This window comes from Typopeltis vanoorti, chromosome 8 (genome assembly GCF_054136105.1).
Source record: "Typopeltis vanoorti isolate ZY-2024b chromosome 8, IOZ_Tvanoo_1.0, whole genome shotgun sequence".
Lineage (NCBI taxonomy): Eukaryota > Metazoa > Arthropoda > Arachnida > Uropygi > Thelyphonidae > Typopeltis > Typopeltis vanoorti.
Window position 1 is genome coordinate 86,945,189 of NC_143556.1, and position 72,089 is coordinate 87,017,277.

The 72,089-nt window shown below is 33.2% G+C and overlaps 1 non-coding gene across 1 annotated transcript; it reads left to right on the forward strand.

The window, feature by feature from the left end:
- Positions 1 to 24,607: 24,607 nt before the first annotated feature.
- TRNAL-AAG (transfer RNA leucine (anticodon AAG)) lies at positions 24,608 to 24,689 on the forward strand. Its single transcript has one exon. It is a non-coding gene; the product is annotated as a tRNA-Leu (tRNA).
- Positions 24,690 to 72,089: the final 47,400 nt, after the last annotated feature.

Below are 72,089 nucleotides of genomic sequence, written 5' to 3' on the forward strand. Positions count from 1 at the left end.
TTCGTGTTACACATACTTATAGTTGATAAATATTGCTAAATGCAGCGTTTATCCAGTAAAAGCTCACGTAAGTAGCTGTTGCGCGGCTGTTAACGTTCTTTGGCTGACTGACTTCCAAAGGAATTGCCACAAATTAGAACAATTTCCTACGAAGAGAAATAAAAATTGTACTTCTTTATTGTATATTTTAAGAATCACTACAAGGTAATGGAAACAGTAAATTACCTCATTCCTGAAATCTTAAGCAATATCTGACTGAGCAACAAATTATTTCGAGAATAATAAAATCCAAATAGAAGATAAAAGTTATCAAATATGTGCAAAACTATCCGATGATATTTATACATAGAAGCATTATAAATATTATGAAATGGTGTAACATAATTTCTACTTTTTTTAGCTTTATTTTCAAGAAAATTTGATAACAATCAAATTGTTACATTTTTTATATAAACAGTTCTTAATTATTTAAATATTATCATGGAAACTAACAATAATATATATATGAAATGTGATAAATGAAACAAATGCACTTATTTCATGCTTTATTTGAACTTTGAACTATCGCTGGAGTAATTTCTTTCATAGACAAATATTGTCTATTGTGATGGTCATCAAGAGAGAACAAAACAGGAAATGAAGATGCGAAGTTATCCATTAGAATGATGAATAGCTTTATCATATCCTGGTTTAATGGAAGTGTGAGTGTCATCAACCGTAAACATATTGAAACAGCGAAATCCAGGTGGAATAATGTTCACGCACCGCGCACACATTATAAGTAGATAATTATGCATAGAGGAATTAATGGCGCATCTCAGGAGAAAATGTTTCATTTATTCTAATATTTATTGTGGAAAAGAAAAAAAACAACTGTAAAATGTTGAAGTAGATGTCAGTGCTTATAACCATACCGCAATGCTCACACACGCTCACATTAGGACGTTGTAATTAACTAAACTGAAGTGAGATGACATTTTGTATCGGAAGAAAAACTATTGAAGTTATTTTTTAGGCCTATTAATAAAATGTTTTGTAAATATTAAAAACAATACAGTATGCCTGCATAATAACATGGATTTAAAAAAATAAGACATTTAACTTGACTGAACAGTTAATTAAATACACTATGGCAAAATAAGTATTGTAACACTCGAGTTAGACCACAGTTAGAAATGGGACCCAGTTGACTACCTTTGAGACGAATTGAAACTTTTAGTAAGGGTCAGACAGTTAGGAACAAAGGCCAGTGTTGTAAAAGGAAATTGATCCAACATATCTGATGTACTATCACACACTAGTGGAGAGCATATGCAGAAGGTTGGTGATCAGAACAACACCCTATTAAGATCTGGGCAGGTAGGTTTTCTCCTTGTTCATGTTATAACATATATCATTATCGTAGATTACATATATCATTATTGTTATCACTGTACAGAAATCGGTACAGTGATAACGACCTCATTTCTGTTCTCCGATCAGTAAGTTCTATCGTACAAATTTAATCTCAGTTATACGGGGGGGGGGTTGATTGGTCGGCAGCAGTTCTTTCTTGGATTGAATCTGTATAATTGTGGATACTCTGAACACTAGATTGTGACGCGCATCATGGGAAGAATGCACATCCAGTTATAGAACTCTGTTCTGTAATGTTCTTACAATCCCACCACAAAACAATTCTCCAGACCACGGTTTAGGTTTTCTTGAGGAATGTATGGCGGTGGGAGTCAGCTCTAAGCCATATATCATGTCCAGTATTATTCAAACTACAAAGTTCTTTAGGATTACTTTTGTTTTATATTGTTTTGTGCCTGATTTGGTACTATTCGAATAAAATGGAATAGTCCATTTTTAAGTTTGTAATATGACATACACCTTACTTTCTAAAACATTTTATATCTTTAATTATTGTGTATTTTTCTTTACCTAATCTGAATAATAACTTGTAAAATCTTTTCTGTTCACAAAAGCATACAATGACAAGTAATGAACGCAAATAGGTTAGAATAGCAACCATTGTTTAAAACCCGCTCACATCAATACTGACCTCCTCAAAAAAAATAAAGTCATTATTTTACTATTTTATTTACGTAAGTAATTACACCACTTCAGTAATGTAGTGCTCAACATGTTCAAGAAATGACCTTACAGAAAACGAAAATAGATGATTGTTTAATTATAAAGCGAAGACTGGATTGTTTAGAAACCTTAGTCGTAACACTAAATGAATTAAGTCGTGAAGTGGGTGGGCATTGAGTATCAACTACGTGTGCACTGCTTCAAACCTTCTTGTTTTATAAACTTACTATATGGCAACTTTAAAGATTCATATGTATTTCTGCAATAATATCTAAAGAAATTCGAATGAGTATTTCTAATAAGAGCCTCCGAACTCAGTCGACATCGATGAAGGTTGGAACTTCGTCTAGGATGGAAAGAATCTATATCAGAGCTTGTCAACTGAAGGTGAGTTAGCCGGTCTCATATGAGGTGGTTAGGATTTTTGTTCCGGAAATTCGGGTTTCTTCAGCCTAGAAGCAAGAAAACCGTCCTCGCGAACATACATACCTACTGACATAACATATGTACTTCTCGGAAAAGGAAGGCAATGGAAAATCACTTTGTTCTTTAATTTCCGCTAGTAAATTAGCACTACCACTCCACCAATCATAAGATTGAAGAGTGTAGTAACTTCTCTTCAACCTGGAGTGGCAAGAGGAAACGAAGATTACTAAATAAACAAAATAAAATGAAGAATGGTGCATCAGGACTCACACGCGGGATTTAAGACGTGATGAACCTGAAAGGGTGGATTAATTGGTTTGTTTGACAAATTGGGGACTGCAGATTATAAATTAATAATATATTCAAATTAAGCGGATATTGAATCCAACATTATTTCAAAGCCGAATATAGAAACTACAAGAGTTTCGCGTCGAATATAGAAACGATAAAAGTTTCTATATTCGGCAAGGAGATGTGCTTTACATAATGGGAAAATCCTAAGGAAATTGATCGGACTTACTCCATCTTTACCAGGAGTTGCCTCTGTCACGAAAGGTTTGCTTACGCTTTGATCCGCTGAAAGCTTTCGTGACAGAGGCAACTCGTGGTAAAGATGAAGTATGTTCCGATCACCTTCCTCAGTATTTCCTATAATGTAAAGCACATCTCGTTGCAGACATGTACGATGCTATACATTATGGGGGAAATCTCTTGTAGTTTCTATATTCGGCTTTGAAATAATATTCATTCAATATCCACTTAATTTGAATAATTTTTGCATCGCCAAAGTTTTTTTGGCTCTTTATTTCAGTAATGATATATTATTATCATATAAATACATTATTAATGACAACAATAATAATAATGTGAATTGAAATTGCCATAACTCATTCTTTATAGAACTTGCTCGAATCCTCCCTTCGACAGATAGAACCTTTATTGGGCTTTTTTAAATGAAGATAAATTAGCCCGTCTCATTCAGCGAAGAAAAATACATTCAATTAACTCTGAGAGAATAAGATCTAAGAATCCTGTTCTGTCGGATTTCATTTCAAAAGCCCTAATTATACGGAGTGGGCCAACAAATAAACCCAAAAGGATAATGATGATGATGATGATGAACATATATTGAATATTGAAATTACATTGTATTATAACCATGGCATATTATCATCCTAGAAGACTCCATCTCTCTTGGAATAGATGCATATGGAAGAGTGTAAATTGGTAGAGGTAATAATCGTGACATGTAGTAATAATTAAAGGCACTTTCTTCGGTTGATATTGCCGTGATCAAATTTTTAGCAGCTTGCAGATCACCTGCATTCATCGACTTCTGTTTATTGCTTGCCACGAGTCTATTCATCTGTATGGTTCATCAAACCTGTGAGTCACTGGTAAGGCGTGTCCTGCCAGAGTGTTCTTAATTCTACAGCAAAGGTTATTGACGAAATCCCTAAAAGAAAGTTTTCGTCAATACGATAAGATTTCTGCTCTTAAATCAATAAATCGCCTATGAATGGAATGTTTTAACCAGTTATAGAACTCCATACATTGGTAGGTCATCTAGCCGTAAGTGCCGGAATCCCAGATGACGAGGAACCTCTCTCGTAAAGAGAGAGGTTCCTCGTCATCTGGGTTCGTGACACTTTCAAGGAGTCCGAAGACTCATCGCGGGAGGACACCAACTATATAGCTGTCTACACCACCACACCGAACCTCTAATACCAATCATCTCCATCAACGCAATCTACCGCCAACCACACCACACCACCACAACTAGTATTTTTTTGGTCTGTAAATTGCGTGTGTTCTGGGCCGATTTGTCTGTATGCGGGATGAAAAACCCGAGTTTCCAGGAAAAAACCCTGCTACCTCCGTATAAGATCGGCTAACTCACCTTCGATTGAAAAAGTCCACATAAAGATTCCTCCCGTCACGACGAGAATCGAACTTATGCCTATTCCAATCGAAAGGCGCAACTTACCGTCGTTCTTCCAATTGCGCTATGGAGGCGTTTGAAATGTCAAAAGCTGTAATAACAGTGAAATAGTTAAATACGCTAAGAAATTACAATTATATGGGATCCTGGGGAGAGCTCATTTTTAGATAAAGCAATACCAAGGCAACTCATAAGGAATATTCATGTTTTCATATAAGCTGTTCGGTGTTTTGGACAGCGTTTAACTTTCAAAGGGAAGAATTTTACTATTTTTCCATAAAAAAATAACGAATATTTATTATCCTTTATTATTATCAAATTTTGGGGATATTTTATTTTATTAACCTGCTCGATGACAATAGACATTAAAATAACATTTTCATCACTTTATTAACATGGTAAAATATAAACTTAAAGGGTTAATATGGCTTATCTGTTACATGATTGAGAGGGGTTTGAAATAAACAGCATTTGTTATGTAAACGATGGTTCTGCGTTTGAAAGCATTAATATTAAACTCGTGTTTAATTTATATTTAAATTTAACTTTTCATAAAGTACTTTAAAAGAAACGTTAGTTGGATCAAAAATTATGCACTCTGATCATAGTTGAATAAGTTTTGTAATTAATTTTTATTCAAATTCGTATATTATTCCTTGCATTTGTTAAAAATGATGTAAGAATGATATTTCATTCAATTAATTATTCCATTTATTCATTTAAACATTTGTTTATTGTTACAAGGAAATAAAAATGAGAAATTTAACAGATGACTATACAAAAGGTATTGCGGTGTTTATCACATTGTAAAAATAAAAAGAGGTTGTTTTATTGCAAAAGCAATACATCTCATATAATCAAGTAAGAATCTTTACAAGCACGTATCATTTTTTTTTGTAATCTTTTCAAAGTAATTTCCATAATGAAATACAGTAATATTTTTCATATTAACTAGTCTCAAAAAAGGAAAAAACATAAAGTAGGTAAAGATATCAAACCTTAAATGCGGTTGGAAATGTTTTTGCTATCTTCTCGCGTACGAGTTCCATCATCTAAGCTGACTCGCCAAGCAAAATACCTTTCAGACTAATTGGATAACAAATGATTACCACAACATTCTTACAGAGTTGGAGTGCTAAATTCGCAGAGTCTTTAATCGAACTGAATAAAAAAACAGAGGGGAGAAAGAAGGTATTCCACTAAAGATAGGATTATTATATTATAAATAAAAACATAATTAAATTGTCCGCAACAGGCTTTGTTAATCACCTAATAAATGTTTTCGTCTCATGAAAGAACAACGGTATGTTTCATTGATCAGATAGCATCTGACCAAATGCATGCGGTTGCATTTATCTCTAAGGTATAAACACTAAGGAATTTGTCGTCTACGTAGATTTATTTCTGATGTTTAAGTTTGCCTAAACATGGCATCATTTCTCTGCCACTTTTAGTGTTATGAAATGAAGGTTAAGTTATGCCATCTACTTCGAAGAATATTTTTAAGCAATTATGAATAGTTTTTAAACACCTATTTCTCACTTTGTGTGTGTGTGTGTGTGTGTGTATGTGTGTGTGTGTGTGTGTGTGTGTGTGTGTGTGTGTGTGTGTGTGTGTGTGTGTGTGTGTGTGTGTGTGTGTGTGTGTGTGTGTGTGTGTGTGTGTGTGTGTGTGTGTGTGTTCTTTCAATTCGCACTGAGTCGGTGACTTTTTCTGTTATTTCTAAAAATACTGGAATATTATTTGGAATATTTTATGTTTATTTAAAGTAAACGACAAAACAGCATTGCTCACGTTTACCTTCGGATCCATTAGAGAGTGTATTTTCCTACGTAGATTTGAATTTTTGCTTTTCGGTGAAGGGTTCCAAACCTTTTTATCCTGTCATCACAAACACTGCGCTTTGCAACCTGTAGGAAAAGAAAATGATTCGATTTTTTAAAAAAAACAATAAAAAACAGCTTTTTTGTTGCAACCTTAGTGCTTCTTACAACAATATGGAAAGCTTAGTTCTGAGTTGATAAGTTGCGTGCCTCGTGCACATTAATCAAGAATTTCATCTAAGCTTTGTTTTGGAGATTTTTGAACATTATTCAACCTCTCCTACTTTAGTGTTTTTGTTGCCTGCTATTGTTTTTCACGAAATACTGCTTCCTCCTTAGAAAAGCCCTGAAACTACATACTGGAATATAAATGGTGATGATGTGGAAGACCCGGGTATCGTTTGGACAGTAATGCAAATGTTACATTGGGGAATAGAAGGTATGAAGAGTAAGAATGATTAGTGAGGCAGTATTTTATTTCTATCCAGTTTCGATACTATAAGGAAGTCATAATAACGTCATATGTGAAATATAAGCTTTAGTATCAAAGAATTTATTTCATAAACTAAAAGAACTAAATATACATTTGTAACATCGAGTATCAAAAACCCCATCCCAAGATTAATTTCTTTATTGAAGCATATTTAGCTCCGAAGAAGAACATGTATGTAACTCAGCATCTGCAAACGAGATTAATATTTTATTTTCTTCTGTTTTTCAATTATGATTAGAGCATACCGGTTTCCCCATAATGCATTACATAGTTATACAAGAATTGTAGTTCCGTGTTCAAAGCATATACACAGTTCAGTCAAAATATTATGACCACCTGCCTAAATAGGCTATACTCTCACCCCCCCCTCTCTTTTTGCTAGAACCGTCGCTGCCCGATACAGTATGGACTCCACGGGACATTTGCACGTTCAAAGAGACATATTGTATCCACATGGTCATGACCGGTTCACACACATCTGCGAATGTTTGGAATGGATGATTGAAATGCCTGAACTCTAGATCAACGTAATTCCTAAGATGCATGCGATTCAAATCCAGCTAATTCAGCGGCCACCGTAACACCTAGAAACTGCTATCGCGTTCCGTGAACTCATAAACGACACCAGCAACGTAACACAGTTCAGAGTCATTCTAGATCAGAATGACTGATCTGGAAAGTAGTCACTATGGAGGCCAGTACGTGATGATCGAGCACTTTATGGCATTAAAAGTGTTGTATACGGTATCAGTACTGTAAAGGAAACTAGATTTATCTGAAAAAAAAAACAACGTTCTTCCAGTCTTCTATGGTCCAGTGTCGTTTCTCAGATTCAAATTGCAAATGCAGTAATCGATAATTAAACGTCAGCTTGAGTGACTTTAGTGGATGCCTGTAGCAAAGGCTAATATGGAGACCGGTATGTTGGATTTTATTCTGGGAAGCATCGATATTCGTCCACCTGTTAAATACATGGTCATCGTTTCTACCGTTTTTCATCTATGAGCTTCCACAAGGAGGGAAATCTGCGTTCTCCATGGGCATCGATGAAACGTGGGCGCCTGTCTTTGATCCAGTCATTCTCGACAATCATGCAAGTTCCGATATCCGTTTGATCACGTCCCTTATGCAAGTAGATAAGAACCCTGAATAAACCTCATGCATATTGAATTTTATTCTGATATCGGTACTACTTGACAGGATAAAATAGCCGGTTTTGAATTAATCCGGTTGATCATAGTATTTTTGGGTGATAGTGGACGAATACCCATACGTATTACATACTCATACAGCAATAATTTGATGTTTAAGACTTGAGTAAATCCTATACATAGGAAAGTGTCTGCCATAATTTAAAGAGGGAGTTAACTGACAGACAAGCAAACATTATATTATTTGGTAGTACTATTAAATGGTGATCAGAAATCCTACTATTATAAGGACTACTTTTAATAGTTCTACCAATAATTCAGACCAATGAACTCTTGTAGAGACGAAAAAATAAGGATCAGGTTCTAATTGGGAGTCTATAACTTTCCCTTAAACGAGATTTTCATTTCTATAGTGATGGATTAACAAACGTTTATTTAAAGTAATAATTTAACATTACATGTGGACAGCATAACTAAATTTAGCTATGTATGGTGCATGCAAAGCTAAGTATTCCAAGTAATTTTTCTTCGGTAACTAACTTTTTATTGGGAATTAATTACAACAAAATATTGATAAACAGAATCACTTACTGACAATCTTAAATAGAATCTCGTTTTTTGGGGTTTTTTTTAAACATTTTTGGATGTTCTTCTTTGAGAAGTTTTAAATATTCTAAATTATGTAGGAGATATAAAAGTTTTGTTTATTTATCTATAAATTATTTTAGAAATAAATCTGCGACTTGCTTTAATTTCTCAAGTTTCGTTTTGGTTGATAAAACGTTTATAAATATATTTTTCGAAATATTTCCGCTTAAAAGGTTAAGAAAAAAATTACTTTTGAATTCACTCCTACTCTTTTGACATATATAAATGCATGCTTAGTTTCTTGTTTAGAAGTTTCTTCGTCTTCCTCTTAACTCATCTGACTCTTCTTTGATTAGTTTGGAAGAGCTAATTTCAAGAAGTAGCTGTTTCCTCTCAATAACAACTTATCATTCTTACTTTCCTCATGAATTTCAAGTCGCATTTCGAAATGTTCCTTAGAGGATCGTTGAATAAGTTTATTATATTCCTCCCTCACACATCATTTCACTAAGCATCTACCAGACTGGAGAAATTTCGCACAATTTGACTTTAAAATTCTTCGTCCTTTATTGTGCAGTGTTGACTTTCAATTTCACAACTTTGCATTTCTCTCAGATACGAAACTAGTCAATAAATCAATCTTGGGAGCTAAGTTTGGAAAACGTTTGGACTCATTTAGTTCCAGCTTTATCCGTGAGATTCATGAGTAGCGACAATTTATAAAACCATTGATTTTATTTTCTAATTGCAAATATGAAAAGCAGCTGCTAAATTTTCTGCGTTTATCAAAGTACGAGTATAGTACAAAATACTTGAGGGTTAGTTTAGTTGCGGCTAATTTCACATTGCTTTCGAACAATGTAATACTTTATAGAGAATTTAAAAAATAATAATTTCCTGTATCTTCCACTTAGGTTTGTTTGAAGTTAAATTATTAAAAATCTTTAACTTTTATCCGGGAGGATAAACGGGAGTTCAGGGAGGATACCCCCCCCCCCCATTTCTATACGAAATCAACTACTGTATCTTGAGTACAAACCTTTGTTAACGTTCTTCAGAGCATGGCAGGGATTCGAACCAAGACCTTCTGAAGAGAATTTGCAATTCGAGATATGCAATTCTCTTCGGAATTGCATATCTCGATATTCACTGAATGCAAAATACATTGGGTAACTTAATATTAATAGAAACTTAAGAAATTACTTCAAATCGGAATTTGTTATGACATAAACAATTATTTCCTCTATGGTGAGGAAGTAAATTATCATAAACAAAATTCATACATATCGCTTAAGCCTGAGACAATTTACGAATGTGCTTGGCATAATTCGTGTGCAGACCGTAAGATTTTCACACAAGGCTTAATCCTTCCATAAGACTGGAACTATTCAGCGTTATAAAAATGAGAGAATTAACTCATTCATACAGCAGATATTGGAGTTTTAATTTTAAATAAATACAGATGAAGTTTTTTCAGAGTGTCGAAATGAAATAAAATATTCTCCTATAAACGCGCTTACAAAGAATTATTAACATTTTAAAGAGATAATAGAAAGAAAAAAAATAGTTTGCTATATTTTCGATATTTCAAGTTCGATATTTCAATTATGCTTCTTTGAAGCATAATTATAAACAGAATTATAAACGTAATCGAGATTTATCTTCTTAATAAACAACACTGCCTGAAACATTTGAATGGCATTAATTCTTGTAGTATTGCTCATCACACTCATTCGTTGAACTCAGTGTTAAGTCCTGATAATTAGTTTTAGAACAAATTTTATGTTTCTATTTCTGATTATTCGATATATTCAAGGTTTAGCTCGTGGTATTCGATTTATTCTAGTTCAATTTCTTATTATTCGACATAAAGCTAACTTCTCTATCCAAACACTCCTGTTGATTGAGTTAGATTTGTTTTGACATTCTCCAAAATAGTGACTGCGGATTTGAATCTCGTAGTGAACATGGAAACCTGCCGATTCGCTTCAAAGCGTGAAAAATTGCAAAAGAATCCTAATGGAATGAAATGGTAAGGCTAGAAAAAAATGTCATCGGTACATTTAAAAGTTGGGTTTGATTTCTTAGTAAACTGTATGCGTCATCAGTCTTTTTTTTTGTTGTTGTTTTAATCTACGTGTTACACTCTGGAGAGTCATTACTTATTTATGCATTGATGATACCGGATTTTGTTCTCTAAAAATTTTAAATGTAAATTCTGCAGATAATGTTCATATGTTTATTTTTAATGAGCGAAGAAGTGCATCAAATAAGTAATCAGAAAAAAAGTATTAGTAAAAATGAGACATATGTAATAAATATTAGTTATTCTTCAAGAATAATCTTTTACACGATTAAAACGTTTAATATTATTAAAACATTTTTGTGAAGGGCTGATTTGATACTCTGTGACACAAACCAGGATGATGTAAATTCATCAAGATTTGTGTAATCGTACCATTTGGATTATAATAAAAATAATAGAACCTCTCGGGCTGATTTATTTTATCGATGGGGATTTAGGATTTTTTCGGACATGCGCAGATAAGTAATACTTGAGGACCTGAAACAGATTAACAAAAAATATTCTAGGTTTGGTCTGTAGAAAGGCATTTACGGAGTATCCGATTCTTTAGTTCCAAAGGTAGACCAGGTCTACAATATATCGAGTGTGCGTGATATATTGATTGGTAATTGAGCTCAAGCAGATCCGGTAATGGAGATATCGGAGAGGTTTTGAATATCTTCATTGGTGTTTTAGCTATTGTATTTCGAATACAATAGCAAGTAACTTAAGAATTTCTGGTATTGTTATGCTAATGCATAACAATAGCAAGTAGCTCACGCTGTATCTACGATTGTCTTTAGACAATCAACAACCAGCATACGTATTTTACCATTTCATCACCAGGCCATATATCATTTTACTTGCCAATTCAGTTTTCTTCTGGCAATTATTAGTGAGTGAACAATCTCGCATTACAAAAGATAATAATGAACGAGGAAATTACTTGTCTTACAAATGCATTCAACAACACAGTGAAAATAATCAAGTAGTTTTTAAATCAATTCGCTGTATTTTTGGCATATTATGTTGGAATTTTTCATATTTAATGAACCCATCCACTATTCTTCTAGGATAAAAATTACATGATTTCTGTCAGCAAGGGACAACACAGAGAGAGAGAGAGAGAGAGAGAGAGAGAGAGAGAGAGAGAGAGAGAGAGAGAGAGAGCTGCATTGCGACATTTCAGATGCTTTAAAAAAGTTTCTCAGAGCTATATTTTTTCCTCCCTACTGTAAACTCTTCGAATATCACATAAATCAAATAGATTAATCCATTAATCCCTAGAGCTCGTTTCAGCAAATAGAGGAAAAAGAATCTCAAGAGAAACTAAGTTATTTTCGAAGTGTCACGTTTACTAATGAAATCTTTCCAATACGATAATATTATCTGATTACTTTGAGAAGAGACATACTGTTTCGAATGTTTTGACTTAATTTCTTTTTTTTTTTTTTTCAGAAAAAGAAAAATTTCGTAGACGTATACAGATCCAAAAATGAATGAGAGAACTAAATAAACTGTTCAACATTTCAGAGAACTCTTATGAAAGGAAATATAACCAAAATTGAAGGGGACTTTAGAATTCTACTTCCCTTCTGTGATAAATAAACCAGTTAGGTTTACAGGTTAGGTAATCCAGAAATGATTTTATAGGCAGTCATGTACGATTTTCACTTCCGAACCCAAATTATCAAGTGTTAGTTGTCTGTGGTCGTATGCCACAGCATGATTCCAATCATCGGTTGTGGCTTGCGAGTCAAATAGATATTCACTTGGTCACCCTAGGCCACTAATCAAACTGTCACTGGTTGTTTTGATTTGAAGACATTTCTTCCTACGAACTATTCTGTACACAAGTGAAATATTAAACTGATAATTCATTAAGACATATTGAAATTCAGATTCTTTACGTATAATTTCAACATTTTACTATATAATCTTGAAAGTATTATGCAGAAAGAATACTTTACGTGTGTCAATATGATACATGTGAAATTAAGAAATTTAACAAAGAATCCTTCATCGTACTATTATGATTAATAGAGATATCCCCATAATAATGAAACTTTCGATATCAATCTTGAATCATTTGTACTTCACTTTTACGTGAAGCACAAATGATTCGGCATCTTACGGTTGTCTCACCATCACGTGGTTTGTCTGTTTAGCTACTTTACACGATTTAGCTGTGTTCAATGTTATTTTCTCGTTCTCAATATCCGAGACAGTAAAACTAGATTTAATGTCACTACACAATTTACCCAAATCTGAGTCCAATTATACCACAACTAGTAAACAGTAGGATATTGTGATTTCGAAAAACTTCTAAGTGAATAGTATATAAACAAGATAATGATTAGCGAACGTCAAATTTTATAAAGTTCAAAGCATCGCTGATGAATTAGTATGATTGAGTATGATCTTGTTGAAGGAGAGTCAACTGATGAAGAATTGATTTGGCAACCATATATACTTCTCTGCACATTTCCTCTAATAAGTTGATGTTATATTTTATTAATTTCAACTCTTAAAAATTAAATCTTTATAATCTTGAACTGCAAAAATATTCTGGGGTAGTATAATTATTGCCCTCTTGTCAAAATACAATTTAAAAAATGTTATGAAATGAATTATATTACGCGTTTGGTCCTTCGGAGAACTCAGTGTTTGCTAAGTTTAGTTCATTCATATACATAGCAAACATCAAGGGAAATATGCGCATGTATCACATGAATCCCCACATTGAATACGGTTCTTTAGATGGACAGGTGTTACAATGATTTGCTCGACCTAACCAGCAGTCCGTGTCATCTTTTTTTCCTGGTTTTAACAAATATTTTACCAGCCCAGAACGACCTTGTATGAGACCTGCTAATTCCCCATTTGATTGGGGTACAGAAACTCCAATTAAGCATAAGACAGATAAATGAACATCATTCTAAATATGAATGAAAAGTTAATTGTCTGAGACCAAAATGACGTTATTTGATACTATTATGACGTCACGCCCGTTGTTTAGAGGAATTGAACTATTATATTCGTTGCATGCCAAGATGTAGTAAATAAGCAACTAACTAAGTTACTAAGTAAACAAGTACACAATTAGTCAACAAATGAATTACGGCTTCGAAACTGTCAGAGCGATATTTGCATCTGTCATCTCCTTTACTGTCTAATATCCTTGACGACTTAATTACATTTCTCCTCCTTAATCATGACTAAGAGTCTACTTAAGTACAATTTGCTATATTGTTATTCTCCTGACTTTCATGAAATGAGGACAGAAGGTCTGTTTTAGTCTCTAATCAACGTACGTTTATTATGTCTTCTCTTTATATTTATTATTCATTTTGGTCGGAAACCGACTATCTTCCTAATAATGTTTCATATCCCATGATTCTAATAAATGATATTTCCACATCAGTGATTTATTTTGTCTACCATGCAAAATTTCATTAATTCGTTATACGTTTGATTCTTCTTCATAACTTATGTTATTGTGGTTACAGCCTTTCGGCTGTTCAGGGGAAGCTATATATATGCTACCATACTAGGGAAATGACTATGAGCAAGTGGTTTCCCATTGCCTTCCTTGCCGTACTATATCCTATGACTCTATCCGTGTGTGTGTTCACGGGGCAGGTTTGCCTGTTTGTGGGATGAAAAACCCCAGATAAACTGGTGGAAAAAAACCCTGCTGTCCACGCCTAAAACCGGCTAACTTGGCTATGGCTGAGGAACGTCGTCGACGGGAATCGAACCTAGGACACTCCTAGGTTCGATTCCCGTTTATATACAAATTATATACAAAAATATGAGTCCGCGCGGACTCATATTTTTGTATATAATTATTTTATACGGCAACTACTCGTCACTTAAATGTTATCCTAGAAAACCGACATATTATGTTACTTTAATAATATAAATTCAAGTTTTTGAATGTTACATTTAGTTTTACAAATTTCACTTGTTTATATGTAAAGAGTAAGGAACTAGAATGAAAGCTTATTTCTTTATAATATTTTCTTTAAAAATATATGCCTCGTGTTTAGGAATCTAACATGAATTTATAACATCTTTACTATAAAAAATAAATAAAAATAAAAATATTTCTTTATTTGAAATCAAGCAGATATGTTATCAGACAACTGTTCCTATACTTCGATTACCTCTGGTAGTTTTGCAAACATTACTGACTCTCTACTGCAATTTTGAGGTCAGTATTTTCTCTATAATGAAATAAAAGCTTAATAACATAGACGACACCAGACGGTTGAGTTTATTCTGCAAGCGTAGTCATTCTGTTCCCAGTCGTCAAGGCGTGGCAGAAAAAAAATGCTAATGTAGGTTCTGACAAATTATTTGCTGCAGTTTCAGTCATTAGAAATACAGTTGTGCACTTAGTCCACACGAAAATGCACTTGTTATTTATAACAGAAAACTTGCCTCTGTGAAAGCAAACCTAGATATAAACGTTATTTACTTAACAGAGCGTGAGTATGTGTGTGTTTATGCGTGATTAGTAAGCTTTTAAGTTGTCAGCAACATTGATTTAACCTGACCTTTTTAGTGCAAGTAGAAAGGACGTGTGCAGACACGTTTGCTATTCCTACTAGACTAACGCACAGCTGCTCAAGTGACGGCAATACACGACATTCATATTTTGTAATAAATGGCTTAACAAAATATGAATAATTAAGGAAAAAACTTGTCGAAAATATATAAAATATAGGCAGAATTTAAATATTGTTTTGGTAAGTCCCTAATGTATAAAAAATAACATTATGTTATATATTTATGTATGAAGCGATTAACCGAAGTAATGCATTACACTATTACCTGAGGAAAGATTATTAAAGTTTGTTTCAGTCAATGGCATCAAGAATATTAAAATAATAAGTAAGAGTCATTCATATTTACACTCTTTGACCTTTCAACCTGTTTTTCAAAGTGCTGCTCGTACTGCATCATCGTATTCTGTCGTAGAAAAGAGAGCCACCAGCTAGCACTCTATCTCGCCTTGTAGGAGATAAAAATGCTCGACTTCGAGAGCAAAAGTACATTACTTAAACGAGAAAGGGCTGCTCTAAAGTGAAATATATGCAAGACATCTCTTACGGCTTTGTGTACTCATGCTGGTTTTTAAGAAAATCATAAAAGATTCTCTCCACTGCTAGAGATATAACAAAAGAAGAAAGATAAGAGATCCCTTGCTGAAAGGAATGGACAAGAGGGAACAAACTGCGTTTTAGATTCTCAACTTTCTACAAAATAGATGAAAATACTACACTGTTCACCTTAATCGAGATAAAAGATTCTTTCATGCACGCCTAATTTTTCAGATGGCGAAGGATAAAAAAAATGGTATTTTGTTCAGACCAAATGCATCTTATTATTTTTTTTTTAATTTACAACTCAAGATGTTATGCATGTAACTGCAAATCCTGTTTGCGTTTACTAGTCACATGAACTTTACAGATGATGGGTGATCTCAAAAATTATCATATTCGTATTAGAAACCATGCTTTTTTGTAAGTCTATAGCATGGATTACTTAATTATAAGGACTGATGATAATAAAAGAAAATTCTGCTTATAAGATAAAGGATATAACAATTTTAAAAGCCAATATAGCTTTGATAAGGAAGCCATCTAATCGTCTTATACCAAGTGATAAAAATCATCTGCCGCTTAATCATATAGAACATGGTTCTACCTTAATTCCTGCATGGTGATTATCACAACTTTTCAGCACACCCTCGTATATGCTATAGTGGTATTCAAACTTCCCAAGTGGTGGGACAATATCTACACTCTCACTGAAGCCAGACTTTTAATTGAAAAAAAATATGAAAAGTTTGGTAACAAGATTACCAAATTAAAACAAATTTATTCTGTAAGCACAAAACAATCACATGTATATTATTTTCAAAAGTCACATTTTGAAAATAATTCTGAAATAATGTAGGAATATAAATCATAGTCGGGCGTCTCTTTCATTTGATAATCACATGCTGAATTTCTGACATGAGCTTCTTCTCGTTAACATTCCGCATTTTAGGGATCATTATAAAACTATAAAACTATTGTATTTTCATCATAAATAGTGTATTTTGTATTATCTCTAAAACATTTACCATTGCATTATGTACCATTGCTGACATGATGTACATAAGTACATCATGTCAGCAATGGTACATAATGCCTTGGCCTTATGTACCAGCAATGGTACATAAGGCCAAGTACATAAGTTTCTTCTTCAAATAACAGACTATACGTTAGCACTAAGTTAGTACGTCTGTATTAAGCTACCATATGTGCAGGCATTTTTTTTTAATTTGTTTAAATATTCATTTAAATATACCAACCAAATATAGAATTCCCCTTAATTACTGGTTTCTAATATACCCCAAAACAAACGATCCCCACTTTATATATATACGTTTCTATAGAAGTATTTGTCCTCGTCTATCGCAAGCGTGTCAAACTATGCAAGTATTTTGACAATGTATATTAACGACAAAATTATATTCCATGATTGTGTGTTCTGATTGATTGATTGTCTATATTCTAGAAAACAATGAATACTATCAACTTTATGTGTTGTGTCAAATAGTTAAAAACCCAAAGCACGAATTAAAATATTTCATGTGACTTTATGAAAGGAACTATTAAAAAGTTTATTTTTCCTTTCATGATTAAAAGCTCATCGTGATATTATTTTAAAGGTACTGAAGAGCGATATGCAGTTGCTTGTATTGTTGAGAAAAAATCATAGTGAATGATGGAAGTGTTAGCGACTTAACATCTTAAAAACAAGTACTAAATTAAAAAAGAATGAAAGAAAAAAAAAACTGATGTTACAGCACAGCATATATAAATTAAATTATCGATGTTAAGACTGATTTGAATTCTCGACCAAACTTTATTTCATATTATAACAAAGCACATAGGACAGCATAGATTGGGTTTTCCTATAGTATATACAATGTATATACATTTACTATAGTATAGTATAGCATAGTAAATATATATACATATGCAAATATATAATAACGAAGATAATCGCGCACTTAGCCTAACACCTTTATATTACAACGTATACAGAAAATTCAACTCAGGTTAAAGATTTCATGTGTGGCGGTCTAGCATCAGATTGTGCTTTGATCAACTGGGTTATCAATAAAGGAAAATTTTCCATTGGCGATAAAGAAAAAGAACACTGAAGTAACCTGTGAAGATCCAACTCGAAAGCAAACAAAGTATTTAAAACCTAGCACAAAAATGAAACCGAAAAAAAGAAGAGGAAAATATTTTAAAAAAATTGGCTTTTGATTGCCTAATTACCAATCGAGTTCTCTGAAATCGATTGGTAATTAGGCAATCAAAATTTTGAATCTCTGAGATCCAAATAGTTTGGAACAGCTGTTAATTCTGCGAAATCTTAATAAAATGCACGAATAAAAATTAAATGCGATAATGAGTAATGCATCGCATTTAAATACTTTAAGTAATGCATCCCCCGAGCCAAAAGTTGTACTCTGCTAATCTTTCCGTCACTTATAAAACTGATAAAGTGGATATATAATATTCTGTTTTAAGTAATTTTATATACATTTAGTAGTGAAATAGAACGTGCAATGTCACAAAGCATATTATATTCCTACTTGCGAGGGAATAAACCCAACGAGGGAATAAACCCAACGAGGCTGAATCTGCATTATCTGTTAATAAGATCCAAAAGTGCATTAATGTCTTTTAAGTGATATCATGAGTAGGTCATTCTAACATTCAGTTAACTACAGTATAAGAGTTTATACTATATACTACTTACTCTTTGCATTTAAAGTAAATCAGCTTTATATATTCATAGAAAGAGTGAAGATTTCAAATAGGAAATTTACATAGTTTGCTTATTTATTCTAACATGAGACTTTTGTTCTGTGCGCGTAAAATATTTTGCATGGCCTCCTGTATAATTTTGAATCTTTATTGTTCGTCTGGTATAAAAGTTTGCATTGTCTACCAGTTTGGAGGTTAGGGATCGGAGCTGCTTCATCGGCATCCAGTAAAGAAGGAATAGTCTGTTATATCTTTAAATTAAAACAAAAAGAACGAAAAAAATATTAACATAAGTCTTTCAAAAAATAAAGAAATAAATAAACTAAAAGAAAAGAAAACAGAAAAAAAGATAAATAAAATACAGCAGGCTTTCCAAACTTTTGATCGAGACTGTACACTGTCTAGCCTAAATTCGTTTTCATGAAGCATGCGCAAAATCCATTCCAATGAACGAGAAAAAAAGCTTATGAATAATTTCAGAGGCAGGTATCAGATCACAGTTCCACTCGCATCCCTTGAGATACCTAATATGTCATTCATAAAATTGTAAATTTCTCTATACCAAAATAGGAAAATCTGAATGGTGGCTAAGAACTAATTCTTTCTCATAAAAACGCAGTGGCATGGAACAGCTTCAAACGCCGACGCTCCATCAAGTGAAAAATATTTCCTTACGCTTCACTGATACTTAATATTTTCAGTACTTAACAGCAAAGATAAAATGCGAAATAGATGTCGAAAATCGTGCAACGATTTTTATATACGGAACGCCGTTTGAAGATTTATGTTCATTGAAAAATCTATAAAGTTGAATTTAAAACAAACAAATTTGAAATGGATGCAGTGGCACGAAAGGGTCTCTTCACACCAGCAGGAACCTAATGTTTCTGTAGGAAGTTGTGTTAGATTTAATACGAGATGCATTTTGATAGAATTCCATTCTTCTAAACATAAATCGTCAGAGGTGACGCTTCCGTGACGCAGCGGTTTCGTCACGCGCCACTTGATTGTAAAGACCTACGTTCAAATTCCTTCGTCGATGTGAACGATAAGGACTTTACAAATAAGGCTGAGTTAACCAATCTTGGACGAACACCGAGTTTTTTCGTCTTCGAATAACATTTTTTTCGAATAATAAACGTACATAAAAGTGGCCAAGGCATTCTTGAAATTAAGTTTGATCACGTGTATTCGTAAATTCAAGCGGATGCCTCTCTATATAGGCATGATATGATTACATAAATAAACTTGCTAATGTGAATATTACGAAAGCATGAAATGCCACATTTATGACGTAATTTTAATTTTAATACTATAATAATTTAATAGCCATCAGTTACTGGATAATCGAGCTTTTGTCTATTAAACTTTTCTAACACATTTAATTCGGAATTGCAGTAATAGATTCGAAACATACGTATAGTTTTATTAAAAGGATTTATTCTGCTAATTCTTTAATGAAAGCCAAGATTATTGCATTTTAATACAAAAATTAAAAAATAACGATAATGCACTATGAATTATAAGTTTCGCAATTTTTTCATGCATTATTAAAGTGATACTGAACGTGAAATGAGATTAAGTAAAAAAATGTATGAATGAAGTCAGGTAACTTAATCATTTTTAAAATTATTAAATAATCAGATTGAAACGCATAATTAAACGGGATAATATTTGGCATTATACAATCATCATTTGGTGGGTTTTAAGGGAAGCAATACAATTTGTCTTACCTAATTGGGATTAAATATAGACGGAACAGCTTACCGTCGAACTGGATTCATTGATATTAAATCACTAAGTATCAACATCACCGGTTTCTTCTTTCATTAATGAACGGAAGACCGAAAGTTAGGGTTAAGTGTATATTTTATTAAGTGTACGATATTAAGTGTACGAGCACTCGATAGTACGATATTAAAGTGTACGATATTAAGTGTACGAGCACTCGATAGTACGATATTAAAGTGTACGATATTAAGTGTACGAGCACTCCAGCAATTTTTTTTCATGAAAAAAATATGGCTCGAGTGCGCGTACTAATACTGTTTTTGAGAGATAAATCGATATAAAACAGCCCCTTGGAGAGCTTCTCTTGAACTTCTTTAATCAAATAGGATAATTTGGTCTTTGCATTTTCTGTATTTCAGCAAGTGATTTTTCAACTCAGTAATAATATATACTAAACTATACATTGTTGATGAAACCTGAATATAAAGTTTCATCAACTTCATACTGATGGAATACCAGAAAAGGGGACAAATAAAATATGTCATTTGCATCAATCATCAAAAATGAATAGCAAATCATTTTCGCTGTTCCTTCTATTCAGATTGGTAAAGAAAAATATTGTTATCTTTAAGGGAAATCTTTAAAAAATTAAATATTCTCCCTTAAAATTAGTAGGTTAGTAATGATATCCAAACTTCTTATTTTACTGGCCCAATCCAATCAAGGAACTCGTTTAATCCCTTTGAATCCGCTTTCATTGCTTTCTCAGTCCATCCCTTTTATTTTCCAATCCAAAACATCGAAATCCATAGTAAACAAGAAAACAGCAGAAATCCAAGCATACTGTTCAAGGCAAAGTCATTTTATTTATTATTTGTATACTATTATAAAGTGTCAGAAATGAATGGAGTACCATATGCTACTTTGTCTCATTTATTCCTATAGTTCTTAGAGAAAATGGGTCCTGTTTGGACTTCACTTACGTAAAGAAAGTATTTTAAAATAAATGTATTGCAAATGGAAAGCAGTGCATATTGAAAAGTAGACAAAATGGTTTCTAGAATAATAAAATGTGAAACCACTCGATTAGCTTTTTGTTCTGCTCAAATAATACAAATATACAAAAACGTTCATGTTGATGTCGATTTCTGGAAGATGAAATTACAGACACTGGAATGCATATAAATATTTTACTGACAAATTTCCAGCCCACATTTCGCTAGCTCGAGTTAGGATTATCAGAGGCATTTTAACAATACACACTCAGTGAACACACGATACAAAATGATCTGGATAAGAAGGACAGTGCACAGAGGGCAAAAGTAGTGCTTTTGTGGTGATTCCTGTTAATAATGATGAAGGAGTAGATAAGGTATAGGTGCGCCAAAACCTATTCAAGATCTTAACGTCGGTTTAATTACAGTTACCCTGATTCTTTAGAACTTATGACGCTTCCAGGAACAGTTCCTCCATTTAAGAGGTATTTTTAAAATAGCTGGCTTTCTTCTAGCTGATAAAGTGGTATGCTGTGAAAGTCCGCTTTTTGGTTGTGCTTTCGGGATATATAGTGTATGTTTTTTTCTGATTAAGGTAGTCTTTCCTGTATGTCCAAATTACTTGAGCTCACGCTGGCAGGGGATAATGTAAGCACCTTGGAAGAAGTGAGGATCCATGTGATGCTTGATTTATCTTAGGAAGATGGATACTTTTTTTTAACGTTTTGGCTACTGTTCTGAGAGCCGCCGTAGCTCAGTTAGTTTCCACTGAGCCTTCTGGTTTGAAAGACCTGGGTTCGATTCCCATAGATCCTCCACCCCAGTATCAGACCTTTTCATTCAAAAGTAATTTAGTTGGTCTGATACGAAGGTGGAGGGGTTTTGCACCAGGAAATTCTGGTTTCTGGTCCCTCAAATTAGACACAGTATCCCCTGAACACACCGTCAAACAAAGAACCACTTCACAAGGAAGACAAAGGGAAACCATCTTGTTCTATAACAATTTCTTTGTAATGTAGCATTGTTACTCCACCAACCATTGATTAGAGTATACGCACTCACTTGCATACTCTTCTGATTCTGTATTGTTTCAGGGGAGAGAGAAAGAGAGAGAGAGAGAGAGAGAGAGAGCACAGTTTATCCATTGCACTTTTGATGTAAGATAAAGATATAGTGAATGCGTAGTCTGTATTTTTTGTGCAGTTGTTTATTTTAAGGAGTTCGGCAGAAAACGTTTGTTGCATCCATTTTGTTGGAATGATGTGAGTAGAGCCAGTGGTTCCAGGTGTAGTGTAGGTTGTATGGATGATATTTGACCTACCCTGGAGATGAATTGAAAAATGGACCCATCGAACATGCAAAACGAGTTGGCTCCTCTAATCTGGTTTTTCACGCAATTTCACGCAATAAAATACTCACTGCAAACAGTGAGTATTTATTAGTTCCTAAGAGAGTCAAACATAATTTGGAAATGAAATTTGTCAGCTGAAATAATAAACATAAGTACGGAAAGGCCAACTATAAGTTTGCTAAATAATTTGCAAATTATAATTGCCCAAACTTTTCCCAATTATATCATTAATTAATTAATTGAATTGGCAAATTTCATTCATAATCCATGTGTCACCCTGTTATGAAATAATATTACACTAAAAACTAATCCTACTCTATTTAAATTAAATAATTTGAAATTAAGTTTAATGACCTTTTGCATTTATGTTATTGAGGCATAAATAACAGCAGATTGTAGTTATGGCTATAATGCTTTGAGTTTTTTTTCCTTCAAATTTTCACGAAATCACTTGACGATTTAGTGAAAAGTTGAAATGCAGGTATGGCGTTAAGTGTAAGAAAAGTCACATTTTAAGAAGTGTGACGAAGAAAAGACTGATGACTCGAGTGCTCCTACTAATACTATTTTTGAGAGATAAATCGATATAAAACAACCTCTTAAAGAGCTTCTCTTGAAATTCTAGCAGAAAATAGGATAATTTGGACTTTGCATTTTCTCTATTTGAGCAAGTGATTTATCAAACTCAGTAATAAATGTATACTTTAGGTTGATGAAACTTCAGTACGAAAAAGAAATACTAATGGAATAACAGAAGAGGGGACAATTGAAATATGTCCCTTGCATCAATCAGCTATCAAAAAGCAATTACTTTTTTTATAAAATCATATTTCGTTTCTTTTTTACAAGAAATAAACAGATAAATGTCATGTCATACAAGTAATCAAGATTTATTCTTATAGAATAGTATAGTGAACACTTTAAAGCAATTCGAAATACAATTCATGAGTTTTGTTTGTGCGTGTACAGAACCAATAAAGTGGAGTTTGTATGTGTGTGTGTGTATGTGATGCACACACGAGTGCATGTGTAGGCAATCATGATGGTGATCTTACAGCAACAGAAATGAAAATCATGTACCAGATTAATTTAATTTACTGCCGATATTTATTACAGAATGATTCATTATATTATTTTTTATTGATTTTGGATATTTGTTCTTTTGTAGTAAATGAGAAGATATATCCTGAAAGCAGCAATACATGATGATCTAATTTAGACTTTGCAAATATTATGATCATGTCCGCATTGTCTTATGCTTTATGTAAAAAAAAATGTTTTCTTTGTTTTGTTTTCACTTGTGAATATCTGAGGGAAAATATAACCTTCAGATGCAGAGGGAGTTTTTCCTAAATGGCATTTAGGCAAACATCAAACTATGACAGGTATTTATTATGCAAATCTGATATATAGCGTTAGAGGTATTTTACTCCAAAAATATCTTGGGAAATGGGAAGAGAAATTTGTCTTTCGTAATGGCAATGTGCTACCTGCACATCACTAGTTTTTATTTTTTTTTTCAGGGGAAAAGCAGAACGATGCATATATCGACCTAGTTCCTGAACCGATTATCTAGAGTTTGAGAGCACTGGCTCTCAAACATTTTAGTTGCGTATGACCATGAAAAAGTATATTCATAACTAATGATTCGAATGAATGGATTTGTATTTGGATCTATAGCAGGGATTATATATTATCGTTAAGTTTACTGAACGTTTATAAAATAATTGATATTTTGTTTATGGAAAAGCTTCATTTTATTTATTTATTTGTTTTTGAAAAATAATTGTGATTAATAGGATTTACTCCAACTAAATATTAAAGCAATTTTTTTAATAACCCGTCTAAAAAATTCTAAAATTCCCTACTTCTTTTAGAACATACGTTAATTTTCTAATGGTTAATTTTCGAGGGTTATTTCCTCGGTCCCAACACAATTCAGCACTCTGATCTGTATTCTCTAGCTGCTACACTGAACACACCTAAACAATTCAACTCCAGTCTGTGAGAACATTTTTCTACCTTTTTCATTTCCGCTAATAGTACTAATGTCTATAAAAACAGTACCTCCTTTCTCATGTTATTTCAAAAACAATATGAGTTTTATATAATATCGAGCAGAGGTAGTGTGGCCGAGCGGTCTAAGGCGCTGGTTTAAGGCACCAGTCTCTTCGGAGGCGTGGGTTCGAATCCCACCACTGCCAAATTATTTTTTTGGTCACCTCGGTTCCTTCTTGATGGGGAGGAGGTTGAGAGGATCCAGAGGCGAATGACTAAGATGATAGCAGGTCTATGGAATGAACCATATGAGAACAGGTTGAAGATTTGTGGGTTGCAGAAACTAGTTGATAGGCGGAAAAGGGGAGATATGATTGAGACATTCAAATTGCTAAAAGGATTCTATAGGATTAATTCAGAGGATATTTTTGAGATCAGGACTGGTGGTGGGAGAACTAGGGGACACCCATGGAAGCTGGCCAAGAGCGTGGTTAGCAGGGGTGTTAGAGCTGGGTTCTTTACTTTTAGAGTGGTAAATGAGTGGAATAAGCTGCCAGAGTCTGTTGTGGGTGCTATGACAGTGAGCGAGTTCAAGGCAAGGTATGATAGATACTGTGAGAAAGTTGAACAGCTGTGTGAACATGATGTTTAGGGCCTCCCTCGATGAGTCTAAGGACTCCTGGAGTAGCCCGTGGTAATAATAATAATAATAATAATAATAATAATAATAATAATAATTGACTCCAATGTTCAAAAGTCGCTTCTTTCCTTTGAACGTTTTTTCTGTTCAACTAGGAATATGCCATAGGATGAAAAATGTTTATGTTTCGATTATCAGAAGAGTGGTTCGATTTGAATGATTTCTTTCAGGATATAACTTTGAATTGCGATCTAGAACTTCTGAACTTTCAATTATGATCAAGAACTGAATATATTGAACTTTGAATAATTTGAATTTTGAATTGTAAACTAACCCTCCAATATAATGAATTTTGAACTGTGATTCTAGAAATCTGAACACGTTGAACATTGAATTGTGATCTAGGCATTTGAATCATAAGAATATCGTAATTTCCCCCCAAATGACATCCTCCTTGATTTAGTCGCACTGAGCTTTTCTACTCAAGAAATAATCCTTCAGATTAGAACTCTTCGTCGCCTCTTTCATTCAGTTTCACTGTTGTGCAGGACACCACACATTAAGCATTTTCTCTGGTCCGAAACGGGTCCTTCTCTTTTATCAGTTTCTGCCATTTATAAAGATTTATCCATAGGTTTCCTGATGGTTTGATATTTTATCTTAACAAAATGTTTGCTACTTTTTCACTAGAAGCTGAAATGGGTGTGCATTCAGAGATGTTTTGTCATGTTCACAAATATTTTCTGTTTAAAGTAGTTATTAATATGCTTAGTTTTCTTGTAATTCATCTCGTATTAAATTATTCATCCTTTGTTTAGAACCCAGTAGAATTATACGATGAATTATTCGTAACAAAAATGTCAAACCGTTTTCTTGAACAGGTTGAGGAATAACTAAGCATTCGCGAAAATATCTTGAGGGCACACTACATAATCATCCTTCACAAAAAAAAATTTTTTTCGTTAAAATATTTACCAATCGCTACCTTTGTAGTTAACATTACATGAAGAATTAAATGCGCTAACCACTGCCTTTGAACGTTTGGTTTTATTCAAAACCAAACATTCGAAAAGAATGTTTGCTTTTATAAAAAAATCATTTCGAATAATTAAATCAAAATAAAAAGAAAAAAAAAAGAAAAATAAACTACGCTCAGAATGCATTAACTCCCCTCACTCGCCACCTCAAAAGCCAGAATTTATTAAAATTGTGGGAAATTCTATATGTTAAGGTAGTAGTGAAAAGAGAAACAAATATTTTACCATAACATAACATCAGACTCAGAACTGGAACCGATGTTATTTCCACAGTTACATAGGATTAAATGAAAACGTGATGCATATATGTCTTATCGAAAGCATACAAGCATTATATATATATATATATTTCTTTTAATTTTTATTTATTTTTATTTATTTTTTCGGAAACAACTGGCATTCGAAAATCGTTATTGCTAGCCAATATCTATTAGCATACGTATGATACTAATAGATAATTAGTAGCATTTGATAATATTGTCCTTTATATAAAGGTTAAAATTACTATATCTTGCTGAAGATTCGAGATTTATACCGATACCTACCGTTTACCTACAGAAAATGTTAATAATCAATTATCAAGAGACATTTATTTAGGAGAAGGATAGCCCATGCCTTCCATAGCACTTGTAGCACCAAGCGGTTCTAATCTGAATTCACTGAAATGAAAGGTACCTCGAAAATTCGGCTTCCCAAATAAGATATATCAGGAAGTTTGAAGGTGTGTGTGTGTGTGTGTGTGTGTGTGCAGAAGCCAGATTGAATTTTCGAGCTAGCATACATTTGGCAACGTTATTCAAATTGTATCGGAATTTCATCAGACTTTATCTAAGCTGCTTGAAATTAGGCATATTGTAAATGAAGAAAAAATCTCATGCTGTTGTACAAAATAAGCAATTATCAATATCATAATTCATCATTAAACGTATCGTTTAATGATGAATTACGTTTAATGATGAATTGAAGTGGTGCTCCAATGGAGGCTTCTAAAAAAACCTATTGGTTTTACAAGTGTGCTTAATTTTGCTTCTTTTTTCTTGGGGAGAGGGGACTCACTTCGACGAGACTTTGGCTAAAACATTGCTTTTACGAGGCGTCAAACCAAAAATGGGTTGGGTTGGGTTATTTGGAGTTACTGTGAAAGCAACTAAACCTATGTGGGCGTCCTTATGTATGTTAGTTGCACATATTCCAGGTTTGAAGGATGGTGAAACTCTTCCACTTCCGTAAGAGACTATAAATTTCCATTAAATTGAAAAGTCTATACAAAGATATTTCACGTAGAAAACAGGATTCTTTCCTTTCTAACTCTCTCTCTCTCTCTCTCTCTCTCTCTCTCTCTCGAGAGAGAGAGAGAGAGAGAGAGAGAGAGAGAGAACAAATTAAAAAGCAAGTCAGAAAAGAATTAGAGTGAGAGAAGGCGAAAAAGAGGTACTGAGAATGAATGAGAGGCAGAGAGAGAGAGAGAGAGAGAGAGAGAGAGAGCCTCCGTAACTCAGTAGGTGAATCCCTTTGATCCGAAAGACCTGGGTTCGATTCCCGTCAGTTACGTGAGGAACTACTATTTGGTCTCTTTCAACAAAAGGGGAGAGTTAGCCGGTCTCATACGGTAGGTGGTAGAGGGCTTTTTCTCCAGGAAACTCGGGTTTTTCGTCCCTCAAAACAGACAGACCGGCCAGTAGAACGCACGCAATTTACAAACAAGAATATTAAAGGCATAAGGGTAACCGCCTTATTCTCATATTCCCGTTAGGAAATCTAACCATACTTAGAAGGCTATGGACTCGTAAGAGGTACAGAGAGAGAGCCGAATGACGCAAGACAAAAAACAGGAAGAAGATGAACGATATAAGGCAGAAATGAGGTAGAGAAAGATATCAAGCAAATAAGAAAATGGAAGAGAGAGAGAGAGAGAAGAAATAGGTCTGAAAAGTGGTAGAGAAAATGATTGAGAGAGAAAGAGAGTTATTGTTTATCAGGAGGTGAGGGGTGGAGAGAGGAGTAAAATGGGAGAGATATCTTTTTTCGATAATCAGATGCATTTTAATGATTACAATCTAACATGATATCTAACCATTCATGATATTCTGGAACGTACGGGTAACTGCCTTCAAAAACAATAAAATATTATTTTCTGTATATTTCTAATTGAATAAACCGATTCTCCTGGAAATAAGAGATATGGTTTACACACCTCATATCACCATCGCTTTCCTTCTAGCATTTTTAAGTATCGCTCGCTCTTACTGAACAGTATAATGTTTACCAACACAGCAGTAATTTATTAGGATTAAAGCCAATGTATATAAATAGCCCATTACATTATGGAGATCAATGAAGTAAGAAGCAATATTTGGATTCGATTTACAAGAATAGTGGAGCGAAAGAGTAAACGTGATTAAAAATTGCAATTAGAATTAATGCATTTAATTCTCATTGTAATTCCAATTTAAATTATTCTCATTATGTGAAGAGCTAATCATCGAAGTAAATTTTTAACAGTGAAAATTTTCATCACTTAAAGAAACGGAAGGGAAGCATTTAACTTCCGTTTCTTTAAGTAAAAGGAAAATACCAGAGACTGCATGAAAATGGAGCTATTAGGGAAATACATATGAATATATATATCCACTTAAGATCTTAAGACCATTCTGTGAAATTTCAAAGTAAATTGAAAATCTAATGAAAAAGAAATAAAAAAGGTACAAATCCAGACGCCTTCATTTTAAGAAACTGTCGTCAATAAAACGCATTTTACAGTAATGGCACGGCTGTAAAACAAACAATTTCGATTCTCTTGCCACCACGCATTTCATTCTCGTGAATATCAGTGGCCTGGCGTATCGTTGCCTCCATCCAGCAGTTCGTCAGGTGGTAATGGGTGATAAGCAGAGAAAATGAGTGCAATCTAATGGATCCAGATAACGCTTTTAAACTTCATTTACTGCAACATTAGAGAATTTATTGCCGTGTAAAAAGTCGATTCCACATGCCTTGAATCACAGATTTGTAGCAGTTAAATTCAACGAGGTTGTTGGCCAGAGAATCACGCCTTTTGTGTTCTCTGGATAAATTAGCTTCCATATTGTGCAGAATTAATAAGGTCATTTTATTCCTTCCATGAAGTTTTCTCGCAGAAATAAATGTTGGTTTATAATAGGATTAAATGGTGTTATACTCTATGATTTACTTATTGGAAGAAATAAAATCTATTTTTACACCGGCATTTCTCCTACTATACTTCTTTCGACGGGAAATCATAAGGAAAATCTTATTCCATTTATGGCAGAATATAATCTCCAATGAAATTATAAACGAATGAGGTGCAAGGGAGGTTCTCTTCCGTGTTCACTGATGTGATTCTGGCCATCAAATGATAATAATAAAGTGACACGGAAATGCATTGCATTTTGCTTTTAGCAGATTAAACTTCAACAGTCGACAACTTTTATATTGTATTATTAATTTAACTTATGTAGATTAAGAAAATATTTTATATATTTGTTTAATGTTTTATAATTTAATGATAATTAAGATTTTGTTCCAGTATGAGGTCAAGACCAGTCAGTATACTTAAAATATCAGTGTGAATCGGGGTAAGGTTTTTCATGTACTCGTAAAAATATTTATAATTAACACAAGATCATTCATGTGTAGTCAAATGGTTGGAAAGAAAGGAATAATCTATTGATATGCGTCTTAAAAAGTTAGGGATTGTTCACATTGTGAAAACACTGGGATAATGATTCCGAAGGACAAATTTGGATGGCGTGATGAGAAGTTCGTTCAGTATTGTTAAATTGTGAATGAAACTACGTTGTGTAATTTTTTTTTTCATTCACATTTAACGTTGCTTATTATGTATTAATCATGATTTGTATAAAAATTATTTATTATTCCTTAATTTAGGATTACTATTTAAATATTTATTCTAAACTTAACCTACTATTAATTTATTAAGCAATAATATGTGCAGATTTATAATAACTAAAATATATAAGATGTAACGAAAAGTATTATTATAATTAATTTTATACGTAATGAAAAAGCTGATTAAGTAGCTCAAATATTCTGTTTATTCTTATTTGTGAAAATTTAACGTTATGTAATCACTCATGTAGTAGTAGAGCATTGTATTACATTAGCGAAATGTTTGCGTTCATTTGTTGTCATGGAGACGCATGAAATAAACAAGCACGAGTCGAAGAGAGCGTGAACTTCGGACTGAAAGGAGAAGAAAAATAATAGAAGATTTTTAATTAGAGAGAAGAGAGGAAGTTTTTGCGGAGCGGAAAGGAAGGTAGGATACAAGCAAAGGAAGTGGAAGAAAATTATAAGTTCTCTAGGGCAGAAATTCATCAGAATAGTGTTCAGAAGTGAGCCAAAACATAGTGAATCATATACTTAGCTGCAAGTGAAGTCAGCTGCGTTGTAAAGGAAGATTAATGCCGTAACCGGATAAATAAAGAACTGGACATTCAATGCAAAATTCTGATTAGTTCCAGTTAGTCTAGGATTACATCTTAATTCTATGTTGCCCTGAGAAGAATTATATTGAAATTAACTAGTTTGAGAAAAGTAAACGAGGAGAATTATCAATGCCTTATTGATGTGCTTTTTTTTTTTGGGTAGTGAAGCGCGATTAACAGTAGTTCAGTTAAATCGTTGGAGAAATTTTATTAATGTGTTCCGCTAACGTAAATAAGTTAATTCATAAGTGTGCTCACAATTAATTGATGTATTGAAGATTGTATCTGGTAAGAGTAATCATACTTGTTTGTTTATTTTAACATTAACATATCTTCGAAGTTCAAAGTCCGAAATAAGATTGCTTGGAATATTGTCTACCTTGATTAGTGCTTCCTGTGAATTTAAACATTAAGTACAGCTGATAGATATGTGGAGACTGATTAAATAAGAAGTTTCGCTTTATTAACTTGAGTTAAGAAAGCTTGTGATTTTGAAGCTGTGAATTGTATGTGAAAGTTTAGAACATTGAATTGGCATGAGTGACTTAGGAAGATGTATTAAGTTAATTGTATTGTTTCATCTTAAAGCAGAATTCTTGTATTTGTTATATATATCATATATTAAATGTTTTATTTTGTTAATCTAAACTGAGGAGACTGCTAACTTAATTAAGAATTGATCCTACTATTTTATATAGACTAATCTAAAAATAGGGTGGTGCAGTATAATTATAAATTTTCCTACTTTTGGATCGGTGATCAATTTGCAATTAGTTGTTATATTGATAAGAGTGACTTGAACCAAGATGGCGGATTTAGAACATAACATGAAAATAGAACGTCACGACAAATGGCGCAGTCGACAGGATGTGATTTAATCGATAGGAATTAAATTTAACAACTATAAGTTAAGAAATTGAGTTTAGTTTTAATGATAACAATCATAGAAATGCTCCCTGAAATTTTAGAAGGTGAAATAAATAAATCACAGTGAACTGGTTATAATCTGGAGTCAGGCAAAAATAAAAGTTTATTTTAAAGTAGAAAAATAATTATATTAATTGAATTAGTAATTTATTAATCACTATGGCTGTTACATCAAGCTCTGAAATGAATGATAGTGAATTCTTTCGTACGGTAAACCCGCAACAGGTTTTTCCCCAATTTTCAGGTGAAGAATCGGATGATGTACTATTTTTCTTTACCTATGTTGAAAAACTTAGAGAAATAGCAAGTTGGACTGATTTTCAATTGCTAGTTTTGATTAGAAGTAAATTAATAGGTAAAGCAAAAACATTCTTATATTCTTCTCCAATACTTCGGGAAACTTTTGAGTATTCTAAATTTAAGGAAACTTTATTGTCTCAATTTTGTAAACTTAGAAGTGTAGGTCCTAATTTATGGAAGTTACAGAAAATTATTCAAAAGGATAAGGAGACCGTTACTGATTTCCACAATCGTTTATTAACATTGGCCAACAGTTTGAATGTTACTGGTGAAGATAAACCTCACTTAGATTGGGCTGTATTCCAACAATTTAGGCAAGGTCTTAGGCAAGAATTGCGAGAAACAGCCTATAAGAAAAAGATTTCCACCTTAGAAGAGTGTGTCAAAACTGTCAAGGAAAGAGAACAAATATTAGGAGACCTTTATCCCTCAACCAACGTAAGTCTTGTGAATGTTGTGAATAAGACTGACATTTCCTTCAATCAATCAGAAATAGATAAGAGAAGTAAAGTTGGAAAAGGAAAAGCAAAGAATAATGGAGAAAATTTAAGTAGTGTAAACTGCATGACTGAAAGTAAAGAGCAATTGGACAAGAAACTGATGACAGAAGTAAAAACTTTAATTCACCAGAAAGTGAATAAAATGAATCAGCCAATATTAAGTAGTCTTGATGAAGTTGTAAAACAGTTGTCGACTATTACCTTGAAATCTCAAGAAAATCAAAACCCCACTACAAATAAAATTAATGAGATGATCAAACATGAAGTTGAAAAACAAAACCAACCTATTTTAAATAGCTTAGATAAAGTAATCCGAGGATTAGATGATGTTAGACAACAAATGTCTGCTATTCCTCAATCCAAGACAGACATAAAACAAAGAAATCCTGTTAAATGTTATAATTGCAACAAAGTTGGACATTATGCTAGGAACTGTTTCCATAACAAAGAAAACTACTATAACAACAGATGGAACTCAAAATTTGGATATGTGACCCACAGGAGAAATAACAGAATTCAGAAATATCAAGCATCTAATGAGAGAATGATGAGAATTAGAGGTGATATCCTGGGCTCTAAATGCGACATCTTACTAGATACAGGATGCAATGCCTCTACAATCAGAATGGATTATTTCCTAACCTTAAAGAACAAACTGTGGAAGAGCACTGCCAAGCTGAGACAACCTGTAAGGATTACTTCTCTCTCAGATTCAAACTCTGTGGCATATGAAAAACTTCGAGCAAGGATATATCTACCAGAATTTGAACTGTACGTGTGACAAGACTTACTTGTGGTCCCCACTACTTCCAATCTAAGTTCTCACATTATCTTAGGAACACACTTCTTAGCAAGATATCAATTTTCTTGTGACTTTTCTAAGAAGGAAATATCCCTGATGAACAAGAGGAGATATACCAGAAGAAATGAAATTCATGATTGTGATAAGACTAAGTATCAGACAAAGCAGTTCAGATTGCCGTTTGAATTAGGACCATCTACCAAAGAAAAGTCGGCTGTAAATCAATCATCTAAAAGAGATAGTGATGATAACTCTCATGTGCACATTCAGTCTGACACACCACTTGTCACTGATGAACAACAAGTAGTGGTGACAAAGCCTAAATCAGAAGTTGCCACTAATAGTAAAATAACAGTTGAGGTCAATTTTGGTAAAATGACCAATCTATATAATGGAACAAATCACCAAGTTATGAGACAGCTAAAACTTAATTCTGGTAATAGAAAACATGAATTTAATTCAGAAGAGAAAATCCCATACTACAGACATAGAAGACACGCAGAAATTGATAATGATAGTGATAAGAGATTTAATGAGAATGTGAAAGAGAATAAATGCACTAGACATAATAAAGAAACAAGTTTCATTCAAACTAGATAGTACTTGAGGAATCGAAAGGGAAATATGTAATCCAATTCTTCCGTGAGGGAGTATAGTGTGAAAAGAAAAATTTTTCTTATAGCAAAAAGTTTTTCAAAGAAAGGGTGAGCCTATGTTAAATTGTGAATGAAACTACGTTGTGTAATTTATTTTTTTTAGGAGTTAAACAGTGTATTGTTGTTGTTGACCAGCGTCTGCTCTAATTCTTATATGATTAGAAGAACGTGGAGAAATAATGGTCGCCATTTCAGTTCAGATTAGTAATGTTTCATGAAAGTGCCTATAAAAAAGGCACGATGTGGAAGCAGAGGGCCTATGGGAAAGTGACAGAATGACACTGTGAGAGAGTGAAGTCATCTATTAAATGGGTCAACCCTCTTTTGTATGCACTCAAGAATACTTAAGGAGGTCACGGTACCCCAACCCAAATGTGAGAAAAATATTTCCAGGTTGAAAAAGATGTAGTTGGGTATATGAAGATTATGAAGATAAAAATCGCTCTTTTTACTCCTTTAAACCATGATAATGTATTTTCTAGGTTTTATAGAATGAATAAGAAAAACAGACAGAAAATACAAGGACAATTGGTAAGATTTTCATAATCTGGATGAAAATATATGTAGCCTTATTTACTTTATAATAAATAAGAACAAAGTATCAAAAAACTAGGTTTTAATAATAATGTTAGTTAGACGAGAAAAAACAGAATCATAAACTTGCATTGTTAAAATCACGGAAATTGTAAATTATGCATATCCCTAAAGATGAACACCATGCCTGATGTGTTATCGATTACTTATAAATACTTTTTTTGTACATTTATATGTCTGTAAATGGCTTACAAATTTTTTTTTAAAATTTTATTGCTGACAATCGTTGTTTATGCAACCAAGAGTATTGTGGTTGTTTGAGCAAATGTTTGGTGGAAGATGATTTTTAGCTGCTATTTTGAGACCACCACTGCAAACGTTGAAAATTTGAAAATCTACAGCGATTGGGGTCAACATTATAGTTCCCAAATTAGCTAGTTCCCAAAATAAGGTTAGGAATATTATTATTATTATTATTATTATTATTATTATTATTATTATTATTATTATTAATCGATGACTACTTTATTTTTATTATTATTTATTTTTATTTTTTATTTTTATTTTTATTTTTTGCATGATTCAGTGTAGCACAGTATGAAACTTGTTGGAAGACACATATAGCGTGTGTGTAGTATTTTATTGTTGAACTGACTTGGTATGTGGGTTTTTAAAGGATATTCAGGAAAGTGAGCGAAATTTTGTATGTAATGAAATTTTGTATGTAATGGAGAAAAATTAAGATCTCGATACTGGGAGAAGAATTTCCGGGCACTCGATCTCAGTATATGTCGCATCTGAAGAGTAGAAACTGCAGAATTTAGCCATGCAAGTGTTGCGTCCCGCAGGACGCAACACTTGGCCCTCTTGTACCACCAAGGGACACGAGTTTGTGAATAGGTGACGAGAGAGAGTTGTGTGGAGAGTAAATTTTTTGAAGAATATTGTCTACATTACCAAGTAGAGCGGTGAATTTGCGGTGTACATGGATGACAGGCTAAGAAAAAATCAAGTGTTATGGGTGAGAGAGTGAAAAGTGTAATTAGGTGTTTCGTTTTGTAGATGTATTTGGGCCCAGTGTGTAGATGTATTATAAGACATTGAGGAGATCAAAGTGAAGTATGAGAATTAAAAACAGCAAATATTGGATACCGAATGGGACAAGAATACCTTAATCTGGAATTCTGGTATTGAGTAATTTCGGTTCTTACAACTACACAAGAGAACGTGCTTTTGTATTTGTGAGAATACACAAGAGACATTTCACTATAAAGGTAGCGAAAGGAATCGTGAAGAAAGAAATTTACAGTAGACAGAAATTAATGTTGATACAATTTTAATATCTCCGAAAAATAGAAACGGCCTTAATGTTGACGATTATGCCGCTGTATTTGCAAATTCAGTGAGTTTTTTGTATGGAATGTGGTGTATTCTGTAAATGTTTGTGCTTTGTAGTGTTTGTATGTGTTAGAGGATATTTTAGTAACCGTAACAATATCATTATTTTACCTTTCATAGTTTGATTCGACAATAAGAGGAGTAGAAATCTGAACATGCTCGAGCAGAGAGCGAACAGTCCCCTTGCCATAACGAGGCTTCGTCTCTCTCCCCCTCTCTCTCTCTCACACACACACACACACACACACACACACACACACACACACACACACACACACACACACACACACACACACACACACACACACACACACACACACACATTACTACCCGAACTTCCTCTCCAGGCACGGCCTGTCTTTGCAGGCAGGTTTATACGCCACATGATCAGGAAGCCTCATCTCATTGCTCGTTACTATCAGGTTCTGGCCAATGTATTATTTCGCAGTCACCCAACACTATATATATTCTCAAAAGAGGGGAAGCATCTTACGCTCTGATATAATGCCCTTTTAGGTTATTACACACACACACACACACACACACACACACACACACACACACACACACACACACACACACACACACACACACACACACACACACACACACACACACGTATATATAATCTGCTAAAACACATTGGACTTGATCACATCGGTAATCAATAACCAACAAAATTACTTTTATTGGCATCCATCGAAGTACATTTATAACAGCTGCTAGCGTGATTGTAGGAATAAGGAAAGCATAATATTTTAAACATAATCTTACGATTTAACGTGATGATAACCTCAATGTCCACCAAGGCCAAATAATTTGTAGTCATATAAAACGCAAAATGCAACTATAAGGCAAATAATGATATCTCCATTCAGCGATGGATAGTGCTTTGGAAAGAAGTCAGAGGACAAGCATGCCATGTTACATGCCTATCTGATTCCACAAATTGCTGAACAATTGAGCTATACCAGGTCAACAAACAGGGACACCATACTGAGATCAAAGTGCAGGTGTGTAACTGCAAGTTTAACTACCCGCAGAATACGGCTCACTAATCTCACCATAATGACCATACGGTGCTAAGGAGGATAATATGTAAATACCGTCATTCATCGGGCCAGAACCTAGAACATTCAGATCCGAGGCTCACAACAGGGTTTCCATGGTAGGACCGCAATATGCAAGCGGCACATTACCCGAATACATGCAGTGTCGTTCAATGCTGCAAAGAGTGTGTATAGTGGACTTGGAAGCTTCGAAAGCAGTGTTATGAGGAGACGAATTCCGCTACATTTCTCTTCCGAGCAGACGAACGGAGGCCCAGTGAACGTCTCTTACTAGAGCGTAATCCCAAGTATGAAATTCGGAGGCAGTGGTGTGATGATATGGTCCTGTTTTTCCTGGTTGAGCTTCCTAGTTTATGGCGTTTCTACGGAACTGACAATTGTCTCTTTCAGCCCGACAATGCACCGTGTCATAAAGGTGCTGCTGTAACTGCGTGGTTTGTAGACCTGAACGTCATTTCATTTAACTGGCATCCATAGAGTCATGATCTCAACCCTATTGAACATCTGTGGGATGAACTGGAGCATCCGGTGAGGTTGAGGGAAGTCCTCCCCACACAGTCCAGGAGCTCATTTCATGATTACAGGAAGAATGGTTCAAAATTTCCATTTATGGCTATCGTACGCTTGTGGAAATTATGCCCCGTAGGATTGCTGTAGTCTTCGCACAGAAAGGAGGTCCTACAACTTAATAAGGTACGCGCCATGGCTGTTTGTTCCTTACACTATGGGTGTTCGCTGACTTCTTTCTAATCAGTGCATCTGCCAATGCATGTTCCATGGCCAGTTTTAGGATTGTTAATACCGATGTTTAGGTGAGGAAAAACGGTATTTTCTCCATGTGCGACCAACTAACTCAATATTAACTGAAATGCATAGTAAACCCTTGTTTTGAGATCATTCAAACCCAAATCCTTTGATACGAATTTGATATTATCGGATTATCGATATTCCGAATGAGCTACTGCAACAGATGTCGGTAGAACCCTTCTTGTTGAACAAAAAAAGTGGAAGAAAACTTCGCCTAACTAGTTTAGAGCAGATAACATCTTTCCAATGCGTGTGTAGTCGGCGACAAGACAAGAGTGGGCCGCTTATATATATATTCTCCTTCAACGGTGCTTGGGACTGAAGTATTCTCGCTGTTTCTTACTTCTGAAGTAGAGGTCGAAAGGCGTCCTGAAAAAAGTCTTTGTTTTCAGTGAATTAAGCGTAATTAAAAAAGGGGGAGGGCTAAGTTCCTAAACATCTATCATGGGATTACAGTCAGTATAGGTTATGAATAGAAATTTTGAATTCTCAACCTCTTCTTGATAACTTGGGCTCATGGTTATTTCTGTTCTTGCTTCCACCGTTTTCTGTCTCAGCAGGCGGTGATAGTGAGGCTGCTTTCTGTGTTTCGTCGTATAGTTCCTTAACATACTGGGATCGCTGTAGTGAATCCTGGGTCGGTGTGGTGAGTTTGTTTTCTTTACTTTTTTTTTTAAGGAGGTTTCTCCTGAACTCTGTCCTCAGACTTTCTCAGAACTAGATGCAGTTAAAGTCAATGATGATGGAAATTCCTGTTCGTGCTGGTAGTCATCTCGATTTTGTGAAGGATTTTATCTCTGTATAAACCTCCAAATCGTTCCGCAGTGTCCCATACGAAAGTTTGATTCTGTGATCTTCTTTGCCACACTTTTTGCAAGGTCTGTTGCAATGTTATAGGATGTGCCTAGTTTAGAAACAATTTTCGTGCATTTCACCCAAGCAATTTCGCGCCAAAATATCAGTATAAATCGTAGGTCAACTGTCTTATTTTATAAGATAGTTGATCTACGATTACCATTGAAGACGAAGTTGTGGATAGGGCTTTTCATACCTAACGTGAAAATAATTTTCCCAGGTTTAAAATCTGGATTGTCTTTGTTTTTAATTTTTTAATGCCTTTCACGACACGTCCCCCCACTTCGAGAAGATCTTTCGAATAACTTTATTATTGTTTTCATTACACTATAACGGGGAGCTACCAGATTTTACTGCTCTCAGCAGACAGTCCATCATTATCAGCTGTATTCCCCACATTCAGATGCATGGAAAGTTTTCTCTCTATTTAAGATGTTTCAGAACCATCTGACATTCAGCTCCACCTAAGGAGTGGATCCACAAATTTTCTTTCAAAGGGCAACAGCACTTAAAACTCGGTAAAGCATACATTTTTCAATTTTTGGTTCGACTTCGAAACCAGGAGTTCTCGCTCTGGGCAAAGAACTTAGCATAATGAATAGAGTCGCCATAATGTATAATGCATCATAATACTCGTGTATTCAACTTATCCCCTCCTCCTACAAGAAAAATTAGTTATGTAGGAACTAGAGAGCCACCACAAAGAGAGTAGAGTAGGTACAAAGGACTACCAACAAAACAAGATTTTGTAGAAACTGCTCAGCAGACTAAGACCCGCTTTACATCATTTTTCTCTAGTTTCCAGTTCATCAAACATACCCCTTGGAAAGCGAAAGATACTTTCAAGCGGAGGGGTCTAAGTGAAGTCAGAAATAATCAGAAACACTATCTAAATTCATTTGGCTTCCATAAGCTTGCACCAGTTGTCGTCGCATAATTAGATATATCTCGAGTCTCCCACAAGAATGTCCCAAAAAGAAATAATAATCATTTTTATAATTCTACGTTCAGTTATTTCACTGCACGTCCCAGTATAGATGGGGAAATGGGTGTGAAGCATTTCCAAATATGTTGTTTCAATTCAGTAATGTTTCTCCGTTTGTTACGGTACTTTAGACTTAATATAGTTCCATAGGCAGAAATATAAAGGTGTTAAATGTAAAGACTGATCGAGCCATTTTATAGACCCTTCCTTCTGCCAATCCATTGTCTAGAAATGTGTTTATATTCAGTTATAAATAATCAAAAACGACTTGTAATTTACGTTTTATTATTTACTTCTAAGACCTTCAAATAAATATTATTAATATTTCTTGTATATAGTAAGAGTGGTTCAAATTCCTTTCAGTAGTACCTAGAATAGAACAGTGTTTATAATTTATCCAGATCTTTTATTATATAAGAAAATTATGATAATTACTTAAGGTTATGTTAATAAAATATGATTGTATTTATTTATAAACCATTTTTAAAGCATTTCTCAAAATTGTTTTTTCTAAGATATATTTTATATAAAAGTCTGTTAAAATTTAAAAGTATATCATGCTAAAATAATATTTCTGTTTGTCTCCAATATCACTAATGAAATTACACCGCAATACCTCAAACAGTATGGTTTCAAAAGGCAATAATTATATTTATTACATTTCATATTAGTAGTTATTCATTGCACAGGAAAAGAAGTGGAATTACGAGATTAAGATAGAAGACGTTTCTAATCATTTGAAATAAAGTTCCAGACCAACTATTTTGGTGTATTAATTGCATTGATATATTTAGCCCGCAGTACTGTCCAGTATAAATAATGTCTGTGGTGGACCTACCTAATCCTGTTTTTTTTTTTCACTAAGAATTTTGTACTTTTTTAATATTGCTCAAAAACTCCAAAGATTATAAACGTATACTACTACAGATAACGGGGAATATGAAAAGCATTCTTGCTTCGCCCCTTTAAGCCAGTCCTTTTAAGGACTTTTGAAATTAAAAAAAAATTGTTTGCTCATTATTGTCCCGTTAGTACTCTCTGTCAACGGCTCATAATAATAGAAAATAAGGGGATATAATATCCTTTGTTGTTTTATAGCCAGTAAACGAAACTAAAGATCGATAACTACGATCTATATAAGTTTCATGCCGAAAAACTATCGGCGAAGACAATTCGAAGTAAAGGTGGCTTCGCCGATAGTTTTTCGGCATGAAACTTATATAGATCGTAGTTATCGATCTTTAGTTTCGTTTACTGGCTATAAAACAACAAAAGATGTTATATCCCCTTATTTTCTATATTAAGGTGCCAGAAAACTAACCTTTTGGTTTTTTATCTTTACTAAAATATAATTATACCTTTATGGCATTCGTATAGTGAAGGTATGTAAGTTCTTTTCACTAAGCTTTGATATCTTCCAGGTCTACCTACTCACTGATGAGACCTCAAAAAAGGTTGAAACCGGTCTGGGTAGAGACCTCTCCTCATAATGTAAAACAGTAATACATCTCCTAGGAGCTGTGTTTTACATTATGAGAAAATATCAAGAATAGTGAGGGAGCTTGCTCCACCTTTACTTCGAATTGACTTCGCCGATAGTTTTTCGGCATGAAACTTATATAGATCGTAGTTATCGATCCTTAGTTTCGTTTACTGGCTATAAAACAACAAAGGATGTTATATCCCCTTATTTTCTATATTAAGGTGCCAGAAAACTAACCTTTTGGTTTTTTATCTTTACTAAAATATAATTATACCTTTATGGCATTCGTATAGTGAAGGTATGTAAGTTCTTTTCACTAAGCTTTGATATCTTCCAGGTCTACCTACTCACTGATGAGACCTCAAAAAAGGTTGAAACCGGTCTGGGTAGAGACCTCTCCTCATAATGTAAAACAGTAATACATCTCCTAGGAGCTGTGTTTTACATTATGAGAAAATATCAAGAATAGTGAGGGAGCTTGCTCCACCTTTACTTCGAATTGACTTCGCCGATAGTTTTTCGGCATGAAACTTATATAGATCGTAGTTATCGATCCTTAGTTTCGTTTACTGGCTATAAAACAACAAAGGATGTTATATCCCCTTATTTTCTATATTAAGGTGCCAGAAAACTAACCTTTTGGTTTTTTATCTTTACTAGCTCATAATAATATTAATCATGCTAATTGTAGTATAACTTTTATTCCGAAAATTTAATGTTTATTGTTTTACTCCTCTGCTAGTTGTACGTTACTGAAGATCATCTCTTCATTCAACTTATGAGTTGACTAAGAAGAATAAAAAATTTATTAACTGATCCAGAAATTAATCACCCACCACATGATAGACTGTTACAAAATTCTCGTAATGATTCTTCATTTCACCATTTTTGCATAGCCATTTCTATAGCGATTTTCACATTTCCCACGCCAGCAAGAGATATTATCGTCAATATTCTGTATACCTTTTAATCTAATTAAAATTTGTAATTGCAATGAAATGCTTTCTATTAATGAATTCACGGAGAAAACTTCAAATTGTCTAGACATATGAGTTAATGAAATTTTATAACAGAATGTGTCTACCCTTAATAGTAGCAGTCAACCCAGCGTTTCCGTAATATAATCAAGAGCATTGCCATATACAAACTTTGACAGGAAAGATATGAATTATTAACATTCATACAAAGTCCCCCCCCCCTCTGAAACGTTCGATTTTTTCCTAACAAAGCATGCAAAGAGAGGAACTCACAATGTTAGTAAAAAAAAAAAAAAGTTAAAAATATAAACACACAAAAAAATATTTTCGAGTTCGGCTTACTGCTAAGATATATCGAAAATATCTCGGATCTTGGAAAGCTCTACTCTCTGATCTTTCGACACGTGCCGATAATGCCAAAGTAGCATTAAGGAATAGCACTCGCGAAGATGACGTTTTGTGTTTACACTTAGCTCAGATTGCTACTGTGGAAAAATTCTGCTCAGCAGAAAGTCCTCCTAGGCACAGCAGGAGTACCGAATGTTTGTAATGAGCTTACCTGCTAGCTTTATATAAAGCACACTCAGTTATCTGCAAGACGACACAGTGCTTCTAAAGAGCCAAAGCAGTGTGGATATTTGGTAAATTACTCTGTCGTAGGCTTTTCATTATATTCGAGGACGATTTCACCAAAAGAAGAATTATAGTTAATACTCTCTGATAACCTTAACAGAGTATTAAATATATTCCCAGATGATAACGGAAAATAATGGATAATACGAAAGCTTTCGCTATAGACGCAGCTTTTATGTTCTTTCCCAAATAAATTCTCTTATGTTTCCAAAAACGTATGAAACATTTTCTCATTGGGTGTTAGTGAAACGTAGTCAATGATAAGTCTCCGAAATATCTATGTCAATTATAAAACAAATCCTTCAATGACTAAAAAATATTTATATATGCGTTGTGGTGAATTTGGAGATAAAAGTAAATGGGTTTTTCGTAGAACTATTATCGGGAATTCTAGATCAGGAAACGTATACTATAAAATTGACTATTTAAGGGCAATAGCAAAATAAACCATAAATATTTGCTTTCCCCAAAACCTAAAAGAAAAATATTAGGATTCACATAAACTATAGATGGTGTAATTTCTGACGCCAGTAAATTACATTTATAAATGTGTGTTCATTGGCTAGTTTGTCTGTTTTTCTTTAGCGTTTGAGACGAGGAGAAATTTTTTCACCTTGTTTTGATAGCAACTCATTTTCAGGATAAAAACTCTTATAAATGCCGTCACTCTCGTAAACGGGATATAAACCACCCCACCATAGGAAACACCCCTGCTTTATCTATCATTGGTGCTGCAAATGGAAGAAAATGCAGATAAGAAAGAAATTATTAACTATTCTTTCACTTACATATATTATTAGTTTAAAATTAAATATTGACAATAATCTAATTTGAAATTCACAATTGAAATAACAGAAAGTCAGAAGGGTGTATTTTTTGTATATGAATTTTTTTCTCTCTTTTAAAATAAATTATAAAAATATAAAATAAGTCTCTGCAAACAAAATAGTTTTTTAATCAAAAACAAAAAAGAAGAGTTTAAAAAGATGCTTGTTAGTGAGACTAACAATCGACATTTGTGTTTAATTAATCCCTATTTTATGCACGGTGTCGAATTCTTTTCCTGTCGTTTCTAATAACAAGAAAAGTAGCTGGCGTTCAAACTTTTTTTTTGATTATGATAAAAAAAATTACGATATTAAAGAAAAAAATGCTTCATTTTTTGGGAACCTTTTTTAATATTTGGTGAATTTGAATTCGAAATTTAAATTTCCGAACTCCTGTCGCGTAACAATAAAAAAAATTAATCAGTGAATGCCCATCCTCCTTCTGCTTCTCCAATTTCAGCTTTTTTTAATCTTTTTTTTTTTTTTTCAGTTGCTGCTACAAGAGCCGTCTGCTGTTATCGATTGTGTCTGATTTACTTTTGCACGGACATACGTCTCACGTTCAATACCGAGAATAAACGAATGAGATCACAAGTAAAAGAGAATGCTTGAAGGCCTGATCGATAAATCAGAGGCCTTCATTTTTCTGTTTAGCATCTCGCTATGATTAAACTCTTTGTGAAGAGCAGTAAGAGTTACATATCTCTTATGAGTTTATTATGAAATATGTCGAAACAGTAAAAGGATGAAGTTGTTCATTAGCATACGTGCGTCTGTTTATTTTTACAATATTTCCATTCACAGTGTCTTTTATCTTCTCTCTCTCTCTCTCTCTCTCTCTCTCTCTTCCCCCCCTCTTTCTCTCTCTTTCCCTGACTGAGTGTGCTATCAGTGTTGTTTTCTGATAGTGTCCTTTTTTATTCTAATGGATAATGAGCCAATGAAACCGTGAGACTTCATTATAGATTTTATTTAGACGCTCAACATTGTTCCACTAGATTTACAGTCGGTCCATTCAACCTATTAAAATGACAGCTCAAAAACTTTTTACAGTGATATATGCGAAACCTTACAAAAAGTAAATGAGATCTCTTCTGGATGGATCAGTTAAAAGTATGCAGGCGTTTCGTTATTAGGAACCAATAAAGAAAACTCACACTTTGTATCGCTTTTTCTTTTACAATAAGTAAAAGCTTACATTCAAAAGTTTTAAGATAATTTATTATTGACTGATGAAAAATCATTATATAAAACAGAACTTTTGCTTCTGTCATTATATAACACTAAAATATAACGTGTGTTTATAGGCATCGATAGAAGGACAATGTGCCTTTGCTAGATGTAGTCAACTTTGTCTCATTTATAAATAACCTGTGAAACTATTTCGAATGACAATGTTTTTTCTTACTCAAGAAACTTTTAAAATGGATTTATTAAATTGCTAAAATAAATAAAAAAACTGCGTATATTCAGATAATTGGTACTGATAATATAAATGGAGTCTTCTTATCTCAGTTGGTAATGAGGATACCCTTTGGCTTGCTTCAAATCTCGTCAAGACATGTGAAATGTGAATTTTTAACCAAATACAAGTTGTTTATTCAAAGCAGAAATTTTCTCACCGGCTTAAACAGATAAACCAACCAAAATACGCACAATTAATAGACATAATACTTTAGCCTCACAGTGAGATGCTTCGATAGATTGTGCCCAATCAAACCTGCATGGGGCAATATACGTAAAAATAAATCCCTGAGACAAACTCCAAGATCTATACATTTTTAGTGCAAAGGACGACCTAGTGTGGATTTATTATCTGTTTCTACCTATCTCTCAGAACTAAATGTGAAATGCGTCTGGTCAAAAGCTACTGTATATTTTTGTTATTTCATGCGATGATGTGAATATATCCGCAGTTTAATAAAAAAAATCGCAATGATCTTATCAACAAATTTCCATTTCTGGTAAGCGAGTTATTTCCTACTTACCATTAAAAGGCTTAAAAATCAAATTTTTTTGGCTTGGAAACATTAAAAAAAATTAGATATGAAAATTCACTATCTGTGTCAGTTATGCAATTACTTTTGTTGCGGAAAAGCCGCATGTAGTACCGAAACAAATCTTTTGGGTAAAAGTTCCAACCAATCTTTCTTCTTTCTTTTCCCTTTAAAATGAAAGAGAACAGTCTGCTCTTGCCATCCAAAAATGAAACCGTCACTGATATCCAATCTCGGAAACAAGAGCCAATGAATTATCCAATTTATAATTGCTTTCATATGTCGGAAAACATAAGAAAATGAAGTTATTCCACTAATGCTGAGTTTTTTTTTTTTTTTTTTGTAGAAATAAAACAACTTTTATGAAAGATCATTGTGTCCAACCATTAATACGTTTAATTGAATCTTTCGTGATTAGAGTTTCTTTCTTATTTATTTTCAATCGTAATTTAATGGAACAAAAGTTCTGGAATTTTCTTTCTTTTGAACATCTGCTATCATCTAGATAGCACGACGAAAATTGACCAACTTTCTATAATTCATAACGTTCATCAAAGAAAATGTACCTTCTTTCCTTTAAGAGCGATTTCTATCAAGAATGTCCCAACGAAATTTTTAGAGATTATTCGACTCCTTTCATAAACTTTTTTTCGTGAATTCGAAAATCTACTTTAGAAAATATTACTCCGGAAACTTCAAAGTAGTTTCTCAGGAGGCGTTAACAACTATAGGGAATAAAGTGGTGTTACAATTTTATGATAATAATAAATAATGCACTGGAATTTCTGGATTTCTGTATTGATTGTTAAGTGACCAATGTTTTATGCTGTTTCAGTACTAATTAATATTTTGTTGCTAGTAAAAAGACAGTTCTACATTGTTTGATTAGTTGTCGTATGTCAATTAGTTGCATTGCTACAATTCATACATTCAATTTTTGCTCTGTTTAAATTAACAATGGAATTTCTACTTTTTAAAGAATGCATTAAAATTCTAAACATCCACGATACAATTGATGGATTAATTGGTATCAAAGATAGTGTAGCGAAATACTGTTTATACCTTATAAACAATGATTTTATTTTTCAAACAATATTATATCTCCGAAAGAAAATAGAAAATATTTTGTATTTTATATTTGAAAATTTAGCCTAATTCTGTAAGTAATCATGATAAATTTAACACCTTATTGTAGCGATCGCATGTTAATGCAATATAACACATTCTATTTTTATCTCTCCTCCTTTCTGACTTAATTTGCTGTTGAAGCTTTATTAAATACCATCTCATTTTCTAATTTCCCGTGAGAGTAAGCATGCTGTTCTAGATTAGGCTGCGGGAATATAATTTTATATTTAAAAACGAATGTTATTATCGAATATAAATGGACACGAACCACAAAACAAAGAATTCCTTTTCACATTTCAGAGGATATTCGATGAGATAAGTAATGAATAACCTAATAAAAGAATAACCGAAATTTAAGTGTTTGAGGGATAAAAAATGAATCACTTTAGGACGGTTGGAGTTATTCTTAATAATTAGATTTAAAATCTGAAACGCAAATGCAAATAACAAACCTAGCCTATTTTAATAATTATAAATAGTATATAATAATGTAAATAAAAAGCACGCAAGCTTATAATGTAAAGACGATGGAAAATATTGCTATATATTATGTGAATGATTCATATTATATGGTTTGTTTTGTTTTATTTTGGCATCGTATTGCAACATTCCCACATGAATCACTGTGTGTGTGTGTGTGTGTGTGTGTGTGTGTGTGTGTGTGTGTGTGTGTGTGTGTGTGTGTGTGTGTGTGTGTGTGTGTGTGTGTGTGTGTGTGTGTGTGTGTGTGTGTGTGTGTGTGTGTGTGTGTGTGTGTGTGTGTGTGTGTGTGTGTGTGTGTGTGTGTGTGTGGTAAAACTGATGCTCCAAAAATTCAGTTTTGTAATAAATATGGCGACTAAGAAAAGTTGGTCATAAAACAAACTACAGTGCTATATTGATACAACCGTACTAGAGACAATTTTTCTTTCGTCGGCACTTCGAAAAATAGATCACTGGATTATGACTGAGATTGTAAATTACCGTTTAAGACACATTTATAATGCAATAGATTTGTCTATTACATCATAGACAAATCTATTGAGCCTCATCACTTTGAGCCTCATCTGCCAACTTAAGCACGTTCGTATACAAGTAGGTGTGCAAATCCAATAATGTAATTTTAGTTGATTGTTGTGAAATTTGTTCAAATAATCTCATTGTTGCCGTTGTGCGTTTAACTCTTCTGAACCGTTTCATGCCGATAACCATATGATATTTTCGATGCCGACTCTTAAAGGAAACAAAAACTATATGATAAAAATGTAGCAAATTTTATTGTATAATCTGCGTTTATAATTTACTTTTATAAGTGTTAAATAAATATACTAACTTTTCTTTAATGAATAAAACCTTATTATATTATAATGAATTATTGAAAGTACAATCAAGTAACCTCTACCAGTGTGTTTAAAGGAAAAAAATTCTAGAAAGTAAACCTAATCCCTTAGAAGATTAAGTATTGGCTCGCACAGAGTGAATATTTCATATGTAATTAGCCCAGAATCCCAACTTTCGCTGCAAAGTTAATAAACGTTGCGAATATCATTAAGGAGATGGCATCCACTAAAGGCGTTATTTTTTTTTATATAATTCTAATTACAAACGAGCGATATTACGTGGCAGCATTTAAGAACCAGAGATGATTGAAAATAAACCGTCCACTTAATTTGTGAATTTTATTAGCATACTTTAATTGCATTAGATACATTATGTTTGTGGAAGCAACTGTAAAAAAAAAATTAATTAAAAAAAAAACTATAATACTTTCACCATTACTAGTTTCTTACCAAAGCTAGTTAGTGCTGAAGTTATGTGTTAAAAAATAACTTTTTTGTATAAATTTTAATCCTAGCCCGAAATAACTAATTACGAAATCGTCTTTAAACATAATGAAATGGTATAAAAGAGAGATTCTTAGCTAGTTTTAGTGAATTTCGTAAAAGAAATAAATGAAATGAGTATCGGTAATTTTAATTTCGAGAACATAAATTTTTCTTTATTAATGACCATTCCTTCTCCCTAACCTATCAAAGTTTGGGGGGGGGGTGACTAAAATTATAGTACCCAACCAACGGTATGCAACCACTAATATTATTCAGGCAGATATTCCTGTATGATGAAAAACACGTTTTTCAAAGACGAACAACCCTGCCATCCCTATAAGAGTGATAAACTCATATTCGTTAAAAAATTTCTTATGAAGGTTCACCTGCATAAGTATCCTGTTATACTTCATCTCTATAAGTAGTTAATGTTAATACGATACTAACATCTTATGTGATGAGCAGTAACTAATATGAATTGTCCCTGTAATTATTTCACATCTCATTATTATGCACAGTATTAGAGATTTAGAAGTGAGTTACAAAGTTTCTTTTTAAATACTCTTCTGGAGCATGAGATATAAACTTATACTTGAGAAAATATTCACGACGCACCTAAATACGAATTGAGTTATACAATTGAGCAATCATGGGAATATTCCACTGTTCTTATATTCCATACCTCCTGGCGAGTGACTGGAAATTTAAATTATATTTAATCAGACGTTTATAACCATATAATCCTGGAATATTTTCAACAATTAAACAATTTCAATAATTGTTGAATTAAACAATTATTGGGAAAATTATTTATTTTCAGTGATCTGCGGTGTCAATTGAATTTCTCACTGAATTATAAAATAAGCTTCAGTATATAAGAGACTCTTTCTTAGAAAATATAACACTCAATTTCAGCTGTTTTCAGGAAAAAAATGACACACTTAGAAAGAGAAATCATTTATCAAGCACTCATAAATGGATAGCTGATATGTCGCAGTGTTTTTTTTTTCCTCTTAAATCCAATGGGATGTTAAAGAAAAATAACGCATCGATTGGCCAGATGTGAAGACCTGTGAATTCTCTTGTGCACCGTTTGCGAAAAATATCGTGTGACTTTGCAGAAATGAGTATCAGGTATCTAAAATCAATTCACCTATCAACTCTGTAATTTTTGTAAGCAATCAAACACGAATTCCCTACTAACTTGATCTATTTTGCATTGTTTTGTAGCCGAGAACGTTTTGAGCTATGCCGCTTGCAGATGAGAACTGTTTATGCATTACGTCATAGGAAGAATATAATATTACCAAATCTCCGTTTTTCAAGTAAACTTCGCTTATTAAAATTTCTTCTGGCTTCTTCCTGAGCAGCGAGCAGGAACATCTTTACAAAATCCCTCTTTTAATCCCTGAAGGAAATAGAATCTATTGCAACAACTCTCTTTATCATAAAACAATTCTTGAAATCCAATACTAATGATGTGCACTTTTTAAATTGTGTGTTGTCCCTCTTAAAATAAATAAATCAAGAGAGTAAGCCCTTTCTGAGATTTTCCTGAGCATTGCATGTAAATGATCTGCAGTAGTACAACAGGAACTAATGCATAACTGAAGAATATTTTTCCGCACTATTTTTGGAATATTTACGGACCTTAAAATCATGTATAAAACAAAACAAGATTTTTTCTCCGTACTCTATGGAGTTGAAAATTTTCTCTATGCATTGAGAAAAAGTTGGTGTAGATCGAAGTGTTCTTCCTATCAATCCGTCTTTATCTGCAGCGCATTGACGAAAATACAGGCAATGTGGTTAGAGTTGAGTCTGAAGGGAATACTGCTCTCATCACATGTTTTTCGTGGGGACGCTACTTTTCTCCGGGTCTCAAACGACTAGATGTTCTTTATAAATGAGAACTATCACTCACAGGAGAGCAGTTTATCACCTTGAAGCTGACAGTTGCAGAATTAGGGGAATTTCACTACCTAAATGGATATTTTGTTACGATTTCCCCAAAGGGCAGCAGGAGAGTCGATGACCTAGGTGGGAAAAAAAGATCCATTTTTGTACACCATTTTAACGAAGAAATATTGACGTCATGGTACACCTGATGATGCTTCTTCACCACCAAGTTTTTGTAAAAGCATCAGCTACTTGTTCGCATACATTTACTCTGGGATAGAAAACATTTGCAAACCTAATTTTCTCTATACGATGAGGGAATGACATACGAGAAAGAAACATTACATTTGTTTATGTAATATAGAGTAGCTGAATCCAAAAAAAAAAAAAAAAAGTTATGTTATATGCTAACTTCTTTGTTTTATAAATAATTGGAGATTAGCAGGGAGTTTTTAAATGGCATGGAATGGACAACGGATCATTTAAAGATACTGGTAGTAGTATTTCTGATCATTGACTGCTTTCACAGTAATATTTGACAATTGTTGTTGTTGATACAACGAGGGGATTAGTTTTTATCAGACCTTTGTGTTATACTCTGTCAACAGGGTGGTTATATGCACATCGTTAAAGGAAATCGGTCGAAATGGTTCCTTCGCTGTCAAACAACCGTTCATCCCAAATTTATTTGTTCTGCATGTCATGAATTTTTACTGGCATTCATAGGAATCTATTTTATAAATGTTCATTTAACATGATATTCTGGGACAAACATAACCTACAAAATACATTATTACAATGACTTGAATTGAGCAAGAGACAGAGAGAGAGAGAGAGAGAGAGAGAGAGAGAGAGAGAGAGAGAGAGAGAGAGAGAGAGAGAGAGAGGGTGTGCCATAATACTCATGAAGTGTCGCCGCCTGCCGTGAATTTTGACAAATACATTATAAATAAATGTTTGACTGTTCTAAAGTGTACCTAGCTTAGAATGAATTTTAACTATAAAGAAAGACGGATAAATGAAATAATATTTAACTAGCAGAAACTTAAGTACTTGTTTTAACTCTATACACGAAGCATAAAAAATTAAGTCGATTATCTTTTCAAACTTTTCTTTTTTCATTCCAAATAGAGAACGAAAGCTCTCCTATATACAAATCATTCTTTGGAGACGAAAACATTTGGCTTATTAAACCAATAAACACACACACATATAACGTGCGAACATATCATAACCATTGATTTCTTTATTGACGTCTTCTAAGTTTAGGAAAACAGAAATATTTTATAAAGAGTTTTATTTAATAATTAACACTACACGGCTAAAACTATATTTCCACACTGCAATATACGCATCCATTGCAATAATTTATATCTGTAAACAATAGTTTTATTTCCTTACTGCGAGTATCCCTGCTACTTCCTTTGTTGTGGAGAGTGTTAGCTTTATCTGTATCTTTCTCGTGCATTATTATTACTTAAAAAAAAAATCTTACTGAAAGGGAAGTCCGCCGAGCTGTCAGATGGCAGTACAATGCAAAATGGAAATAATACGCTGGCTGGAAGTTTCAGCATTTTCATAAGCTACGTCTATCCGATATCATCTGACGCGTTACAAAAACAGCGCCCAGCAACAGCTTGGCTGCATTTTCAGCGGAAGAATTTCAAAGATATCAAGTAACTTCTATTTCACGGTGTAGAGCTGTGATGTACTAAAATGAACTATTCAGTTTCTCAACTTTAAAAGATAAGGCGGGAGACTCATATCCTCCGCCTGTCAGTGATCTTATTGTTTTATTTAGATATCTGTATAAAATAAAAGCACGCAACTTTCAAATCAATCACCAGGCCTGTCATTTCTATCAAGCGAAAAACACATTGCTTCCGATGAGGACGGGGGGAAAAAGCAATCATTAAAAGCACGTAAAACACTGTCGACCACCCACAAATACTGGGCACAAAGGCCAAATCCAATCAACCTGTCCGGAGGGTTGATCAATAGTGCTGAACAAGGAGAACTCTGCAATAGTCACTGAAGGAGATATTTGTACAATACGGACAGAGCTTACGAAAGGCATTGCTGGTCGTTTGCAGGTCAATTTTCGTGTTTTATACTTGAAACATGAGGAAAACCATAAATAGGCATCATTCTCTATATATAAATATTTTTTTAAAACACACGGTTATTACAACTCATCGGTTTGTATTATATTTGAATGAGAATAAAAAATTATCTATGTTTTAATCAAAATGACAAACTATGAGAAATTTAACCGTGCTTAACTGATTGACTAACTTTAATAATGAAAAGCAAAAAAATTGTTAAAATTTACAAACGTGGTTACTTTTTTGTTCTAGTTAAACAATTAAATGCTGTAATAAACACAATGGCAGACGATGTCAATTCATTTATTAATTGTTTTTATAACAATCGTAACAATAAAAATTGTTGCAATTGTTTATAATGATAAAGAATTATTTATATCTCTTGAAAGAATTAAATTACGAAATGTTTCCTGTGGATTTTTCTTTTTACGAAACTTTTATTTGCAGAAAAATACGGAGATAAACAAAGAAAATGTAAATGTAGAACACAACAGACTTAGAAAAGTATCTAAGATTGAAAGCGCGTTCAAGGTTATTACGGACATGATCGACAACGCGACGCCGTTCAAAACTGCAGTGCTATTTGTTCAATTGCGAAGTTCCAAGTATACAAATGAGATGTGTCGGAGTTGACGTCATAAAGAAGCATGGTCAACAACAGTATTTTAAAAAGAAATTAATAGTTCAAAATCGGAAAAACTTACCAAGTGAAAAAAAAAATCAGTAAAGAGTACAGTCCAAGAAATGCAGTTAATTTTGTATGGGAGTCTGGTTGTCCAAGTGGAGAGTTTCCACTCTTCAGCCAGCTGTGTATCCGAATTTCAATGTGGATATGGGTATCTATGAGAGTATGTGCAAAATGAGTTAATCTTGAAATGACTTAGAAAAACTTCCATTTTTGGTCACTAGATTTCTGTTGACAAATTGTTTAACTTTTAGTCCACCCTCACTAATTTACCACCTGATATAGATGGAATTTCTCATTAAAATATAACTAAATAAATAATATACATATATAATTCTTTCTATCTTCGTGATATCTAGAAATAAATGAATATAATGTTTAAGGGTGTATTTATATTTAGTTTTCAGGAAAACAGTGGCAAGACCTAAGAATAATTCGAAACATTATCTCTTATATCATCTGAAGTCTTCTTGTTACATTTAGGTTGCCGTAATATAATTTCATTGCTTTAAGCCAAACAAGTTCCTTTTCAAGAGGGTAATTAATTAAAAGCATCTGTGTTCATCTTTTCTTTTATTGTGAAAACGGTTATTATAAATTCTCTCTGTGTGTGTGTGTGTGTGTGTGTGTGTGTGTGTGTGTGTGTGTGTGTGTGTGTGTGTGTGTGTGTGTGTGTTATTGTAATGGGCTTCTATTTCTTACTTCTATGAAATAAAATATTAAATGAAGATATTTGTGCTCGTTTATGCTTTTAATTAATTTGTATCCATAATGTGCATATAATGGAATATTCCATAGTTTCTAATGCATCGTTATAATTAAACAGAAAATAGGATTTTCTCTTTTCTTCAGTTTATATCTTAATTTACATAACAATGAGACAAAGTTTTTCAATTTTCTTCTCGAGTGGCTCCTTTTTTCTTTCTTTCTTTTTTTATGAAAGTGAAGTAAGGCTATTGTAAACAATATTTCATGAATTAAATCGCAGAACTTTTCGAAAGCCTATAACATCTGTAACAACATATTCAATTTACGTCTGCATGCATTAACATCATTTATCCATTATAATGAAAGAATTTGAGTCACAGAAAGAATTTTCTTTTCACATTGGAACAAAAACGGCTATTTTTTTTGTTTATTTTTTATGAATAATATTCATTACAAATTTCGCTTCTGCATTAACTCCCATGATTACTCTTAATTATACAAGCGGAAGTTTTCGTTGTTGAATTTCTCAATTTTCAATTGAATAAAAGGAAATTAAAATCGATTTATTTTTTTCGGTTTGTGGAGTATTGTGGTATAATTGTTATACTGTGACCTTAAAGAGTTACGTTTACTGTAGATTGATTACTTTTTTGGTTTACAGTTGCTTATTTATCAATATAAGGCTACTCTTGTCTAAATTTTGCTGCCAAGAACTACAATATCTAGGACGGTATTTAATCGTATTTGTGATAATTAATAATTGTAGTTTGGTTTTGTTACGTCAGCGTATTCATACTTAGTCATAAGTTAGCAGATACACATATTGTTTGAAAACTCCTGGGTTAAATTACGTTAGATTCTCATCTAAGATTCAAGAAATCTTTTAAGGGTTTTTCATCTAAGTGAAGTGGGCGTTATCCTAAGCAAGTGAGAGGGATCCCTTTGTTTCAGAACAAATCTGCCAGAGAATGCACCCTATGAGAAATGATGGTATATACGATTTTTGTGACGTACCATTCGTTTATAAACGACACGTAACGCACGTGTCGTTTATAATTAATCTGTAAAAAAAAGTAAAAATTGTATTTTCTTTCTTAGGAAGGCAACTTTGAAAGCAAAACTCCAGTTAATGAATGAGATATCCAGTACTATAATCATAGAAATCTATATAACCGTGTATAACGAAAGATAAAAACCAAATAATAAAAGTTCGGTTATCCCTGTTGGAATACTAATATAGTTATATTTAGGGTGGTCTGTAAAGTTCTAGGCCTCTACTATAGATGGCAACGCTATCGGCAAGGTTTCTTTTTTCTGACTTGGTACATCTGTCATAAGTATCCAAGTGAAATTGCAAGGCATTATATCAAGTAGTTTGTTTTATACAGCTGTCTGAAGCAAAATGGTTGTCTGTATCCCTTGAAATGGATAAAATTGGTTTCGTGAGTTTATAAAATTCTTTGTAAAAGAAGATTTAGCGCCAAAAGAAATTCATTCGAAGTTCATAAAAGTTTATGGGCACTCTTCTTCTCCGTTTTCGACAATTAAGAAATGGGCTGCCGAGTTTAAACGTGGCCGTACCAGCCTTGAAGATGATCCACGTGAAGGACGTCTAAAAGTGTAACAACACCAGAAATCATTGATCAAGTGCACGATATGGTATTGGATGACCGGCGAATCAAAGTGTGTGAAATTGCTGAGACTCTAGGCATTTCAAATGAACGTGTAGGATGTATTTCGCATGAAGAATTGCAAATGAAAAAGCTTTGCGCAAGATGGTTGCCACATGAAAATCTCTGAACAGTAGTTGAAGCATTTTAACAAGAATAAAACTGATTCTGTGCGTCGATTTATTACTATGGATGAAACTACAATTACCCATCATTATCCACCAGAATCCAAACAGCAGTCGAAACAGTGGACAGAAGAAGGTTGTTCAACAACACAAAGAAGACAAAGTCGATTCCATCAAAAGGAAAGGTCATGACATCAGTGTTTCGGGATGCTAAAAGCATTTTGTTTATTAATTATCTTGAAAAGGGTAAAACAATAACCGGGGAATATTTCGATCGTTTAACCAGACTATAAAAAATCCGTGAGAAAAGACTCGGTTTGCAGAAGAAAAAAATCATCTTTCATCACGAGAATGCACATGCCCACAAAATTGTTTTGGCAATGGAAAAATTAAGAGATCTGCACTATGGATTGTTGGAACATCCACCCTATTCCCCAGATTTGGCTCCCTCTGACTTCTATCTCTTCCTAACACTAAAACTCTTCCTGGCTCGTCAGCGTTTTTCTTCGAATCAAGAGGTGATTGCAGTTGTAGAGGGGTATTTTGCATGTCTTACTGAGAACCACTACAGGGACGGGATAATTTCGCTGGAGCATCGCTGGAATAAATGTATTAGTCTTAAGGGAGATTATGTTGAAAAATGAAAATAATTTTGAAATTATAAATTTGTTTTTTCATTGTTAGGCCGAGAACTTTTCAGACTACCCTCGTATAAAACTACAATTATATTTTATTCCTAACAAAATTAAACTATTTTCTATTAAAACATATAAAGCGGTGATGTGATTTATTTTCATTATTTTCACGCTGGGTCTAGTGAGACAAATACAGCTTAACGAAATAATGAATTTGAGTGCAGAACCTTGAAAACATCGACAAAAAAAAAGAAAAAAAAGAGATATATTCAAATTAAGACAAACTGTTTCTTTGGATATCATGCTGTGAATGCAAGCTCACTTTTTATCCCAGCGTGATGACGAAAGTGATAAACCGACGTGTGTGTGTGTGTGTGTGTATACAAGTCATCGAAGTGGAATTTTTAAGGGGACGGAGCCGTCATATCCATCATAATCCATCATTATGGAAATATGCAATCCGAGAAGTGTGCATCAAAATGAAACATTGTTATGTATCACGTGTGTACTTCTTAACCTTACTACTTATGTAGAGTCTCTCGCCTTAACTCACTGATATAACGATGACCTTTGAGTAAAAATAGCTTAGTTTAAATCCCATCTAACACGAGAATAACTTTTATAAAGGGATTTTTTAAACAAATATCATTTAGCCTGTCTGAAACGAAGTGGAAGAGTTTTTCCTTCTGCGAACTAAAATTCTTCATCTCTCATGGCAGACACTCTGGCCAGAGAATACATGCAGTTGAAAGACAACAGAGTGTGTGAATAGATTAATTACCGTCTGATAGTATTAATTAGATTTATATAAATATGCGGTATTTGGATACGATAAAAAGTTGAGCCTCCGTAGCTCGGTCGGTATAGACGCAGTCCTTTGGTCGGAAAGAGCTGGGGTTCGATTCCCTTCTATGACGTGCGGAACCTTTATCTATCGACTAAAGGTGAGTTAGCCGGCCTAATACGGAGGTGGAGGGTTTTTTGCACACGGAAACTCGAGTTTTTCGTCCCTCAGAACAAGCAAACCATCCCCGTGAACACACGCCTCGACAGACATATGAGACCTCTGGAATCAACCTATTCCGTAGGGGATTTCGAATGTCTACACGAGAGTGTAAATCAGGAGGACGATAAAAAGAGAAAATCTCTTTTCTAAAACGTTAGTTTCTTTGCATGCAAAGTGTAGTATCCTATACACATCCGATATTTTATTTTTCATTATTTTATTGAGGCTAAAATAACTGAGAAAGTCGGAACATCATTATTTTTCATAGTGAGGTTCTATTTAGTATTATACTGTTGTAAATGTATTGCTAAGATTAATGGTAATAATTAAAAGGGAAAAAAAATATGAGAACATTTTTTAGTAGAGAAAATCTTTACGAAATCGAGATGCTGGCTTTGGTAAGCGAAAGTAAAAGGAACCTTGGTTGTATTTTATTTACTAATTTTTTGAGAGAAATAAAACAGGATTGTGTATGGAAACGTTCTGATTCAGATTCAAACAATGAGTTTGAGTAATTAAATTCATTGTTTAATTACTCAAACTTATAAATAAAAATAAATCAAAGTAATCAAAACAATGAACTCAAAGAGTTCAGATTCAAACAATGCAAAGAAAATGAAAATGAAAGAGCAGAATATTAAAAATCAAACAGCCAAACTATTAACAATTGGAATGGAATTAGTAGCTAATGGACAGGGAAAGAAAAGAACAGAGTAACGTATTACTCTTAATAATTAATAATTATTAATTTTAAAAGTAATAATAATTAATAATTATTTAATCATTATTCGGGGGAAAATGCCAACCATGTTACATCATATGAGTGTTATCTACGCATTTCCAACATCCAATAAAGAAGAAGACAACGTACAATAATTTATTCAAATTAGGCCAGTGATCCTATTCATGTTCATTCATTTTCAGTTGGCGTCGTGTTATGTTTCTTTTCTTCTTAGCCTTTTTGTTGATTTCCTTTTATTCTGAACAATCAGACACATTCTTACAGTGTGGAATGAATGAGACTGTAACGAGAAAGGAAGAAACGAACGCTGACAATACTTCTTTGACATCCGCAGATTTGCTATGCTTGTAGATTGCTACGGTGTATTTGTTTTAGTTGGAATGCGTGGTTATGGGATGAGAAAGCAGATTTTCTAGTAAAGAAAAAAACATTCCATCGGTATAGAACTAGTTATTCATGTTCCGTTGGTAAGAACATTATAAATCTTCTGCATTTTGTGTACGGACTTCTCCACTTCCAAATTGAACAAAAAATGTCAAGATACAATCAGCGCTTGTACTACGGAGGCGTAGTTGTTGAGTAGAGTTCAATAGCATGATGCATTTTGAATGAAATCAGCTATCGTTCAATCACGTTCCGCAAAACTAATGGCTGTATTATAATCTGCATGCGATAAAGAAATGGAATACGGACAGCCAAAAAAAAAAAAAGTGCTGCCTATTTGTCAGACGGCGAACAGGTACATAGCAACTCCTATTTATAAACGAAACATGAGAAGTAAAATAATATAACATTTAGTTTGTTAGTAACATTTAATTAGCCAATTTATCGATATATATTTCCCTGTTCTGGTAAGTTTTAAAACATAAACTAGCGAAAAATGTGTACGTTAAAATCAGGCTCACTGAAGAACAAATATTTGATGACCACTTAACCATTTTTTAAAAATAAGAAGTACTGTATGGGTCCAGAATCAGTGCATGAGAGCCGTTTTATATATTTTTTATTATAAAAGTGAACTAGATTCTTGTCCACAGTTTTCATATCCATTTTTATCAGCCACTCGAATTTAAGATGGATCAGACGAACCTTTGATTAATTGAAATCGCATTCCACAATTGGTAAAAGACCGCGTTTAAAACTTTGTGGTTATGAAATTTATCACTCCAGACATGTTTAACATGGGACGTCATCTCAGTTGCAGATATTTCAAGGATGTCTACGAATTGGCAAAGTTCCAAAATCGATATTAGGTAGCACTGCAAAGAAATTGAAACCTACTGCCGACGTATTTGTTGTTAAGCAAGTAGATTGTCCTATTATCATTAATTCTTTTCGAGAGATTCTCGTTAGGAATTTATTCCTAAGAACTTTGCTATCCAAGAAATAAAATAAAATATGTTGGTAAAGGCCACGAGATCTAAGGAGAACTTCTGTGATCATTCCTCACTTAAAAGGTGTGTGAATGGGAATTATTTTAACCAGAACCAAATTTATTTTGAAATACTGCGATATTTGTGTTGCTTTAATACACTGATGAGGCAACTAAGCTCATTAGCGACATTTATGATATAGAATATAACCTTTAATTATTATATATTAAAGAATTTTTACATTTTCATTAGTCGTATTCACTAAGAAGTGCCTTTTGACTCCCTCAACTCAATTGGAACATTCAAAGATCCGTAGCAAATCTGTGCAAACACATTTAAGAACATAAGCAGAATTACAGCAGAAAAATATATGGAGTTGCACAGTAAGCAGAATTAATTTTAATTTCTTATGTTTTCAATTTTTTTTAAATTATTATACATTCAATTGAGTTATGGTTGTATACCCAGAAACGGGAAATTCAATCCCTAAAATACTGAAGAAAAAAAAAAAAAAAACATATAGCAACCATAGCGATTGAGCGTGTGGTAGACCACGTGCATAGTATTAACAGCACCAATAGAAGTTCTTGGTTATGACAGTCATTAGAGAACAACAGTTTAGGAGAGAAATATAACTTTCATTCAATTTTTCACTTAGACCCAAAGAACTAATACTTTACATAAATTAGGCTTTACACAAACGAAATTAATCATATGAATGGCAGCTAATAAGACAAAAATATTTCGTTGAATAATGCGAGTGTTTTTGGTCGGCTTTTCTCATGGAAAATGGGAATGAATTCCTGTAGAAAAAAAATAGTCTTATACTGAAGTAGTCCCAAAGCTAACTCATCTTCTATTGAACAAAGTCCTTATAAATGTTTTCTACATCCTAGATGGAATTTTAACCCATGCCTTTCCTATCAAAGCATATCGATGCTACTCAGTACTCCCCGGAGGAGCTTAGTAAAATTAATACTGTTGGATATTCTCTTCTAGGATATTTTTTGGCACGAAAAAAAAAAGATTCAGCATGGGAAAATCATCCTGCTTTCAAATGAGAACCAGCAATTTACTTGTGCTAGAACTCAAATAACACTATCTCCTTATCATTAGTTCCTTGCTCACTGCAAAGCTTTACGTGGTGTTCACTGCCCTTCCACTATAACGGTAAATACCGATAACAAGAAAATATCGCGTACATTGTGATATTTTCCTATTACCAGCGATAGAAAGTGTAAAATTAAATATCGGAGTACCTATTTTTATAACAGCCAGGTGAACAGCACTTGACACTCGATGATGGGAATCTCTTATCTCACTTCCTTCTGTATGCCAAGAGTCCTGATGAATTTACTATTGATTTTTCCGTAGTCCATTAATTTTCACGACGAGCTATACATAGAACAGCTCTGTATCATGAAGAATAGGCGCAGATGTGTTAAAATACCGCATGCTAATGTGCACAATATCTACTGAGGGATTTCTAAATAAATATTTTGATTACATTTTCAAAGCACTTGTTACGTGGATTTAGTCTAAAATTAACGTTAAAGGAATTCACTCACTAATTATCATGAACTTACTCACAGAGAGAAAAAAGAAACAAACCTGTCCGGAAATGTCATGAAAAATGACTTGCAACGTACGATAAGAGGAAACTGAATGGTAAAATTTGAAATGCAAGCTCATATTCTTCTTGATTCTATTTAATGTACAAAACTATTTGAAACAATTTAAAAGAATAATCTCGTAATAAATGCATCGTTACATTTTAGATCTGCATCCAGTTTTAATTAAAAGTAACTAATGAAAAGCGTGATTGTTTTTATTGGTAATCTCGCCATACTACTAATAATAACCTTACTCTTAGAGTCTATTCATGCAAAGTGGAAGATGATACCTTATATGAAGTAGCACTTTTTTTTTTGCGAAAAATAAAAAATGCTGAAGATGGTGTATGATGATTACTGTCGTTAATTATATGCGCTTACTATATCCATATTTAAAGAGAATGATATCTTTCTTTCATGCTTAAAAGGTGATCATAAAACACTTGAGACTTGTGGAAACAACTACCGTGTTACAGTAAAAGTTTAGTTTAATATAAACCAAAATATACACTCGACGTTTCTACCTTCACATGAAGGTCATCTTCTGGAGTACAAATATATATACAAAGAAATAAGCTGCACTACAATCTACATGGCATGAAAAAGTTACTGATCATCTCTTAAAACTATTTGCCTGCCCTCTGGTGTTAAAAAAACTCACTACATCAAAGCTAGAGTCTTGTTATTATTATTATTATTATTATTATTATTATTATTATTATTATTATTATTATCTATTAAATCACAAAGTTAAATTAAGTGGAGAGTAACATGTTCATACAGAAAAAAGGTAGATAAATAAATAAACAAAAAATAAAATTACTTATATTAATATAAGTATACATATAAATTGTAACAACTGGTATGGACAGTGATCAATAAAAGATGAAAAATTGCTTCGAGTCCTAAATTCAGAGTTTGCTGGAAACTAAATGGGCTGAATGTGTGGGATCCAAATTCTTGGGATTTTTAAACCCCCATTATTATTAAGATTAGGGTGGTTAATCAAAAGTTCACAGGCTTCTTTAAATTTCCGTTCATACCAAGTGTTTGTATGATGCAAAGAACAAGTACTTTTCCAATATTCGATGTAGGCTGTTAAGCGCGTGATCTGAGACGCCTGCTCCACAAAAATTATTACATTTATCCTCTCTACCGGCTGTAGTGAATGAAATAGTGAGATCAAATTGCGCTTCTTATCCATTTTATTCAATAGGTGTTACAGAATCATATCCAGATTTTGGTGGACGTCTATAGACGTCATGGCCGGTGTGTCGTTTGTGTTCTTTTTTACGGATAGGGATTGTATGTGGGGAAACTGGAGGTATAATCCCTATCCGTAATAATAACAGAAAGATGAAAATGATAACAGGACTTAATGTGAAGGTCAAAACGTCGAGTGTATATTGTGGTTTATATTGAACTAAAGTTTTACTCTAACACAGTAGTTGTTTCCATAAGTTTCATAATGTAAAGCAAATGATTGTTAAAGGTCCTCTGGTTCATAGACTTTGACTTTCAATGGATTAGACCTCATTAATCTACCTTACACCATCTCTTGTTTCAATATTCATTTTCTTTGATGGGTATGCAAAGAGAAAAACAAAACATTTTGTTTTATCGTGATCGAAGGAAATGAATTTAATTAAACATAAATAACTTCCTGTAGTTATAAGATGTTAATTTTATCTCACTTGCCTAATATGTCTATATTCCTTCACCATATGAATCCGGATAACTCATCTTTAGTTAAAAACCTGCATAAAAACTTGAGACTTTCCATCTAAAGATTAAAATTCTAAAAAAGAAGTTTAAAAATAAATGGGAACAACTTCATAATAAACAAAATAGTCAAACCATATTATTAATATTATATGGTGATTTTCGAGAGTCACCTCTTCAGTATATAAATAACCTGATTCTATTATTTGCATTTTTAGTCAAACTCTTTCACTATCTGAGTTTTTTCTAAGTTCACATTCAAAACACTTTATTGGGCGTCAACCGAATGGATCTTAATTTTGTATGTAATACTATTCTATCAGACATTGTTCTGAATTTTTCATCGCTGGTTTTACAGTGAATATTTACCTCCAGGACAACTTTAAAAGTCTCTAAAGTCATTCATTACACCACAATATAATTTGCAACACAGCATTTAACTTTCTGATTCCGGGTGACAGCTTTATTATATGTGTGGGTGTCAGGAAAGTTCTGATAAACACCTAGAAGAAAAAAGTATATTAAAGAAATTGATATAACTTCAAGAAAGAACATACTAGTAGCAGTGTTATGGAGGTAACTTATGTTCTTATATTTTTATATAAGAACCCTCGTATGTTCTTTCTTGTGGTTATACCAATTGCTTTAATATCGTTTTTTTTTTCAATGTGTTTATCAGGACTTTCCTGAGTCTCCCTCGTAGATCTCTCGTTTGTGATTATTGTATAGATTTTCTCAAATTCCTATCATACGACAAGAAAATGCTGAAATGACGATAGTTTCGTAATATTTTAATGTCGTTGACGTAGTGGTAATTACCTGGACGTTCTTATAAAGATCTGGCACGTATTACAGCATACTTCGAAGATGGGAAGTGTTCTAGATGAACACAAAAGATTTAGATTTCCTTGATGAGCAATTGGAACAATGGAATTAATATAAAAGAATCCTATTGAAATACAGGATGAACATCGTATGCTAACATTCAAAGAGATGCTTAGAAACAAAAGTAGACAGAGTAAAAAGTCAAATGGAAATTTATCAGCTCTGTCCAGTTTGAAAGAGAGCAGAGGAACAAAAAAGACGAAAACAAGAAAAATCACCCAGCAGATAAGCAATGCGCTAAACGTTTTTGTGTCGTAGTCGAGAGATAAAAGAGATTTACTGCACAAAGACAGAAAATGACTTTTTCCTCCTTCCTCTTGCACAATAGGACCTAAGAGAGACCATTCCTTCTGCAAAGGAAACAACTAAATACAAGTGAAAAGGTGAAAACGATATACATCAACCAAAGAGTGTATTCATTTTTTGAAAACAGTTCGGTCGGTATGATAACTTAGAATCAGCTCCAAGAAAACTGAATCTATATTTCTTTCTGGCTCCGGAGTCCACGTTAATCCTATCTCTGTAATCCGATATATCTTTTAATGATGGTGTTGTCTGTTTTGCAAAGAAACGGTGTCTAGGAGAAAAGAATAAAAAAAAGCCGCTAGTCGCAGGAGATCTACTAACTAACCTTTAATAGAGAATTCCTTGTAAATATCAAGTGTTAGGAATCAAATGCATGCTAGGACGTATGGTCCAAAGGGGTACTGTCAGTAACGACTAATCGGCAGTAATAGTGGAATTCAAGCGATTACATTTTAGAAAACTTATTTTTCATGACGTTAAATTCGAATAAATGAATTAAACACTTTTAAAAAGTTAAATTACGTGTAATGCTATACTAGAATTATATTAATTCTTTTTTTTCTTTGTACAGATTTTGTACATATTAGATTGTATACCATTTTTCCAGGAATTATTTCTAAACGTTTAGTAGCATAAACTGTAAGCAATGCTGGTGGAAAGCGCCTCCTGATACTGAGATGTTAAAACGTTTGTGCTTTTCCGGATGTTTTGTTTCTGTCTTTACTAATCATTTTTCATCTCTACGGAGATCATCAGTATTTGTTACCGTGAGCAATGGCACGTTTTTCTAAATAATCACTTCTGTGCAGACTTTAAAAATACTACATTGCACGTATTTTTGTCGTGCATATTTAAAGAAATGTATCACACTGTTAAGTCTAGTATTCTCGGTATACTAGAATGCATGTGTCAGTAGTTTCCAGTCTGAGGTATCTCTAGATCATACGCTATTTTGACATTTATTTTCCTACGAAAATTCTAAATTTTGCTTTAAATTAGTTCGAGACGATAACTATAAATAGTCAGGTGTATTTACAGGTACATCATGTGAAGTAATTAATGTTTTCTACTAATAACATGTAAACATAACTGATGCTGTTGGGATTGCTCAATATTGTGGTATCATTCATCGTTCTTCCAACCCCGCTCTCTCTCTCTCTCTCTCTCTCTCTCTCTCTCTCTCTCTATCCATATATTATGATTCTTCAAATGCGACAAACATACTTCCTCCGTTGATAATATCCACCCTCCGATGCTTCTGTGAGCAAGGCTGCCATAGCAACAGCGCCCCTTCTATGTACCTACTGCTGTGTAAGTGTCCGTGTTTACATAGCCTACTTTCCACTCTGGCATGCAAGTAGAATCGATAGAGTAATATGCAACACGACGATTTCGCCCTCAGTGCATCGTTTAAATATTCTCCCTCAAAATAGGACATTCCGTCGGTGTGTATTCTGACGGCATTTTCTATTCGATTTCTCGATTAGCTTCATCTCACTCGTCCAAAAAAAAAAAAAAAAAAAAAGGATGACTGGTACTGGGAATCTTAGTTTTCCGACAGGTATACAATTCTGGAAAAGTTGTCGAATAATAAAACAGGTAGAATAAACCGCGCGTATGCTTTATTTTGTAATGAAACAAAGAATTTTGCGATGCGATAAAAATAGACTTGCACTTGCTAAATCCATAAATGAAGACTCGGTACTATACATGTATGTAAAATTTCTCTCATTCTCTTTATCAAGCGCGCTCGCGCGCACACACACACACACACGCACACATCTGATTATCAGTACCTATAAATTGCTCGTCTTTTAAAATAATTCAATATCATTCATATTTATTTAATAAAAACAAAGCCATAGCCATAGAATTTTAAATAATTCTTTAAAAATTATTTAAATTATTTAAAATTATTAAAATACAAAAAAAATAGGAAATTAATAAAAATAGGAAAAATCAATTCTTAGTTCATCCACTGTACTAATATACTTCAGAAACTTTCGTAAGTGCAAGTGCGTAAAATTAATGGGACTTATTAAAGAATTTGAAATAACATAGTCTCATAATATTTGAGTAAATTTCGAAAATTTTATCTTTTTTCTATATTTGGCTATAAAATATGGATGGATCCATAGTATCCTCTATTTTAATATCAATGCCAAATTTTAATGCCAAATTCAAGTCTTTTGGCTCTATATTTAGTAAGAGAAAATCGGTATTAGAAAATCAAAACGAAGAAATTCACTGTGGTGATAACTGCTGATTCTGAAGAAGCTTTCTTGAAAATGTTGATATTATGTTGTTGTATATATGTGAAAATAATAACAATAATTTGAGAAATAAACAACAAATAAAATCAAAACTGTTAAGAGTAAAAAGAAGGGGAAAATTAGCATAAGTTAACGTTTTGTAATGTGATATGGCGAGGATGTCTTATTATATGTGTCAGTTTTGTCGGAAAACTAGGTTGATAATCCACACATTATTCATATACTGATACTCTTTTCTTCTTTATTTTACATCTCAATTCGTAATTCAGTCAAATAATCGGTCTCGAAATATATATATTGGGACTGATTTTCTCCTCAAAATCTGTTTTTTTATAGTTTTGTTGTCTCTCAAATTATGTGATAAAATTTAAGCAATTATTATATTATATTATATATCTGTTCGTTACATCTGTTCGGACGAAAAATAGTTGACCTTATTATAATAGAAATATTTAATCTAATCAACATAAATATATAGCTATCGTACTGACATTTACAATAACAATTACAATTAGGCTCAGAATACGTATAGACATTTTTGGACTTTTGTTCTAAGTTACAGAAGTTCTAACTTCAAAATCTGATTTCACCATGTGCTCGACACACACACACACACACACACACACACACACACACACACACACACACACACACACACACACACACACACACACACATACACACACACACACACACACATGAAGAGAGAGAGAGAGAGAACCACATTTTAAATAATAACTGTAATAACTTATAATATGTGTTGATATTTTGTTCAGCAAAATACCAAGATCGATTCTTTTTTTTTCTTTTAATGATAGTTGAAATTCCATACATGCTTATTGACCAATTTATCCGATAGTATGAGCAATTATCCTTTGAACAATTAACTTCTCAACGTTTTAGTCGACCAGGAGCGATCTACTAGAAACTTCTACGTAGGCATTTATGGAGTAGACATTTCCAGTTTTGTTGCTACAAGCACTTGAAGTAATTGATACTCTTATCACTGTTAGTCGGATGATTCGTGGAAAGTTGCTTTAATTTGCTCGACCATCACTTCCGAAAATTCTGCAGAACACCGTTGAAAAGCACTCCGTTCTTGTATCTACATCCACTGCTACCCATTGTGTTATTGCCTGCTGCAGGAACACCTCTCTTAATGACACTTCATTTAATGGCATCTCGTTTGTACAAGTGTAAACTAGAATTTGTTCATAACGGATGACAGGTTTTTTTTTCTTTCTTTCTCTGTTAACATCAAAGGAAACTGTATATGCACAAGGTGACCAATCAAGAATGACTATAAAAAGAAAGATAATGTCTAAAGAACTCCCTATCAACAGAAGAAAATACAATTTATGTATGTATATCTCCTCTCTTGAAATGATTTGATAACTACATTTGTAGCTCTGCATCGAGGAAATCCACTCCTAAAGTGCTCGATTCCATTACACTGAGTCCATGTTGCCTTTACTTCATAATGCACAGAAATATTTTTATGTGCAGTTTTGGATGCTTTTCGGATGGTAATTCGGATCGTTTGATAATAATCTATGATAATGAGTTTCAATTAACAAACCAAACTCTGAATGCTGACATTTATGATGCAATTCATATGTTAAACATTTTTAAAAGCTTATTTTTTATTATATGCATACAACTGCTTAGAAACTTCAATTGATTCAGTATCCGTATACAAACTATTCGAACTGCATTCAACTAAGCAAAATATTTTGGTCTGCAGCAGAATGATATTGCATGAAACAGTTCTTGCATTTTGTTATCTTATTATCATGGTTAGACAGCTTGGAATTCTGGAAATGGGGAATCAATGTTACATTAAATGAAACGTTTATTGCAAAATTCGACTATAGAATTATGATGGCAGTGACTTGTTCGCTACGATTAGTCTGTTATTTTTAGTTTTTTCTTTTCTTTTTTTTTTCAAACCTGTTCATTGAAGCTATCAAGCAATGTGTTTATTTCTTACAGATCAACATTGTGGAGAAATATCAAAATAATAGAAAAACCGTGAGCGCATAATCTATAATTTTTGTTCTCAATAAATGTAAAAATATCTCTTGAAATTTTTATATTTACTGATTTCTGTAATTCTTTCTTGAAATAAGTTAATTTAGGTTTATAAAACATTTCTCTCACAAAACATATTTCAACCCCGTGTGGTGACCGAGATAAGAATAACCCCACGGTAGCCATGCGTGTCGTACGAGGCGACTAAAATGGATATCCAGGGAGGGTAATGGATGGCAATGTGCCAATGAAGTTCTAACTGAGGCTGACTATTGCTGTTACCCTCCTGTCATGATCAGAGCTCATAGCTCAATAACATTTTATCCTTATTGTCTTCTACAGATAACGGGGTATATGAAAAACATGCTTCACCCATCTAGCCATAAAAAATATATATATATATATATCATCAATTAATTTCAGTGCAGCTTTCAATCATTAAACTGGTTTATTACAAAAATTCAATGTTTGGAAATATTCATAATATCAAAGTCAGCAACATGTTAAAGTGCCAAGAAATATATGCCTATATGCCTGCAAACACCAATGTCTGTCATTCGATTATCAGGAACAAATTAAGTGATAATCATAAAGACTAAATCTAAAAAAAAATAAAAATAAAATAAGCAGGAATCAATAATTTAATAAAATTTATTATATGTTCTGATTTTGAAAGCTGTATTTTAATAACCAACTTTACTACCAGCTTTTTGTTATTTTGATAATAATCTAGATTAATCATCAGATTCGGTAATTAAACATTTAACTTAATACAGTATTATTTCAATCAAAATGAATGCATAAAAATGGAAGTTCATCAATATACAAAAATCAGTTATAATTGACACTTTACTACAGCTAAAGATTTTCCTGTCCACATTCAAAATGTAGAATAAAAGTCAAAGATCTGATAGAACATTATTTGAAATAAAATCAAAGGATTGTTCTATTATTGAACTTGAGTGCATACTGGAAAATGGCGTGATGAGGAAGGGCTTATTTATTTATTTTTGGTGTTGATGTATATAGGGTGGAAAATTTGAAAGTACAATGGAAAATCATTTTATTTAATTTCTTGAAATTTCTGTCATTATGAAACAGTGATATGCGTTTGGATCTTTATGATTTCAAAATATTGTCAGCAAATATGCACTTGCTTGATTAAGCCAATACACGCAACTGAACTCCATGAAAGCATTATCTAAAGTGTCCTGTATTGCCTACTTTTTTTCCAAATATTTTGTCAGCTTTCTATCACTGGGCAACACAGATAATTACAACTCTGTTTGCATTCAGTTAACTTAAAAGAATATCTACAAAAGTTTAATTTTCTTTTATGGTTTTTTTCTGCTGAAATTGGGCTATTATTATATCCATCATTATCCATATACGTAAAAATTCATTTAGCTCGAGACGACTTTTTCTTCTGCAATTCACTGTTGCTTATAAACTGATGGCAAAATTAGTTGGCAGTTAATCGTTTTCTTTTTTGTTTTCCTTTGAAACATATACGCAAATAATAAATAAGTAATAAGTTTAAATAAGAAGTTAAGAATTGCGAAAATACTGGCCAATTCTATTGTTTTCTTTATAGCATTTTAAACAGCTTTTGTTCTCAAAAACATTAAATATTTTAAACTGTTTTAGAGTTAACATTGTTTAATTAGGAAAATATTAAAGATACACTTCCTGTAGTTCCATTTTTACTATAAAAATGAAATGATTCACGAATTAATAATATTGAATTAAATGGACACAAATAGCTGAATTTCTCAACACGCACACACACACACGGGCATAATTTAATGTTGAATCATACACAATCTGATATGTATGTAAAAACAAGATGTCATTGTTCTTTGTATTCATTAAAATAATAAAAAGTCCATCGCTTGAATTAATAAGATTATTAATACTTGGTGGCTTGTCTTAGTTTTAATTGTCTTATTCTATAATAATCTTCAATACACCTTCGTTTAGTTTGCGATACTTCCTTTTGGTGCAAGTTTACTCGCCGGTTTTCCTTTTCTGATCAGATAAACAAAAGTTTCTATTACAAAAAAAAATAATAAAAATAAACAGTTCTAGAGCCACATGAGACTCACTCACTTTTAACTGAGTTCTCAAATATCCCTTGCATCTGATATGGGATTCGAACCTAGATCTCTCGTTGAGACTAAACAATAGGTGTCGCGTTTTTCACGACACTACAGAGGCGCAAATAATTACATTTAATTAAAACTATATTCCTTTCATAGATATCCTTATTAGCTCGTTCTTATCATTATGATCATAAGGATGATTTATTATGATTAGCAAACTACGTGCTTTTATAATTGGCTAATGTGTATTTCCAAGCTGGAACTTGCAAATTGTATCAGTTGCTGGTATGTGGAAAATCGGTTATACTTTGAGCTTACCAATTAACACAGGTGCTTGCTGTAGTTGGCGACATGCCATATAGTAAATACCACCAATTTGTTAATCACACGTTCTCTAAGGATCTATGTGCAGAAAAACTTAATCAGTTAATCCGTTGATGATCCTACAAAGTTTCCTCCAGGCAGAATATGTTAATTAAAATTCCTTCATTACAAAAGGAAATTTGCTTCTTAATGACGAAAGTGTTAACGGACACGACTAGATGTTTTTTGGTGCACTCTGTTCATTAAGAATGTGTTTACTGTTTGTTGTATCATTAGCATTAATTATCTCTTTTCATTTTCATATTCCGCAAATTGTGATAGCCTACGTTTGCATTTTAACTATGCATTTTCTTAGTAAGTAGTGTCGAAAAGAAAGTTATGGTTCATATCGAACATTAAAATATCAAACGTAATTTATTTCGCTTAATTATTAAGAAGAATAAATTATTGTTGAAGGAATAAAATTCGCCCAATTATATTATATTGTTTACTCCAATTAACGACCAAATTATTTAGTGGCGATCGCTGACAGTAGTCTAGTAGTCTCACAACGGCTAACGTAGCCAGATGACAGAAAAGACACATTACGAGCGCCATCTAAGTTTTCATTCCATCAAAAAAGCCAGATCCTTTCGGGATTTATTCCAATTTAAGTATGATTTGGAAGTTCCCATACGAAGGTGAAGTGATTGCTTTACCTCTTTCTCTCATATAATAGAAACACTTGCCTGAGAACATGAGAACTTCAGATAAAGCAGATTGACTTATGGTCTTCCATTGTCCTTCTTGATATCCAACAAATACAATAGAGATTATTCTTATTTGATTTACCTAGGATGCAGCATCTAATTTTATCTGATGGTAAGAGTTTTCGGATCTTTTTTAAAAAACTAAGAATAAAATACTAGTCAAAACTCCTATTGTAAAGCATTCGCGCGCGTGGTGTGTGTGTGTGTGTGTGTGTGTGTGTGTGTGTGTGTGTGTGTGTGTGTGTGTGTGTGTGTGTGTGTGTGTGTGTGTGTGTGTGTGTGTGTGTGTGTGTGTGTGTGTGTGTGTGATTAATGATTAATTATTAATGATTAATCAGTGCTAATCAGTCTGTATATTACAAATATGAAAGGGCACAAAAAACTGGGTTAAAGAGTTCAAAAAATTAAACAATTGCAATTTATTCTACGAGGTTCATCAGTTCAATGAACATCAGTAGGATATGAGACATGAAGCACCTTGTAAAGAAAATAGAAATAGGATACAAAACAGGATTAAAATAACGTTTTTAAAAAATGTATATTTCGAGTTATTTAACTTTTAATACATATTTTAATTAGGAAAAACTTAAACGACGACACAAATATGGTATGTTGTTAACTAGGTGTATTCCAAATCTCTTTTTTTTTATCAAAATTCTGTCACCAATATATAAGACATATGTATTTCTTTAATTTATTTAGAAAGATCTCAGCATTGATCCTCAGCATCAATAGAAAGATCTTCATCTTTCATTTGTGAAAGTGTGTCTCCGATTTCATCTAAAGAATAAGATTTCTAATTAATATAAAAAGTAAAAATTAA